At 40.5% G+C, this 72,089-nt stretch overlaps 1 long non-coding RNA gene across 1 annotated transcript; it reads left to right on the forward strand.

Moving 5' to 3' along the window:
• The first annotated feature begins 21,607 nt into the window (after positions 1-21,607).
• Positions 21,608-32,117, forward strand: LOC137502215 (uncharacterized). The gene is made up of 2 exons (XR_011018731.1): positions 21,608-21,749; positions 31,972-32,117. It is a non-coding gene; the product is annotated as an uncharacterized lncRNA (long non-coding RNA).
• Positions 32,118-72,089: the final 39,972 nt, after the last annotated feature.

Genomic DNA, 72,089 nt, shown 5'->3' on the forward strand with positions numbered 1-72,089 from the left:
CAACGTTAAACTAGGACTATTTGAGTATTTTTAGACTTAAATCGAGATCAAATGGGACAGCAATTTCGTGGATTCTATTATGTCTGAGCTCATTCTTCAATTATGCGACGTATGGTTGAATTTCGAGTGCGATAGAGTCATCTGAAATATTGTTGTGCAGTAGCTTCCGCATGTATGATCTTGCGCGGCCAGGGATAATAATAATAATAATAAAAATAAATTAACTCGATTATCGCGTAAAAGAACACCTAAGGTCATGAGCATAATATTAGTTATTATTGAATAAGGTTGATGTGTGCTCATTTATATTGATTTAGGCCTGGGAAATGGCAGTATCTGACCGATACATTTTTTTATATATTTGCTGTGTTGTGATAATTGGTTGACTGGTAGATGGATATTATTGAATTCAGCAGATGAGCTGTGCATCCATTAGTGAGTCAATTTAAGAAGAAAATATGTTACTTGACGTAATTTCTTCGTTGTGAGTGCAGATTAATCGAGAGCCACAATTATGGTGGAGAAGTAAAAATAAATATCGCAGCTCATGAACCGCGTGCGCGGAATGTTAATTCTGGCCTGTGTTTAAGCAATTTTATCGATGATTTTTGGATGATTTTTGTTCGTAAATTTTTCCTGAACATCGTCGTATAACTGTGTTCTTTAATAAAGTGATATTCATTGCTCTATCACATTTCAAGTTGATGAGAGGAGGTCGCCACGATAGTGTCATCATGAGAATATTTTTCCTAACTTTGACTAAACATGAAAATTAATAATCAAGGACTAGCGTTCGTGTAAATATGTATATAATATTTCCGTGTATCCTTGTGTGAGTGTAGTGTGTGTGATTTGACTGTATTTTGCTTAATGTAATTTTTCAATCCATATTTGTGATGATGCTCTTCGTTGTTTCGTGGAATTTTTGGCCTATTTTACGCCAACTTTAGTGGTTCACCATTTGACAGAATTTAAACCTTTAGTGAATTTTATTCGTTTTTAAGGAAGAATAGGGTCTTAACTAACGAATACACATAAATAAGTATAGGCCATGTCAGTGGATTGAACTCACAAAATCAAAATTGTAAGAGTTACTTAATTAATTATTTTCAATCAATGGATAAATGTAGGTTGACGTGATGTCAAGTTCCAAGTTATTATGTGAAAATCAACTACTAAATAATTATAAAAGAGAATTTATTAATTAATTTAAAGGTCAAGGAAGACGATTTAACCATAATTTCATGGGAGAATTTTTTTTATTTAATTTTCAGAAAGGAGTGAAGATGATCATTTTCCAAACTCGATATAAGTTAAATCCATGGAGAAAGAAAGTTTTATTTTCAAGTTATTTAATTATTAATGGGAGAGATAATCTCAAATTAATTATTATTAATTATTTAATTAATTCTCAACTAAAAATATAAATATTATATTTACAGATTCAGGCATTTGCGGTTCCGTTTATCGATGGAGTGTCTATGTGATTACGACATAAAAGAAGACGAGTAACATAAAATTTCCCAGATTTTGTAAATTATTGTAGAGTTGAGAAGAGCAGTAGTTGTAATAAATGTGTGAAACCTATTTAGCTCTCTCTCATTTGCCACTAGTTCATCATCTATCCCTGCACTTTAAAATTTTGGCACAGCCGATAAGCGAACGATCTACCCCCTGGAGGTCCTCGCTCACCGGCCGAGCTGAGCCCGGCATGACGGGTGCAGGTACAGGTACATACATACATACATACCTTCATATAGCAAGATTAACACTTAATATAGAACAAACTTGTAACCATCGAGCACATCCATACGCTTCACAAGTCGGCATTTTAAAATCATAACACAAACTTCCCTTATTTACTTCACACGTGGTGCACTGCTCACTTACTTACACTAACTGGTCTCCAATGTTATGGTACAAGCAACATGGCGGCCGCTTGTGTCCACTGACTTCAACTCAGACGGCAAATTGCCTACTCTACGTTATTCTGTGCTCGGTGCTTGTATGTATACTTTTCGCACATTAAATATATCCGGGGAAACCGATAGTTATTATTATTATTATTATTATTATTGTTATTATTATTATTATTATTATTACTATTATTATTATTATTATTATTATTATTATTATCATTATTATTGATTCCTTGAGCCCAACTAGGAGTGCGTTTGAACTTAGTACCACTTTCTTGTTTCTGCTTCTTATCTTCCCGATAACTCTTCATCATCTCGCTGTCTTCCTTTTTACGTTATTCAGTCCACCCTATATTTAGTCGGGTGGGCTTTACAGGAAATTTGTGTTTCTGAATTAAAATTCTGAATAGTTTGTTCATTAATACCAATATCAGTTACGTCCTCACTGATTTCTCTTAACCAATTATTGTGATTTTTCATTGATAAGTCTAAGATTAAAATTTTCTTTGTGAGCCTGTTATTATCCATTCTACATAAGTCACCGTAAAATTGTAATCATTGTTTCCTGAATGTATCTGTGATCTTTTCTGGAACTTGATAGATTTCATGTGATTTTTCTTTCACCCAAATTCCATTTTCGCACTTGTTCCGAAAATTTTCCTGCGGATTTTTCTTTCTTGTTTTTGGATCATCTTTGTTCATGATCTGCCACTAATTATAATCATTTTAGATACTTAAAGTGCTTCTGATTTAACTACTGTGTTATAATGTCGTAATTTTGCCTTTTTCGATATAGTTCTTTTATTGTATCTGTACCAAGTAATTTTGTATGCTCTTTGAAGTTGTTCAATTCTTTCTCTGTTAGCATGCTGATTTAACCCTGTTGGTTCAATAATTTTACCTAGATACTGAAATTTGTTTAGTTGAGTGATATTTCCATATTTGGTGGTTAATGATTGATTGTTGAAACCTGATCTAGTTCCTTTCATATACTTTGTCTTTTTTGTAAGAAATTTGGAGTTCTGTTTTGGCTTCTATTTCATGGAGTTTCTCTGCGGACTGGATTCCTTCCTGTCTGTTGTTAGAAAGAATAGCAGTGTGATCAGCAAATGCTAGGCAAGTAAGGTGAATTTAGTTTTGGATTCATGTACCAATATTTGTAACTTAAGTTTCATTTTTCCATATCCTAATCGCTTTTTCCAGAACTAAATTAAATAGTAAGGGAGATACTCCATCCACTTGTCTGCCTCTGTTTTGATTTAAAATGGTTCAGAAATTTCTCCTAAAAATTTCACTTTCGATTTTGTGTCGGTCAATGTTTGCTTGATCAATTATCCCATTATTATTATTATTATTATTATTATTATTATTATTATTATTATTATTATTATTATTATTATTATTATTATTATTATTGTACCGGGCGGTACACCTCCACGCCGCTAATTTAAAATTTGCGCCAGTTGAAACTCCTCTGCTGGAGGAAGTCTGAACTTTATCTACGGTATTAATTTTCAAGTTTCTCAGAAGATGTCACTACTTGGAAATTTTGGAGTTTTTGAACTGTGTCATTTTTGATGTATTTTTGTTTTACCTGTAGTGAGAAGTGTGAACTTTCTCTTCTAGAGGACACTACTGAAAAACTACAATGGTGCACCCTAGAGCGAAGTGAAAGAACTTTTTTTGGAGAAATTTTTATTTCAAAAGTTTGTTTCTTGTTAAATTTCTTTCTGTTATTGTTTAAGTTGGCTGTATACCCCTCTCTTTCCCCTTGTTTTGTATTTAGCCAATCCCGAATTTCTTTAATTAATTTCTGACCAATCTGATGTATCTTCCCCCAACTTGAATATGCTGCTTATCCCTAACCAATAAAGTTTTGGTGGGAGGGTGTTCTCATTCCAAAAACGCCTCGAACTTTCCGCGAGAGTATATAAACTGCTGATTTTAGGGTCTCTGTGCCATTTCTGTACCATCTTCCAGTGTGTAAAGTTCGTAGCAGGGGGCGGGAAGCGCCCCTCTCTTCGGGCAGCAGTTCAACATCCAGGTAATGGCCAGTTAATAACTTCTATTCTTGCTAGGTCAGCAGTTTAACTCTCGGGGCGGGTCCGAAGCATTTCCACCATGTAACTTCCGTAAAATGTAAAGACTCCTTGTATCTATTCTCTTTTAAGCTACATATTGGGATAGAGAGTGCTTAACCCTCTCGAGCTCCCACTCATATTGCTTTGAGGTGAACTTATTTCTCACAACCGATTCTTCCTTAATGTAAGGTAAATTGTTTCCTTCCTAAGTCACCTCTTTAGTATGGGATTAGCCCTTGCATTAGCGGCCTAGAGCCAGGTTAGGTTTCTAACAAAAGGTATTAGGAGGGCGGATCGCCTCCTCTCAAATTGTTATTTTAGAGGTCATGTAATTAATCCTTTTCTCACTTAATAGACCTCAGTAGGTTGGGTATTTTACCCCTGGGTCTATGTCCTGAGAGGACAACTTGAAGGTGGAGTTTGGTGTGGCCTTTGAGAGGCTTAAAGTTTGAGAGCGTGTGGCTCTTTCTTGAAAATTGAGTGTTGTATGCCTCGAGGAGGCTTTTCTGTGTAATTTGGAGCAAGTGCTCCTGAGCATGAATGGGGTTATCTGCCCCTCTGTTAAAACTTATTTTGGATTAAGGTTGGGCTGATTGCCCAAGAATTGTGAAGTCGGGGCGCGAAGCCCTAATCCGGTAAATATTGTAACTATACTTTTGTTGCCTTGCTACTTTGTACCTGCCATGCTTGTTATTTCTTAATTTTGAAAAGAAAATATAGCCTTGTTAAGTTTTACATTAACTTTAATTTCGTAGCTTGAGACCCGTTCACACCCGCACCTTCTTTCACCTCTACCTACCACAAAAACACGGTAACAAGTGGTAGCAGAGCGTGGTTGAATGGGTCTCAATTTAGCCCCTTTTGACGGCTAAACATTGTTTTGATTCAAACTCTAACAATTTTCTCAGTTGCTGGAATTTTTGATCTTTCCTGTTTCAAAATTGTTCTGTCATCATGCCCGGCCCTCGCGATGTTCTCCATCTTAACTATTTGCGCAAGGAGGAGTTGATCTATGAGTTAACTATCAGAAATGTGCAATCTGGAGGCACGGTTGCGATAGACACCAACAAGCTTAGAGAGTCCCTTGATTTGCCCATTTCCATCCCCAATTTGTGAGAGAAAGAAATTGACGACTCTCTTTCCACGATCACCGAGAATACTACTGGGCTAGCATCGGTAGTTAGTTTTTTGGACGAAAATGATCTTTCTCCTAATCAAATTAAGCGTGTGCAAGCCAAGCTATTTCATTTTTCAAATAGAGTTAACGATCTGTTGTCTCTAAAGTTGAATGACGTTCAGAGGAAGGAAGCTAGTACGGTGCTTGAAAATATTTCTGAATTATCTAATAAGGTCACTCAATTGTTAACTGGGGAAGTTCCTCCCAAAACTGATCAACCCGCTACGATGGATGTAGGTAGTGAGGAAGAGCCTCCTAAGGGAGAAGTCAATAGGAAAACCGTTGGAGCTCAAACGATCTCTGCCCCATTGGACAACGAGTCGGAACGCCGTGCATCGTTGAATAATGTACGTTCTGAATTAACGTCTTTGCCACTGAAACCTTTACCTACTATGTCACCGGGGTTCAGCAGCTTGCCTCATCCATTAGCTATGTTGCTCAGAGGTATCTCTAAGTTTTCTGTTAATACCACCAGTGACGTTATTTCATTCTTAAGGTTTTTAGTTGAATTTCAAAATCATGCCCTTGTTTTTTCTCTTTCTCCGTGTCAAATTTTACAGATAATTTATCCTTATGCAATTGGTATTCTATCAGACAAAATAGTTAGAGCCATTGCCGAGCAATCATCGATCGAAGACTTCCACGCCCACTTGCTAGCGAACTTCATCCCGGCTAGGGCCAGGTCCTCCCTTATTCAGAAGTACTATTATCGTGTACAGCGTTTGGATGAAAACTTGGCAGACTTCATCCAAGATATTAAATTCTATACTAGGGTGTTTGCTCTTCATTTTCCTGAAGATCAGATTGTACAGGCTATTGTAGAAGGAATTTCACCATCCTATAGGTCATATTTGTGTTTCGCGGCGTGCCCGCAAACCTTCTCTGAACTTGAAGCATTGGCCGTCTCAGTGGAAGGAGTTAGATACGTCGATTATTTGCGTGTCGCGAAAGAACCCCCTCCTTCTTTTGGTAATCCTCGGCCTCCTCCTCGCCGACCAGTCACACCTCGTAAATGCTATGCTTGCGGATCGCCCGACCATCTTCGGAACAAGTGCCCATTGCTCAAGTCTAGTGGGACAAGGAATGGAGCTGGTTCATCACAAGGCTGTTTTAAATGTGGGGCTTTCTCACATATCGCCAAGAATTGTCCCAATTCGAATAGCACCCCCTCCTGCTCAACTTCTGGTGCAACTTCCAACAACAATCAAAAGTGACTAGTGGCTTCGGCTGAGTCGACTAATCCATCTTCCCGAGGCTCAGCCCCTGGCAAACAGGTCGTAAATTCAGGGAATGTTCAATCTGCAAATCTATCTTTTGAATGCCCCAAAGAGTGTCTTAGGATTGCGGCGGGTACCCCCGCACCGGTCCCTTTTCTCAAACTTGAGTTAAATAATGAACCTGTAACAGCTCTTTTAGATTCAGGCAGTGTTTGTTCGATTATTTCGGCTGAATGGTATTCTAAATTGAAATCTGTTTGTAAACTACCTGACTATGTCTCATCTCCTGTTCAATATGTTTCGGCTAATTCATCTCCATTGGAAATTCTAGGTTCTGTAAATGTCAAAATTCGTATTTTTAAATTTACATGGAAAATCAAATTGTTTGTGGCTAAGCACCTGTCTTGCCCCATCATATTGGGAGCTGACCTCATTTCTCACTCTGGTCTTGTGCTCGATCTTCAGAGTAAGTCGTACACATTCAAATTTGCGTCCAATTGTAAAATCCCCTTGTTAAAGTGTAATTCTGTATCATGTTCATCTATTTCGCCTACCCAGGATGAGATGTTGTTAGACCTTAGACATCTACCTGAGGAGCAGGCTGATAGTATTCGTAAATTATGTCAGTCTTTTCCAGAGGTGTTCTCTGATACTCTTGGTGTTACTGACCTTATTGAATACAAAATTGAGGTCACGGATTCAATTCCTGTCCGTTTTCCACCTTATAGGCTATCTCCACCTAAAATGAAGGCTCTGAAAGAAATCATCGATCAGATGTTGAAGGATGGTATTATTAGGCCCTCTAAGTCGGCGTATTCGTCACCTATCTTTCTAGTCCCGAAACCCCAAGGGGGCTTCAGGCCTGTCATTGATTATAGGGCTCTCAATCGGAAGGTGGTGTTACAATCTGTGCCCCTTCCCGACCTTCATTCTTGTTTTTCATGGTTCCGTAAGGCCAAGTTCTTCACCATCTTGGATTTGAATCAAGCCTACAATCAAATTCCCCTTGCCGAAGAGTCTAAACATCTTACAGCGTTTGCCACGGACTGGAATTTATACGAATACAACCGCGTGCCTTTCGGGCTCCCCACGGGAGCAGCTGTACTCACTAGGCTGCTAGATAGGGTCTTCTCCGACATCAAATTTGAGTACTTGTACCACTACTTGGATGATGTCGTCGTATTTTCGGAGACCTTTGAAGAACATCTAGATCATCTGCGAGAAGTTCTCAATCGCCTTCGTAAGGCTGGGTTAACTGTTAAGCTGTCCAAGGTTGCCTTTGCTAAGCCCTCTATGTCATTCCTAGGGCATATTGTGTCACCTGATGGTGTTGCAGTCGATCATTCGAGAACACAGGCCATCCGTGATTTTAAACCCCCTAAGGACATCAAAGGTATCGCCAGGTTCATTGGTATGGTGAATTTCTTCAGGAAGTTTATTCCTAACTTCGCTAATAGAGCGGTGCCCGTGAACCTTCTCCGTAGGAAAGGCATCAAATTCGAGTGGGGACCTTCTCAACAAGCCGCTTTTGAAGATCTTAAATTAGCTCTCTGTAATGCCCCTGTACTTGCTATGCCTGATTTCTCGAAGAAATTCATCGTCCAAACTGACGCGTCGTCGTCAGCAGTTGCTGCAGTCCTTCTTCAAGAGACTGAACTAGGGAGGCGACCCATCGCCTGTGCATCTAGGACTCTATCGGCTCAAGAAGCCAAGTATTCTATGTATGAGCTCGAAGGGTTGGCAGTCTTATTTGCCTTAGAAGAGTTCCGTCTCTATCTGGAACATGTCAAATTCGACCTGGAGACAGATAATCAAGCCTTAAGCTGGGTCTTAGGTAGGCCGCGTCGTACTGGTCGTATAGCCCGTTGGGCCATCCGTATTTCTGCCTTCCAATTCGATGTCCGGCATATCAGAGGTACCGAAAATGTTGTTGCTGATGGACTCAGCCGTATGTTTTCCAACGACGTCGAGACCCATGAACCGGTCGACAGTTCATCACCTCCCGAGTCCATACTATCTGGTGTTAATGCCATCTTAACAGATGCTCCCATGCTCTTTAGGGATATCGAGAAATACCAACGTGAAGATCCGACGCTGGCTCCGATAATGGAAACCCTTTCTTCTGGGGAACATGTTGTCCCTTATGTTCTGAGGATTAGTGTTCTATGTTGCCCTTCGAGGCATGATAAGATGATGAAGGTTGTCGGTCCAGCTGTTCTTGTGCCTATGATCTTCAAGTACTATCATGAGACCCCATTAGGGGGGCAGCTTGGAATCTTTAAAACTCGTGAAAAGATTCGTGAAAGGTTCATCTGGAAGGGTATGGACGGTGAAATCCGTGAACTAGTAAAAGCTTGTAAATCTTGTTTGCTCAGTAAACCCACCATGTCCACCAAGGCAGGCCTTTTGTCTTCGCATCAAGCGTCGCGCCCCATGGAACGCCTGTATATTGATTATGTAGGACCCTTCCCCCAGTCAAAGGGAAATGCCAACAAGTTCACCTTTGTATGCGTAGATGGTTTTACAAGATGTTCCTGGTTATTTCCGACTAAGCTGGCTACCGCTCAGTCCACCATTACTTGCTTAAATTCTATTTTTTCTTCTTTTGGTCCGTGCCAGTACATTGTGTCTGATAATGCTAAGGCGTTTACATCAAATCTTTTTCGTAAATTCTGTTTTGACTTGTCCATCTCTCATGTGACGACTTCGGCTTATTACCCTCAACCATCTCTGGCTGAACGGGTTAATCGTAATCTCAGGTCCGCGCTTATTGCCTATCATCATGAAGATCATTCTAGGTGGGACATGTCACTGCATTGGTTAGCTTTTGCTTTGAATTCGGCTGTTCATGAATCTCACAAGTTTACTCCAGCTTCTTTGATGTTCAAGTTCGTTCCCAACACGCCGCTCTCTAACCTCTGGTCTCTGAGTGACATTCTACCTGAGACAATAGATCCGGACAACATTAAAGATCTTTGGAAGAAGGCTAAAGCCAATCTTAAAGTGTCTCATGAAAAGGTTAGGGAAAGATATGATCGTGGACGGAGACCCACCAATTTGAAGGTAGGCGACCAAGTGACGGTCAAGAATTTTGTTCCCGCGGGCAAGCTTGGCCCCAGATTTCATGGGCCGTGCATAATTCTCGATTTCCTTTCGCCGGTTACGTTGTTATTAAGTAATCCAGCCACCGAGAGGATATTTAGGGTTCACCTGTCCCAGGTGAAACCGGTGTAAATTTTGTGTTAACTTGCTTCATATAATTTGAAAGGAATACGAAGGTTATATTTTTTTGAAGGTTTTCACTTTTAAGGCATTCTGCCCCTTCTATAATATTTTTCTATATTTAAGCATTTTTTGTAAACCTCCCCCGATTAGTTTAACTGCCATTCTGTCCTTACCACGGCCATTACCACGCTCCCGTCTCCTGCTCCACTACACACAGTGGCTTATGGGAATTAAATAAATATCTCCACGCCGCTGGCCCCTCAACCTCACCACAATGAATATACCCTAAAATCATTCTGGTCCAACAGAAATTCTGCCGCCGAGCTTTAATGTTTCAGTGCCCCCGCAGCCGCGCGGCGTCGTACCGCTACTGGAATAGAGGAAGGGCCCCCTCTCCTCCAGTGAGGTCGACCAGTGTACGGCGAGCCGGAGCCCTCCTCCCGGCCAAGGCTGATGTGCGGCGCACGACCTGCTACTGGCCCGCAGCCTGTATATGTTTACCGCGGGCGCGGCGTGCTTCTACACCACTATTCCTCCCATAGTGCGGGCGAGCGGTATCTCAGGGTACTTGAGGGGTCCGAGCGGCCTCCTCTGGACACAAGCTGCAGCGGCCGGTCTGGCCATTCTATTTAATCAACTACATGGACATTTACTATCAGCAATTCCAACACTTGGGTATTCTATTGCAATATTTGGTGGACTTAGAAAATTTTTCCTCAACTTTAAAAACTAAAGATTTCCTTCTGAATTTAACTTCTACAAACATAAAGACATTACTTCAGCTGTTACTACGAGAATTTTTTAAACTGGATCAAATCAAATTTCAACAATTTTGATAAATGCTTCTGCAATGAATCTCCATATCAACATCATAACTTGGACCTGGTTTTCAAACAAAAGTTTATGTTCTTCTGTGTTACCCCCCTTGGAGGAACTTTTGGGGGGGGGGGAGGTCTGTACCGGGCGGTACACCTCCACGCCGCTAATTTAAAATTTGCGCCAGTTGAAACTCCTCTGCTGGAGGAAGTCTGAACTTTATCTACGGTATTAATTTTCAAGTTTCTCAGAAGATGTCACTACTTGGAAATTTTGGAGTTTTTGAACTGTGTCATTTTTGATGTATTTTTGTTTTACCTGTAGTGAGAAGTGTGAACTTTCTCTTCTAGAGGACACTACTGAAAAACTACAATGGTGCACCCTAGTGCGAAGTGAATGAACTTTTTTTTGGAGAAATTTTTATTTCAAAAGTTTGTTTCTTGTTAAATTTCTTTCTGTTATTGTTTAAGTTGGCTGTATACCCCTCTCTTTCCCCTTGTTTTGTATTTAGCCAATCCCGAATTTCTTTAATTAATTTCTGACCAATCTGATGTATCTTCCCCCCAACTTGAATATGCTGCTTATCCCTAACCAATAAAGTTTTGGTGGGAGGGTGTTCTCATTCCGAAAACGCCTCGAACTTTCCGCGAGAGTATATAAACTGCTGATTTTAGGGTCTCTGTGCCACTTCTGTACCATCTTTCAGTGTGTAAAGTACGTAGCAGGGGGCGGGAAGCGCCCCTCTCTTCGGGCAGCAGTTCAACATCCAGGTAAAGGCCAGTTAATAACTTCTTTTATTGCTAGGTCAGCAGTTTAACTCTCGGGGCGGGTCCGAAGCATTTCCACCATGTAACTTCCCTAAAATGTAAAGACTCCTTGTATCTATTCTCTTTTAAGCTACATATTGGGATAGAGAGTGCTTAACCCTCTCGAGCTCCCACTCATATTGCTTTGAGGTGAACTTATTTCTCACAACCGATTCTTCCTTAATGTAAGGTAAATTGTTTCCTTCCTAAGTCACCTCTTTAGTATGGGATTAGCCCTTGCATTAGCGGCCTAGAGCCAGGTTAGGTTTCTAACAAAAGGTATTAGGAGGGCGGATCGCCTCCTCTCAAATTGTTATTTTAGAGGTCATGTAATTAATCCTTTTCTCACTTAATAGACCTCGGTAGGTTGGGTATTTTACCCCTGTGTCTATGTCCTGAGAGGACAACTTGAAGGTGGAGTTTGGTGTGGCCTTTGAGAGGCTTAAAGTTTGAGAGCGTGTGGCTCTTTCTTGAAAATTGAGTGTTGTATGCCTCGAGGAGGCTTTTCTGTGTAATTTGGAGCAAGTGCTCCTGAGCATGAATGGGGTTATCTGCCCCTCTGTTAAAACTTATTTTGGATTAAGGTTGGGCTGATTGCCCAAGAATTGTGAAGTCGGGGCGCGAAGCCCTAATCCGGTAAATATTGTAACTATACTTTTGTTGCCTTGCTACTTTGTACCTGCCATGCTTGTTATTTCTTAATTTTGAAAAGAAAATATAGCCTTGTTAAGTTTTACATTAATTTTAATTTCGTAGCTTGAGACCCGTTCACACCCGCACCCTCTTTCACCTCTAACTACCACGGAATACTCCGTAACAATTATTATTATTATTCATATCATTATTATTATTATTATTCATAAGAAAATCGCACTAAAACAACAGAGTCGAGTCAGGATATCAGTAAAATACCACGTAAAATGACACCTTGTAGGGGGTAATTTAGAATGCTAATTATAAAGAAATAAATAACAATCATGCCTGAAGTACGAGTATGTGTATGAGTGAATGATGGGTTTGGTCAACAGCACCTGGTGGAGCATAGAATAGAAATTGAATATGATGACGTGATATTTTCATTTAGTTATTTCGCAAATAAACCTTTTATTATCCATTACAAAGGATTTAAGACGCTTGGGACTTATTTTCTGGCTTAATGAAGTAGTTTGTAAAGAACTTATAAGGACATTACATAATTCTGAGTGAGGTATATGAAATTGCGTTTTGTAATGCTAAGTTTTGGTTTGTATAACGTACAACGGTGGCACATTTTACTGAGTGTTGAATATTCATGTTTAATGTTTTCAACTATATTTTGTTTTTGTTTATGTATTTTTATATGTCATGGCATAGAGCTGCTTTACATTAAATATATTGGCTTCACCGTATAACTGACTACTCGGTATAAACTTTCTTTTATTTACATTATTCGTAATATAAGGTTTTGAACAACTTGTATCTTATTGATTATATTATTGTAAGCTTATCCCCATGTCAATATTCGGTGGCCAAGAACAGACTGAACCAAGGGTTAATAAACCTTCTTTAACAATTTCATACTGGATACGTATTTTAAAATGTGAAACATATTAACAGTTCTGAGTTTCGGTGTGGGCAGTGTGATATTCTCTATTATAACGTAAGTTGCTAATGACTTGCCGATGGATAAAAGATATGCACTGACTGAAAATGTTGTATGTTATGCATTTTTTAATGTTAATCATTAGCAGTTGACGATTTTGTTATTGATTATGAAATATCATATTTATCGGCAATATTATGTCCTTTCTGTCTTAAATGCTGAAATGATTAGCATGAGATTAGGAACGGGTCAAAAATCATTGAAATCGATTAAGCCTACTTATTTTAATAATCACTCAGCCTGTATTAAAAGATGAAATACCGAAGACGAAGGAAACTATGGCAGTGCAGTCTACCTCGTGTTTACTGCTTTCACCCTCAAATCATAGACTCCAAATCCCAAGGACACATGCGTGGTGATAATGCACGGGTATTTTACTTTATCTTCAGAACATATTCTTTTTAAACACAGTCCACTTTACTCCAAGGATATGCCCAAAGATACAGACGTACCTATCAGTTTAAAGGTAACGAAACAATAGCAATGCATTTACTGCCGATAATTGTCAATATGCGCCATTAGGTGCAGTAAAATAAGAAAAAAGTAGATGGTAATTACTAAGACATCCTGATAGGTGTAGCCCCTTGCGCAGTACATGTTACGTCAGGTGGCACGGTACTGATAACACGTTGTACGGTGCATGTCAATAGTTCTCAAACTGAGGGCTGCATACCTATTAATTCTAGAGTGCGGTAAACCTTAAAAATAGAGTAACACTTTTATCTGCTCCTTGGAAAACTAAAAAAGAAAAAAAGATCTGTGTGTCAGTCATGCCCAAAATAAGAAGGAAAAACAAATATTCAAATTTCCAAAAATCTCTCTCTTTATGTCTGTCCGTCTCTGTCTGTCTGTCTATCTATCTATCTGTCTGTCTGTCTGTCTGTCTGTCTGTCTGTCAGTCTGCACAGTAAAAACGTACGCGCATCACGAGAAAATGGCTGAATAAAATTTAATAAAAAAAAGAAGTTTGCTTATTCAAGCTGGGTGGTGATGTCACTAGGTTCGTCGTAAGTTGCTACTGCCAGTTGACCTGGCTAAAGGGAATATGCCTCCTATATTTAAATCAGCTGGGTTACGGTACCTACCTACAGCTCGTCTGGCGAGTGGGGAAGCCTCAATGTCGCACTCTACTATCGGTTAGGACACTAATGTTACTTATAGAGCCGCCATTTTGGAACTCAACTTGAGCGACCCCTACAGCATGTCCGTGTTGCATATAGGCTACGTTCGAATTAAAAAATGTATTTAGGTACACAAAAGCTGTTCAAATTAGTTTTATTTGCCTCGGACTACATGTAATTAGTAACCTTCCTACAACCTACGGATTTGGATATAATGATAAGATACCTATTTTGCCATCTATTAAAACTCGGATTTCATGAATTGTGAACAGTTGGAATGGAATTGACAAAACACAGTATTGATAATATTTTTTGAACTAAGAGACATAATTTAGGGTAACTAACCATAAAAAGTAATATAATTATCCAAAAATTATGGTCTTTTAAAGTTAAATAATAACACATAGGCATGCAGGAGGAACCGAAATAAAAGGGTATGGAATCTGACCGTAAACTGCTGATAGGAAATTACCTCAGTTGATAGTGCGTTTGGTGGTCTGAAACAACATTATTGTTACAATAAATGCTACAGCCAACAATTTAGGCTAAATTCTCAGTAACAGGAAAACACACAAATAATCGAAAACTCTGATACATTACAACAGTGTGTCCGCCTCCATTGCGCAACGGTTAGTGATATTAGATGCCTTCCGCGGGTATTGCTAGAAATCCAAGAATGGTAGGTGGTTGAAATGGTATATACAGCTCACCTCCATTGGGGGTCTGCTTGAAAGAGAAGCTGCATCACCTCGGGATGAGGACGTGAGATTATAATTTTTTTCTATTTGCTTTACGTCCCACTGACACAGATAGGTCTTATGACGACGATGGTATAGGAAAGACCTAGGAATGGGAAGGAAGCGGCCGTGGCCTTCGCTAAGGTACAGCCTCAGCATTTGCCTCGTGTGAAAACGGGAAACCCCGGAAAACCATCCTCGGGACTGCCGACAGTGAGGTTCGAATCCACTATCTCCCAGAAGTAAGGTCACATCTGCGCGCCCCTAACCGTGCGGCGAACTCGCCCGTTAATAATAATAATAATAATTGAGTAATTTCTGAAATTTTAAATTTCCCACTATCTTTGTGTGTGTTATATTCTTCACGTCCCACTAACTACATTTCTAAGGTTTTCGGAGACGCCGAGGTGCCGGAATTTAGTCCCGCAAGAGTTCTTTTATATGCCAGTAAGTCTACCGAGTCGGGGCTGAAGTACCACCGAACTGACCCAGGGTCGAACCTGCCAAGTTGGGGTCAGAGGGCCAGTTCCTCAACCGTCTGAGCCACTCAGCCCGGCATATTATTATGGATTCCGTGCTAAAATATTAAAGCGTCTTGGAGGTCATTAGTAGTATGGAAAAAACAGTCCCACAGCGGCCAATCAGAGGCCCTGGAGCGGGTCACGTCACGTCACGGGAAATTTGAATTTTGGCGGAAAATTTTAAATTTTGGCGGGAGATGTGAAATTTGGTGCGAAATTTGAATTTGTAAACAAAGCCAAGTGTTTTTTGGACAGCCACGCGCTTTTTTTGACAGCTCTCATCCGCCATATTTTAACAACAACGCATCGCTAACTTCAGTGCTGCCATCTTAACGGCAATAAACCTCAACAACAACAACAACAACGCATCGCTAACCTCAGTGCTGCCAACTTGACGGCACTAAATTTCATGGGTGCTACATTAGGCACGTGGTGGTGGGAAATTTGAAAAAAATTTCGTACGTGCACTTGTTTGTAAACAATGCCACGTGCTTTTGACAGTTGTCGTCCGCCATCTTGCATCGCTAACCTCAGTGCTGCCATCTTAACGGCACTAAACCTCATGGGTGGCACCTCTGACATGTGGTAGCGGGAAATTTGAAATATTCCACGTGCTCTTGTTTGTAAACAAAGCCACGTGCCTTTCTGACAGCGGCCACCTTGCATCGCTAACCTCAGTGCTTAGGCCCTTGACGGCACTAAACATTATGGGTGCTACTTTTGACATGTAGTAGCGGGCAATATGAAAAATTCCACGTGCTCTTGTTTATAATTAAAGCCAAGTCCTTTTTAGACAGTTGTCAGCGGCCATCCTTATTCAACAGAGCATCGTGCTGCCATCTTTATGGCACTAAACCTTACGGCTATTACCTTAGCAACGTGGTGGCGTGCAATTTGAAATTCTACGTGCTCTTGTTTGTAAACAAAGGCAAGTGCTTTCTGACAGCTGTCAGCGGTCATCTTTAATCAACAGAGCATCGTGCTGCTATCTTTACAGCACTAAACCTTACGGCTACTACCTTAGGCATGTAGTGGCGGGCAATTTGAAAAATTTCACGTGCTTTTTTGACATCGGCCATCTTTAATCAACAGAGCATCATGCTGTAATCTTCACAACACGAAACCTCATCCTTAAACATGTAGTGGCGAGCAATTTCAAAAAATTCCACATACTTTTTGACAGGTGTCAGCCGCTTTTAACTACCTGCACATGGCTTACTGCTATCTTGACAGATGTAAACTTTATAGTGCTTGACTTAACTATCCTACGATCATAGTTATAAAGCAAGCTGCCCTTCTCAGTATACTTACCGAGCTGCCCTTCCTAAGTGGGGTGGGAGAGAATGTTTAGATCAACATGTGTGCGCTCCTATTTGTGCATGCTTAGACTTATATAGCCAACTGCTATTTTGGTATGGAATTTAACAGGACAAGCAAGCAAGCTGCTACTTGTCGGTACACCGCTAGCAAGGTGTCCTTCTCATCGTACTATTATCTCAGAGAACTACCGGATGCCCTTCTTGACAGTCCCTGTATTTGTCCTTGCGCTGTGCTATTCTGCAGCTGAGTACCTATGGTATAAATTCTGCTACTGCGTTTTTGTAGGGATACGTAATTCCGTTGAGATATAGTCTAACATGTCTTTTATCTTGATACGGAATTAAAGGGGACAAAAAGCAAGCAAGCTGCTACTTGTTAATGCACACCGCCAGCAAGGTGTCCTTCTTAACATACTATTATCTCAGAGAACGACCGAATGCCCTTCCTGACCGTCCCTATCCGACGGAGAAATCTCCGACCTAGTCAGGATTCGAACTTAGAGTCAAAGCATGCACCGTACACGACGAGGAAAGCAAGCAGAAAACTTAACCTCTACAGCCTTGGGCGACTGCTGCTCAGCACGATAATGAGAAGCAAACAACAACAACAACAACAACAACAACATGCTTTAACTATTCTTGAGCAGCAACTGTAAGAACGTATTTTTCAGACCTGAACTCAGAGTCAAACACGACGGGAGAGGCAATCATGTAGAATAAATCATATGTAGTCTGCTCTGCGAGTTTTTCCTACTGCTTGTAAACGGAAGTAACTTAGCAAAAAACATGCACATTACGTTGTTCGTGAAGTAAGACACTGGATACTGCGATTTAAAATCCCGACAACTTAATGTCCTGTTACTTGTTATACCTTTGGCTTCAGGAAGGGCATCCGACCATAAAACAGATTCTTGCGTTGTTTAGTCGCCGGCACATGATGGATACTGCGATTTAAAATCCCGGTGACTTATCATCCTTTTACTTGTTATACCTTTGGCGTCAGGAAGGGCATCCGACCGTAAAACAGATTATTGCGTTATTAGAAAGACCAACTATAGAGAAGGAAAGGGCTAGGAGTAGAAAGGAAGCAGCCGTGGCCTTAATTAAGGTACAGCCCCAGCCTTTGACTGGTGTAAAATTAGGAGTGTAGTTCGAACACCGCTATTTGCGCGTTAAGCATTGCGATGACCCAGGAGTAGGCTATATGCCAGCACCGGGTTTCGAATGAGGACGTTAAGCTTTGGCCAGAAACTGGACTAGGCACCGGATATGAGACGCATGACTCTCGGAGCAAAAGGTACCGTGGATGTTTTCATTTTCCTGTAGAAACATTTATAGTAAACCTGTACAGATGTGAATGTTGTGTTAGTTGTCATTTATGACATTGGCAAGTCTGCACCATTTTCCCCTCCTATTCGTACCTTTCGGGAGTCTAAATAATCCAGTCCCTTTAGATGAGTGAGGTTTACAATCTGGAGTCACACAATAACGCATTATAACCTTAATCACATTGCAATGGATAACACATAGACAATTGCACGTAGAGAGCTTTGGTCCCAAAATGGCCGCTGCCGCAAAGAATTCTGGGAGCGTGACCATACCTGGAGGGGAACACCCCTCACGTGACGGTTTTGACTGCTGAGCTACCTATGTTGGCGCTCAAAACGATTGCACCCTAAGATTATATTCAATGTCGAGAGCACGGCAGACGGGGAATCACTCCGATGGCTGTTCCCCAACACTGGAATGTGGCTGGAAGGTTGCTTGGACAGATCTAGCCAGCTTGACCACTCGCTGGACAAGTTGTAAGTCACTGGATGCCATAATGGACAGATTGGTGTCGTCTCGAATGTCGTTTAGGCAGATACGTCGTCTGTGGTTGAAGGATAATAATATTGTTCTTGCATGCTATTAGATCTGCTGTACTTAATTTCTGTCGAAAAACTAATTTTACCACACGCGTTTCCGTACTATGTTGACTGCATTTTAATCAGTAGACCTGTAGTGAATGTACAGCGTTTCCTCTACCTGCCGCTTGGATCGCTGTAGTCACCTTGGATGAAAAATTTGCGGTGGCTTGGTTCTAAAAGGGCCAATGCCAAAATTTATCAAAACAGATTTTATTGGTGTATGTCATACAATTTCTCGTGCTCTTCATAATCTTCAAACGGCCAATGACTGTGCCACATATGATGAGAGGATACTGGGGCTTTACGATGTAAGCCCCAAAGGGTTTTAGCAATTTTCTCATTAGCAAAAAACGGCCAATCTTGACATTGGCCCTCTTTCTTATTTTACATTTCTTTTAAGAAGGGCCAATGTCGACATTGGCCTTCTTTCGCTGACAGATGGTTTCAACTATTGAAACAGTGCTGTGACATTGGACTTAAATCTGGCGGAATACTCAATATTAATAGTTGTTCCTTTAACAATTCTCCTAACCATTTGGTGTACTGTCAACGAGGAATCTAAATACTCTTGTTAGGTGCAAAAATCATGTATCACAGAGGCCAGATAATGGTATCTTTGTGTCAGACGACAGGCTTTAACATCAGTGGTTAGTAAATCTGTTCCTTAAAATAACCACATATCTCTTGTCTTACAAGTACGATACAGTAATTAAGTTCATTTTGATTAAATACATGTAGTTCGTTTTCTTATTTGTTATTATTATTTGTTTCTTCTTTAGAGGAATCTTCAAACGATTTAATAAAAAATGATCGGTCAGATGTCACAAATGAAGTATGCGAGGAGTCTGGACAACAAAATTTACCAGATAAATCACGACTTCATTAATCATTATGATTTGAAGGTTGGAATACAATGATAACGTTGTAAGGTTGAAGTGGAACGACAGCAACATTTGGATTTAGCCCAGGATGCTTACGATCCGAAATTAAGTGATCAAAAGAAAGCTGAGCAGAATTCCAATATTGTAACACTGGTCTTTGATTTGCAGAAATGTCTACCCACTCCTTTTCTAAGTTATAGTGTGGCATTGCACAAAAGATAAAATAGAAGAGAGCTGTAATAATAATAATAATAATGGCGTATGGCCTCCGAAGAGGCCTGGTGCAGGTCTTTTTCTAGTAGACGGCCTATTAGGCGACCTGAATGTCTGTGAAAATGAGGGTCCTACCTAGGATGATTTCTAATGTTGAATACGCCACACACACCCAGCCTCCGGGCCATTGGAATTAACCAATTAAGGTTAAAATCCCCGACCCGGCCGGGAATCGAACCCAGGACCCACTGAACCGAAGACTAGTACGCTGACCATTCAGCCAACGAGTCGGACAGAAGAGAGCTGATGAATGGAAAGAGTGTGTATCTGGTGTCTTTAGTTTCATTTTGTGTTATTAGTTTATATTTATTTCTTCTACCACATTCGTCCTTGATTCGTCTGATGTGCTGTCCGTTTCTTCTCTTACACACGTGATGTCATAGAACATCCTAACTGGAGCTTAATGTTGTCGTCAGCTCACGCTTGGAGCGCTGTGCCAGCATACAGCGAGCCATCTGGTGACGAACTACATCTCCAAATTCAAACCCTCATTATTGTAGAAGTCTTCCTCGTGAACAGTAGATATTTTCTTCTGAAGACGAGGAGCAAAGTTCTCTGCGAAACGTATTTTATTGACACGGCATAAGCCCAGAAGTCCTTGTCATGTCTACAAGTATGGGCCGTGAAAGCGTCGATGTTAACATTGCTTCTACATTTTTAGTAAAGTCCAGTATAGCATAAATAATTTTATCACGTCATCACACCTAATAATGCATGATCGAGACGGCAGTGACAAACATAACAGATACAACAGCATGAAAACAAATGATGAACATGGAAAGAAGTTGCGAAAATCAATAATCAAGAGGAAACATGGACCAATCAGAGAAGATGTTTGTAAGCGAACCGTAATTCAACCAATAGCAGACGCTTTTTATATAAACGTGTACCTAAAGTGGCTACTGATGCGTGAAGTATAATTTCCCGTACAATTTTGAGTGTGGAAATAAGTCAAAATCTTCATGGTAAGGAATAAAATATTTCCCGAAACACATTACTGCATATTTCCCTAGAAAATCTGCTAGAGTTCAGACGAATATGCGTGTGGACTTATTTATTTTAGGAAATTGTATTCTGAGTACAATTGATAGGTTACGGAATAAGTATAGTAATAATGGCATAAATGAGGAGGACATAAAATGTAGACGAGCACAAGGAAAACCTTTCTTAAGAAAATAGCATTTGCTTACTTGCAACAGTGATACAGGAATTTTGAAAACGTAGTCTCAGTCTTTCGTCTGGAGCGCGGCATTTGTATGCAAGTAAAACATGGATAATATGTAGCTAAGAAAGAAAATGAATACAAGCATTTGAAATGCGGTGTTACAGAAGAATGCTAAACGTGACATGGGTAGATGGAATTACGAATGAAGAGATACTGAATCGAATTGGCGAGCGTATAACGATTTAACTAACTTTGACCACAAGAACAGATACAATGATAGGGACATCTTAAGTCACCCAGAACTTGTTCTGTTAGTTTTTGAGGGAAGTGTAGGTGTTCAGAATGCAAGGGGTAGAACAAGGCAGGGTAGTACGCAATGGAGGGCTGCATAAAACTAGTTTGTGGACTGATGACCCAACAACAACACTTGCATCAGCTCGTTAAAATATGATAGTTTAAATAATACCTATACATATTTTCACAATCGTTATATTGGCAGGGATAGTGAAGTAATGGCAGTTCTCATTTTACGAAGAAAAAAAAACGAAAACTAAATTATCATCACAGTGAACTGATCGTGTTTTTGTATGACTGTTGAGCAAGTAAGTTAAAACATACTGCATCCAATTATCAGTGTTTCTTTAGACATTTCCTAGCTGACGTAAGTTGCGCAGGGGTTTCAGGATAACATATCATATCTCAGTTAAGAACTAGGTAATTACAGGTTGTGATAAACAAGAAAACATAGGAAACTACTTAGGAAAATTTCTTACAGAAATTTAATATATTCCATACTGGTGATAGCAGACGGATATAAGCTCTTACAGTCTGCCGTTGTGGCACAGTTCTGCACAGATGTTCAACATGCATCCTTCACGCTTGATTCTACTCCTGGCGGTAGCTGCCGCCATGGCCGTCATGAGTTATGCCGAACCTTCAGTAAGTAAAATCCTTATTATACATTTCCACAACCATCTTTAGTTTTAAGTCAGGAGGCAGAGAAAGTCAACAAGACAGAAAATAATACAAAGCCATTTCATGTTTAAACCAAGTAACGTCCAACGTAAAATGTAGTTCATAATTCCTCTAAAGTTTATTTACAGTTGTGATGGTTATGAAAAGAACCGGAATATGTAATCGATAAATCTCACTGATTATGCATTGTACTGAAGAATTTAATAATAAAGTAATTGGAATTCCAAATAACCTTATTTGTTAGCGAAATATCGATATTTATGACCGTAGACAAGTCATTTGTTTACTTCTAGTCTGTTTACGTCTTCAAGAAAAATTAAAATTTTTGAATAATAGTGATGAAAATTTTGAGTAATGTGAACCATATTTTGCATCTCTGGAGAGGTATCATCCGAGTGCAAAAAAGTTTACGCCACTCAAGTTGGATCGTTGCTACGCGATTAAGGAACGGTTGAATACATAGTTTTATAAATTAGGTAACTAAAATATGAACTTTGTACAAACATTCATCTATACTAATATATGAAGAGGTAAAGTGTGTTTGTATGTAATGGCTAATCTCAGGAACTACTGGACCGATTCTAAAGATTCTTTCACTAATAGAAAGATACATTATTCCTGAGTGCTATGGGCTATATTTTATTTTCAAAACAATTCAACGGGGGCGGGGGGAGGCGACGTTGAGAGATATAAAAATACTAGTCGAATATAGGCGAAATATCGAATTTGTCGTACACGGGCGAGACAAAGCTCATTTTAAGCCTCTTGACGCAAAGAACAAACCTCGGTAAGCCCTACGGGCCTAAAAGCAACCGTTATTGAGATATTGGCACCCCACTACCCCTGCTTTAGGACTCGGATAAATAAATGAATTACCGTAACCATGACAACATCAGCTCCAGTATGCTTACAGCAGCGAGATAATCTACAAAATATCACAAAAAACCTAACATGTTACAGACATAAAATTTGGCATTTGGAATCTCCTTTAAAATAAAAGAACACACATATTTGTCTTCAGAAAATCCACTTAAGGGTTGAGGGTTGAAAAGAAGTGAAGAAAGAGTTGAATTCTTTATGTGAGGATACATATATCTCAGAAACGGAAGATGTTACATACGTTAAAATTGGTAGGCCGTACTTGGAATCTCTTTTAAAAATAAATGAACGCACTATTTCTGGAAAATCCACTTAAGGAGGTGAAATTTTTTAAAATCGGCTAATATTTTAAAATGAGTATCTTCTTCTCTTCTACCGGTTTTTCCACACCTGTGGGGTCGCGGATGCGAACTCTGTCGCACATGTCGATTTGACGGTGTTTTACGACTGGATGCTGTTCCTGACGCCAACCCTATGTGTAGGGATGTAATTACTATTGCGTATTCCTGTTGTGGTTGGTAATATGGTGTGTTGAGTGAATAGTGAGAGGAGAGTGTTGGGAAAAACACAAACAACCTGTCCTCGAGCCAGAAGAATTAATTACACGCGATTAAAATATCCGACACAGCCCGGAATCGAAACTGGAACTTTCTGAACCGAAGGCCTCAACGATGAACTCCCAGCCAAAGAGTGGGGCAGTTTTTAAAATTAGTAGATCTACGGTGTATCTCATAAACTTAACATGTTACAGGCGTGAAAATTGGTATTTGTAATCTCCTTTAAAAATAAAGAAACCCCCCTTTTTTGACTGTTTCTCACATGTAGAGTTCCATGTCGCATGTTTCACATTTAACTCTGCCAGTAGCTTGGTCATCTTAGCCCCTAAATGAAATGCAACAAACGTAGTTTACAAAGAGGTTCTGGCGTAAATGAAATGCAATTTTTCGGCGAGTTTTTATACTTTAGGGATTTTCAGATATTATCTTAGTGCAGTACCGAGGAACAATTAATTTTTATCAACTTACTAAATCATCGCGAACGAAGACGTGGGTAACAGTTAGTATTAAATAAGTATATGAGCAGGGGTAGGATTTTGATGTCATGTCATCTTTTAACTGGTCCACGACAGACATTGCTAACTTGTACAGAAATAGTGATCATAGCTTCCACATTGCAGAAATGCTAATTTATCCGGTCATTTTTGTCTTTTATTGACATTTTGAAATATTAGGCCATTTTCTAAAATTTTACGTCATTATCTGATCGTTTTGTGGAATTTCTTAGACTATTTTATACTATTTTATTCATTTCCTTATATGTTTGAGGATTTTGAAGCATATACGAGTGCGGTATTGCATATTATCGCAACTTTTAAGTGAGGATGAATACGGAGACATGAGAGTCTTCACAACGCTTTGTCAATGTGGGGACTAAAGAAATTTTGTTCACGACTTACTTCTAGGAGATGTCCACATTCCTGGAGAGACACGTACAATTTAAAAGTCCTCCTCGTGAAAAGTCGAGATTTTCTTCTGAAGACGCGGACCAAAGTTCTCTGCGAAGCGTAATGAATTCCACCTAGTTTTCTTGACATGGTAACAGCCCAAAGGCTTTTTTAAAAATAGGCTCCATTAGCAAATTGATTGTAAAACTTCATTTTAAATTTGTCGTTTTTTTTAAGTTTTCGGATCATGTTACTGGACATTTGCCCTCATTTTATAGATCATATTTTAAGCATTTTTAGGTCATCAAAGTCCTGGCTCTACATATGAGACACGTTTGGGATTACGTCGGTTACATTCGTATATAAATTTTATCATTATTATTAATTATACACAAGTGCATATGTGTTATTTTCATACTTTAACACTTGGTTTTTTTTTTATTTTTACAGTTGATGTCAACAGGGCTATATTTTAAACTCATTTTAACCAATTTTGACGACACACTCATGTGAAAATAAATTAAAATTTTAACACTGATGATGGACCTTAGTGTCCGAAAACCGGTTATGCGTTAATAAAGTGTGTGCTGATACGACTTTATATAATTAATAATAACAATAATAAAATAACTACATCAGCACTGTTAATAAGAAATGGCTTTGATATTTTATAATGATCATAATTGGTATATAAAGTTTGATATTTTTTTCTTCCTTTACCGCTTTTCCCGCACCTATGGGGTCATGGATGCCATCTCTGTAGCACATGTGGATTTGGTCCTGTCTTACGGCCAGATGCCCTTCCTGACGCAACCCTATATGAAGGAATGTAATCACTGTTGCATATTTTTCTGGTGGTTGGCAGTGTGCCTATTTGTCTGAATAAGAAGGGGAAGATGTTGGAACAAATATAAACGCCCAGACCCGGAGCCAGAAGAATTAGTCAAATGCTATTAAAATCCTCAACCCGGCAGGGAATTGATCCCCGAAACCTTTGAACCGAAGGCCTCAACACTGACCATACAACCAAGGATTCGGAATACGCTTTGATATTATTCATAACATTATTTATTTATTTATTTATTTATTTATTTATTTATTTATTTATTTATTTATTTATTTATTTATTTATTTATTTATTTATTTATCGTATGGCATTTAGTGCCGGGAATGTCCGAGGACGCGTTCGGCTCGCCTAGTGCTGGTCTTTTTATTTGAAGCCCATAGACGACCTGCACGTCTGAATATGCGATGATGATAATGAGGGTGATGCCCTGTTTCGGCACATAGCCCACTCCTGTCGAATGACCCCAAACAGTCTGCTCAAAACTTGTCGTCCCCATCCGACGAATGATTCACTATCAACTGCGTCATATGCCGTCACTCCATATGAGCACTGTGGAGAGGTTTGGTATTTAATCCGGCCTTTTGTCATGCAATCTAGTTATTAGAAGTTGTATATCACCACTTCCTCTACCCTGCCGGCCAGCATTCTGATGGTGAAAACTTTTTTCGAGCACGAACCGGATAATTACGGTGTCAGACCATATAGACTTCAACGCCTTAACGATCATGGCCACCAGGCGGGCATTTCTGCATAACAATTATGTGCCTTTTGAAGCCCATGGGGAAGTAGGTGATGTATAGTAGGCCATGAACTGCCTAGAGGAAATTACTATTTATTAACGTTACAAGAGCTGAAATTGAGGGTTTAGTTCTGAGTTGAGATGCTTACGACCGCTTCGTGAAAGCATTGATATAATACACTGCGCCATGAAGTGTGCGGCAGGTAACTTCCCTTTACAATGTCGAAGAAATCCCACTTTTCAAACGCAAAAATGTTTAGTATTTTGTTGTGGTAGGGGATTAAAACATTTTTAAGAAGAGACTAGCAAATGTACCCGTGCTTCGCTACGGTATTCTACATTGCATACGGATATCGAAGTAAATTTCTGTACATGCAGTGAATTATTGCGATTCCGTTGTAAGCATCAATAATAATAGCCGGTTCATTTTTGGTGTTAACTGCATTACAGAAGCATGACTTATCTGAGACTGCTTAGGTACATTATGGGTAGAACAGTCGGTAAGGTTATGTACGGACTATTTGTCATTTCGATGTAAACTGAATTATTATTATTGTAGCTCGGGAATTTAGACATGAAACAATAATGTTAAAATTGTATTATGGCGATCTAAAGTAGGTTATGGGGTAACGGAGTGAGGCCCCTGAATACTAAAATGCAAACTTAAACGACCCATAAAAATGGACTAGCTCAGTGATAGTGCGACGGGCTAGTAACCCTAAGTCGGAAGATGCCGTGGGTCAAAATCCCACCGGCTGTTCTTGAAATGATTTCTGTAGTTTTCCATTTCACTTAAATGCCGGAACATTATAAGGCTGAAATAGCCACATGAATAATAATAATAATAATAATAATAATAATAATAATAATAATAATAATAATAATAATAATAATAATAATAATAAAAATAACATTTCCTGGTGTTGTTGTTGCTATTATCATATAATTTTTAACAGAATGAATGTTCAAATTACCCAATTTTTCCCACCAATAGGCTGCACAGTTTGTAATGTAAGTCATTTTGAAAAGTGAAAATAATAGTGTAGGCCTATTCATACTGAATGAAGAGACAACTGAATTATTATTATTATTATTATTATTATTATTATTATTATTATTATTATTATTATCTATTCATAATTAGTATAATTGGAGGCTCCTCCGTGGCCCAGAGGGTAGCCTCTGACAGTTAAGGGAAATTAATACGCTTTAAGGCATTAACTACCACTTTTGGGTGTTTTGCAAACCATAAAATGTTTCAAATAGGTTGGATTATTGTTATTTATTTATTTTATTTTACTTCATTTTCCATAAGCATTTGTAAAAGGGGAAAAATACATTTAATTTGACGTGTGGGTCCCAGAAAAACTAGTTATTATTATTATTATTATTATTATTATTATTATTATTATTATTATTATTATTATTATTATTATTATTATAACAAATACATCGCAATTGGGAACAGGTGGCAATGGTCACTTACATTAGTGTGATTTTTAATATCGTGTGGCTATTTCTAGCAGATTGCAGCCTTTGTAAGGTATTCTGCCGTCACCGAGAGAACCGAAACTGATGTAAACAAAGAACATTGTGTATCCGTATGTATCCATCCGCGGTGTGAACGCTGATTGGATCACTGGTCTTCTTCCATGCACATGGCAAGAACCACGTGGGCTGTCTTTGAACTGTCGTTACTTCGCCTCATTGCGGCGATTACATCAGAGTTAGTTCTACATAGGCTTGCCGGATACCACTGATTGACTCGCAATTGTGATGCGGATTGCGAGACAAATTATACTCACTGTACGCGAAAAATAAACAAAAATCGAATGGCAAATGATATGTGGATATTTAACATATCAGAAAAGAAAGGTAGATTTGAATATATGGCCGAAACGTAAATGCGTAATCAATCAATCAATCAATCAATCAATCAATCAATCAATCAATCAATCAATCAATCAATCAATCAATCAATCAATCAATCAATCAATCAATCACAACAGCGCATATAAGTAAAACTTCACACATTTAATATTTCAATAAAATAAAATTCTGGAGAGGAACATAGACAAGGCAATATTAAAACAATAAAAATAGTGCAATACTTTACCTAATCAGAATCTGATAAAGGACGAACTCCTTCCTAGTCGGATGCCTCTCTCGCCTCTTCATCACTGCTGCTCGCGTCATTCAGATTAATGACCAGACGGTCCACAGGCATATCGCACAGACCGTCCAATTTCCAAAATGTCTCCTCTTCCCCCACCACGTGGTGAATAAAGGCTTGCCACATTTCAGCGGTTACGTTAACCAGAGCTTCATTAATTAATGTCCTGACTTCTGCCAATTTGAAGGTTTTATTATTGCGTGCAACATGTCCCTTCACCTGGCTCCACACCAACTCAATCGGATTCAAAACGCAGTGATAAGGAGGAAGTCTCAACACCGTATGACCTGCTTCCTCTGCTAGTGTGTCAATAACAAATCTGTCATACGTTTTCGTCACACTGTGATTTTTTATCACTCGGAGTAGTTCATCTTTCACCATATCTTTCCCGTAGGTAATACCTTTTGCCTCCATCCACGCGATAATGCCATCCTTACGCCACGATCTGGTGGGAATACGATCTAACTTAACACTGTGATATGACGCATTGTCCATTACAATCACACTGTTCGGTTCAAGCAGAGGTAAACCATGTAGTAAGAACTTTCCTAGATATAGAAGGGGCCTTTAACTATACATCTTTGGGCTCCATAGAACGTAGTCTAGAGAGAAGAGGAGTGAGCAGTATGCTCATAAAATGGATTATGGCCTCACTGCAGGGCCGTCAAGTTCTGTTTACTCTCAACGCTGTAATGTTGAGAGCTAATATAGACAGGGGGTGTCCACAGGGAGGAGTATTATCACCAACATTATGGTGTCTGGTAGTGGACGAACTACTTACCAGGTTAAATGTTGGAGGAATATACGCCCAAGGCTATGCAGACGACATAAGCCTGATGGCGGTAGGAAATTTCCCCAGTACGGTTTCCGAACTCGTACAGAGCTCTCTACGTAGGGTGGAAAGATGGTGTCACGAGACAGACTTGTCGGTTAATCCCGATAAGACGGAGCTCGTGGTATTTACCAGGAGGAGGAGGAGGCTAGACGGACTGTCAGAGCCTTTCCTATTCGGAAAAAAATTAGTTAAGACAACCTCGGTTAAGTACCTAGGGGTAATCCTTGAGGCAAGACTGAGTTGGAAGAAACATATAGATCATAAGGTGGATAAGGCTCGCAAGATTATGTGGGCCTGTCGCAGGGCCGTCGGGAAGACTTGGGGCCTAAGACCTAGGGTGGTCCAGTGGCTCTATATCTCCATTGTACGGCCCACGATCACCTATGCATCTATAGTCTGGTGGCCAGGCTCAGAGAGTAAAACTGTGAGCACCAAGTTAAACAGTGTCCAAAGACTTGCGTGTCTAGGAATAACAGGGGCACTGGATAATACTACACCATTATGTGCAATGGAGGCCATCCTAGGTTTTCCCCCCTTACATTTATATGTTAAGGTAATAGCGGGAATGAGTGCCTATCGCCTTTGGTCACTCGGAGGATGGTCCTTCAAAAACCCGAATAGAGGTTATGCCTCTATTCTTACAAGGCTTCACCAGACTTGCCCTATGACAATGATGATCGGGGATCTGATGAAGCCTAGCTTTAATTTGAATTATAAATTCACAGTGGTGATACCCACAAGGGAGGAGTGGGCCGCGGACGCTGGGGCCCGTCTTAAGTCTGGGGGCTGTACATGGTACACAGATGGCTCGCGGACGGAGGCGGGCACAGGCGCCGGGGTCTGGGGGCCTAAGACAAGGCTCTCCCTTCCTATGGGTAAATATGCTACTGTTTTCCAGGCTGAAGTATACGCAATACTAGCCTGTGCTTTAAATATATGGAAAATGCCTGGACACAGAAGACACATCACTATATGTAGTGATAGCCAGGCAGCGTTAAAAGCACTATGTGCAGTTAAAACAACATCAAAACTGGTATGGGAATGCCAAAGGATGTTAGATCAGCTGTGTGAGCTTAGCTCAGTTACCTTATTATGGGTTCCTGGGCACACAGGAATCAGTGGAAATGAAGAAGCTGACAAACTAGCGAAACAGGGCTCAATGGGTTCCTTCACAGGACCAGAGCCCTTCCTGGGAGTGTCACTCCGAAGTGTGAGACTGGCAATATCCCAATGGATAAACCAGTCTCACCTAGATATTTGGAAGAGGTTAACCATAGCAAGACAGGCACGTGAACTTATCAAAGGGCCTAGTCAAAGCTATAAAAAGGTCCTAATGAATTTGAATAGGACCAGAATGAGAATGGTAGTTGGACTGTTAACAGGCCACAATACCTTACAGAGACACCTACACATCATGAAAATCACCCAGGATCCGATGTGTAGAAGATGCGGTAAGGAGGAGGAGACCTCCGCGCATGTGTTATGTCAGTGCGAGGCTTTTGCAGGCACTAGACATCGATACCTGGGCTCACATTTTGTGAGCCTGGAGGACATCAGGAACGCCAAAATCCGGACACTGGTATCCTTTATAGGAGCACTAGGTCTGGACTAGGCAAACCCGTTCAAGGGGCACAAAGGGTCTTCATAGACCTACGTGTGGAGCTCTGCGAAAACAGGGCTCACCCATTTCTTATCTATCTATCTATCTATGTAGTAAGAACTTCACCCGTCATCTCCTCATGAAAATCATTCGTTTTCTTCGATTCCATCATAAATTCTCCACCCTCTAAAAACCCATCTTCACTTCCTATGTGCAATAAAATCAGCCGTCTTCCCTATTCTGTCGGATTTTTTAGACCTGTGCTTAATCCTGCTTTGAATATGTGTTTCTTACTCATTATGTTTGTGTCTACCCACACTTTGGAAGTCCTTCGTTTAATAATAATTTCGTGTGGCTATTTTTAGCCGAGTGCAGCCCTTATAAGACAGACCTTCCGATGAGGGTGGGCGGCATCTACCATGTGTAGGTAACTGCGTGTTATTGTGGTGGAGGATAGTGTTATGTGTGGTGTGTGAGTTGCAGGGATGTTGGAGACAGCACAAATACCCAGCCCCCGGGCCATTGGAATTAACCAATGAAGGTTCAAATCCCCGACCCGGCCGGGAATCGAACCCGGGACCCTCTTAACCGAAGGCCAGTACGTTGACCATTTAGCCAACGAGTCGGACATTAGTGTAAAAATAAAGTAATACTCAAAAATACTCAACAACTCTTCGATGAAGCAGGTCCCGAGTGAAATCGTCTATTTTATCAAATTTAAATTTCTGCTTCCGAACTTTCGTTTTAGTGGGGGTTACATAGGTATTGACATCACTGTATTAACTGTTTTTTCACCGTAGTAACACAGATTCCTGTCGCTTCCGATGCTAAATTATTTAAATGTTTACAAGTTATAACACCGCTATTTCCTAAAACACCTTGTAAGAAATTTTTAATTTTCCTTACCAAATCAAGGTTTGTTTTATTATTTAACATCTCTGCCGATCACATTTTTGTCACATTTAGTTGGAGTTCTCGGTGAGGAAGGAGAAGAAGAAGAAGAAGAAGGTCCAGGCAGCTGATTTAAATCAGCTTCGTTACACTGTGATTCTTGATTTACCCACGGCCGGAAGAATACCGACATATTACGCTTGCGCTAAAATGATAAGTTATAAATATTACAAATATCAGTTATTTCATATCTTGGTATTAGTAGGCCTAATGCTCACTAGGTCACTGCACTGCACTCGGCATAAAGAAAGAGTCAAGATTGAAGAGAGTGATTAGCCAATCTCTCCATACCAAGCAAGGATAACATGGAGCTCATTAACTCAGCAGGGTGCAGGGTGGGATTTACAGCTGGCTTCCATGTCGCTTCCAAGAACTGAGGTCGTCATGTTTTGTCTCCAACTATACTTATACCTGCTGGCCTTACGTTGTTAGTACCAACATGAAACACTACCACCTTCTCCTTTCCCTCTTCCTTCTCGTCTACTTTCCTCAACATTTGCCTCAACCTAATTCCTGGATAACACTCTACCCTTGTTCCCTTTCCTCCTTCATAGTGCTGATTGCAACGTCCTTTATTAGGTTCCTATTTAACACAAACTGTGGGCAAAAATGAATTATGTAAACTATTTTTTATAATATTGCCATTGCTATACTATTTTATGTGAGTAAAGCTTGAAAATTTACGTAATGTTTCATAATGTTTGAAATCTATTTTCAGGCGTACGGCGCAGGACGTAACATTAATTTTTCTGGAAGATGATCTGGACTCTCCTTAACGCATATCCTGCACTTCACAGCACATATTTTACTTTAATAACGAGTGATGCATCACAAAGGATCTGAATAAAACATTGCACAAGCAAATCTCATTCTTTATTTCATCAGAAACCCATAAAATCTTCCCTATGAACTTTACGGGTAGAGGACATTGATGCATTGACAGACGTTTATTTAAAAAATCAAATATCTGAAAGAAGTTACAGAATAGGAAGCCTGTCAGTTTGGACATTCCTATTTTACTGATGTCATGAAACAAAAGTTATATTCTGCCAGACGCTTCCTACGGTAGTGTTGGCTCCCACTTTGGATCAGTAATAGAGCGTCAATCTCTGGATCCAAAGGTTGCAGCTTCATACCCGGGAAAGGTAGATGGATTTTTGAAATGTGAGAAGAAGTCCATTTTACGATCCATCTCGGCATGCTATAGGTCTCTAATGACACTTTTAGTGTTTACCCATCACTATTAATGAAAACTCAGCCAATGATCACCAAATATTCAGGTTTTATTTGGAATGTAGAGTTTGGCAACCAAAATAGCATCAAATTAAAATGCCTGAACACGGTATTAGGCCAAAGTCTTCTTCTTCTTCTTCGTCTTCTTCTGGGAGTGTAAATTTAATTTTGTACAGTGATACTGAATACGCCACCAGATATTTTGAACTTACCTTCAACAATGAAATGGAGTGCCAAGATTTGTGAACGCCCTTCAATCTAAGTCGGGCCGGACTGAACTCACGATCTTGGGATCATGATACGAAGCCTCTACCACTAATCTGCCGTGGAAGTCAGTGTATGTTATTCGTATAATTCCACTGATGTGCTATTAGATTGTTCTCTGACAAAGACAAGATAATCGTACCTCTGCTGCAACGATTCTCACTAAAGGATTTTGTCTTTACAAAGAGACAGAATTATTCTCCAATTTGTATACGTCATAGAGACGTAAGGTACGTTTTAAAGTATATACTTCACTATTCCCTCGACCAAGGTAAGTCTTCCAAATATATCAGGTGTATGCATAAGTCTTTTGCGCTTTCACTAAGAGATGGCGCCAGCGAGCAGTACGCAGCGTATGAATTTGACACATAAGTCAGTTTGTTCGTCTGACATTAGCCTACCATCATACAAAAGTTGAGTCCGCCAAACGCTAGCGTTTGTATTGTATCGTTCAGTGATCATGTTGACGTTTGTGCCTGAAGAAGACCATTTGCAGCACGCATTGCTTTTCTTATTTAATCAAAAGGGAAAGGCTGTGGAAAGTCATCGTTTCCTGGTAGAAACATATGGTTAAAACGCTCCATCGATTAGAACATGTGAGGCATCTTTTCGGCAATTTAAATGTGATGATTTCAATGTGAGAGACAGTGCGCGCTCTGGTAGACTACAAAAGTGCGAAGACGAGCAATTGCAGGCATTATCGTTAATGCACAAAGCTATCGCCAATAAGTGATTAATTTAAATCACGCATTGATCGACAGACAACGGGCAAAGCGATTTTGTTACAAATCAATGCGCCGTCTCATACATAGAAACCAGTGGAAGGCGCATTGAAATCGCTTGGAGGGGATATATTTTTTCACCCGCGTACTGCCCGACCTGGCGCCATCTGACTGTCACCTCTTCGCATCACAGAGCAACATTTCAGGAATTTTCGAGGAAGTTGGAAAATGGCTCGACGAATGATTTGCCGCAAAAGATAAGCAGTTTTTCTGGCATGGTAGCCATAACTTGCCTGAAAGATGGGCGAAGTGTGTAGAAGCCGAAGGCCAATATTTTGAATAAACAAAAAAAGATTTTCCCTTGAAAATTAAGTGTTTTCTTTACCACAGAACTGGCAAAAACTTATACACCTGGTATACTTCGTTAATCCTTTAATCATGAACATAAGATCTTTGTGACCATGGTAAAAGAATAAATTATTCCTTTAGCAAACTCATCCCTCTCGTTTACAGTACTTTCATGGCTTAATCAAGTCTGCCATCCGTACAGGGATTCAGTTCATAAAAAACAATTTGATCAGAATATGTCCTAATATTTTAAATAAACTTTTAACTTAATTAACCATGACAAGTATTGAACAGATGGACCTCTTTAATACATTCTTTTTTAAGAATTGAATACCTGTACATTATATTGTCAATACGGAACCAATATGAAATGTATAACTTGTAGTCTAAAATCTGTGTTCATGTCACTGCTGGTAATATAAGCAGTATAATAAGCAGTTGCGTTTGATAACTGCCTTATTGATCACACATCCGTGGTTTCCAGCTGCAAACAGAGCACAGTGGAGAGTGAACCAGCATATATCATATTGCCTTGCACGATTGAGCGGTCCCGGAGGAGAGGACAGACTGCACTCGTCCTCACGATGGGATTTTCGTCCTGCGTGCGCACGACATATTAATAGGCGGGCGGACAATCAGCGTGTGCACTTCAGCCACAGTCACTTTATGGTTACGTCACAGGTCGTGAAGGCCAATGCCGAGCGAATGTCTGCCTGTCATTCTCGATCATTGTGGAGATGCACGAGCAAAAAATGCAGACATACATTAATTTTAAGGGTCACGTTGGGTATAAACCGAATATTCTCTCACGTGTCTTTCGCGTATCCTGAGTATCAAATTCATAGTGCCTGAATATTTAACCCTTTCTCATTTTCTTTGAATTAACCCGCACGTTCCCTTACCTTTGACTAAAATCCTTTAAAACAATTGATTTATAACGGATCTAAATAAAACATTTGCAAAGTAAAAGCATCAAATCAATCATGATGCTCCGTAGAAACTGTCCTCACCGTAGGTGGAAACCTCAACACTATTTTATCAAAAAACGACTGAAGTAAAAATTAATCACCTACTGAGTTATAGACGGGTATCACTAGGCCGCTTGCCTACCACTTCGACATTCCGATTGCAAAGCTGTCTAGCAAAGAAAGTAGAATTCTACTACTTAGTTCTATTTCCGAGTTGATTCGCGCTGTTGTTTCTGTACATTCCGTAAAGTTTTTCGACGTTACGCTATTAGACCAGAAACTTCCAGAAGGCCTGTCATTACTAAGTAAAGAATGCCTTAACGCCACTTGTTTCTACTTTAACTGGGAGTTCTATGAACAGACAGAAGGGACCGCGTTGGGATCACTGCTCTCTCCAATAATAGCAAACATCTATATGGAACACTTCGAACCGAAAGCCTTAGCCACATCCACCCTGAAACCGAAATGCTTTCTCCGTTACGTGGACGACACGTTTATGATCTAGCCTCAAGGTAGCAATAATCTGCAGCTATTTTCGACCATCTCCACTCTATTCACGCAAACATTCATTTCACCATGGAAATCGAGGTAAACGGAAAACTACCGTTCCTGGATGTCCAAGTAAAACGTAATACCAATGGGACTCGGAGTCACGCAGTGTACAAGAAACCACCCCACACAACAGGTACCTGAAGGCCTCTTCTCATCACCTCCATTACAAAAGCAGGCTGTTCTAACATCACTGATTGACAGGGCTATAGCGATATCGGACGCAGAACACCTCGAAGAAGAGAAAGAACATGTTGTTGTTTGAGTCATCAGTCCATAGACTGGTTTGATGCAGCCCTCCATGCCACCCTATCCTGTGCTAACCTTTTCATTTCTACGTAACTATTGCATCCTACATCTGCACTAATCTGCTTGTCATATTCATACCTTGGTCTACCCCTACCGTTCTTACCACCTACACTTCCTTCAAAAACCAACTGAACAAGTCCTGGGTGTCTTAAGATGTGTCCTATCATTCTATCTCTTCTTTTCGTCAAATTTAGCCAAATCGATCTCCTCTCACCAATTCGATTCAGTATCTCTTCATTCGTGATTCGATCTATCCATCTCACCTTCAGCATTCTTCTGTAACACCACATTTCAGAAGCTTCTATTCTCTTTCTTTCTGAGCTAGTCATCGTCCATGTTTCACTTCCATACAATGCCACGTTCCACACGAAAGTCTTCAAAAACATCTTTCTAATTCCAATATCAATGTTTGAAGTGAGCAAATTTCTTTTCTTAAGAAAGCTCTTCCTTGCTTGTGCTAGTCTGCATTTTATGTCCTCCTTACTTCTGCCATCGTTAGTTATTTTACTACCCAAGTAACAATATTCGTCTACTTCCTTTAAGACTTCATTTCCCAATCTAATATTTTCTCCATCACCTGCATTCGTTCGACTGCACTCCATTACTTTTGTTTTGGACTTATTTATTTTCATCTTGTACTCCTTACCTAAGACTTCATCCATACCATTCAGCAACTTCTCGAGGTCTTCTGAAGTCTCAGATAAAATAACAATATCATCGGCAAATCTCAAGGTTTTGATTTCCTCTCCTTGGACTGTGATTCCCTTTCCAAATTTCTCTTTGATTTCCTTTACTGCCTGTTCTATGTAAACATTCAAAAGTAGAGGGGACAAACTGCAGCCTTGCCTCATTCCTTTCTGGATTGCTGCTTCTTTTTCAAAGCCCTCGATTCTTATCACTGCAGACTGATTTTTATACAGATTGTAGATAATTCTTCGGTCTCGGTATCTGATCCCTATCATCTTCAGAATCATAAATAGCTTGGTCCAATCAACATTATCGAATGCCTTTTCTAGATCTACGAATGCCATGTACGTGGGCTTGTCCTTTTTGATTCGATCCTCTAAGATCAGACGTAAAGTCAGGATTGCTTCACGTGTTCCTACATTCCTTCTGAAGCTAAATTAATCTTCTCCCAACTCAGCTTCAACTAGTTTTTCCATTCTTCTGTAAATAATGCGTGTTAAAATTTTTCAGGCATGAGATACTAAACTAATGGTGCGGTAATTTTCACACCTGTCAGCAAAGGCTTTCTTGGGAATAGGTATAAGAACATTCTGCCGAAAATCAGCTGGGACTTCTCCCGTCTCATACATCTTGCACACTAAATGAAATAACCTTGCCATGCTGGTTTCTCCTAAGGCAGTCAGTAATTCAGAGGGAATGTCATCAATTACAGATGCCTTGTTCCTATTTAGGTCACTCACAGCTCTGTCAAACTCTGACTTCAAAATTGGGTCTCCCATTTCATCAGCGTCAACAGCCTCTTCATGTTCCAGAACCAAATTATCTACATCTTTACCTTGATACAACTGTTGGATATGCTCCTGCCATCTTTTGGCTTTGTCTTCTTTCCCTAGAAGTGGCTTTCCATCTGAGCTCTTAATATTCATACACCTAGATTTCCTTTCTCCAAAGGTTTCCTTTTATTCCTGTATGCAACATCTGCCTTTCCCAGGACCATATAGCCTTCGACATCCTTGCACTTCTCCTTCAGCCATTCTTCCTTAGCTACCTTGCACTTTCTATCCACTTTATTCTTTAATCGCCTGTATTCTTTTCTGCCCTCTTCATTTCTAGCATTCTTGTATTTTCGTCGTTCATCAATCAGGTCTAGTATCTCCTGAGTTATCCATTGATTCTTAGTTGATCTTTTCTTCCTTCCTAACATTTCTTCAGCAGCCCTACTGACTTCATTTTTCATGACTCTCTACTCTTCCTCTATATTGTTTCCTTCAGCCTTTTCATGTAGTCCTGTTGCAACATGTTCCTTGAAACAATCCCTCACACTCTTTTCTTTCAACTTGTCTAGATCCCATCTTTTTGCATTCTTTCCTTTCTTCAATTTCTTCAACTTCAGATGGAATTGCATGACCAACAAGTTGTGGTCAGAGTCCACGTCTGCTCCTGGGAAAGTTTTGCAATCCAACACCTGGTTTCTGAATCTCTGCCTAATCATAATGAAGTCTATTTGATACCTTCCAGTGTCTCCAGGTCTCGTCCACGTATACAGCCATCGTTTGTGGTGTTTGAACCAAGTATTGGCAAGGACTAAATTATGATCAGTGCAGAATTCAACCAGCCGACTTCCTCTTTCGTTCCTTCGTCCCAATCCGAATTCTCCTACTGTACTACCTTCTCTTCCTTGGCCTACCACTGCATTCCAGTCTCCCATCACAATTAGATTTTCGTCACCTTTTACATATTGTATTGAATCTTCTATCTCCTCATATATTCTTTCGATTTCTTCATCATCCGCTGAACTAGTAGGCATATAGACCTGCACTATTGTGGTGGGCATTGGTTTGGTGTCTATCTTGACGACAATAATTCTTTCACTATGCTGGTCGTAGTAGCTTACCCGCTGCTCTATTTCCTTATTCATTATTAAACCAACTCCTGCATTTCCCCTGTTTGATTTTGTGTTAATAACTCGGTAGTCACCTGACCAATAATCCTGTTCTTCCTGCCAACGTACTTCACTTATACCAACTACATCTAACTTTAGCCTATCCATCTCCATTTTCAGATTCTCTAACCTACCACAACGATTCAAACTTCTAACATTCCACGCTCCGACTCGCAGAATGTCAGTATCCATTTTCCTGATGATCGCCCCCTCTCGTGTGGTCCCCACCCGGAGATCCGAATGGGGGACTAGTTTACCTCCGGAATATTTTACCCGGGAGGAAGCCATCATCAGTACATCATTCATACAGAGAGTGCTGCATGTCCTCGGGAGGTAGTTACGGCAGTAGTTTCCCGTTGCTTTCAGCCGTGTAGCAGTATCAACACAGCTAAGCCATGTTGAGTATTATTACAAGGCGTATCAGTCAATCATCTAGACTGCCGCCCTTGCAACTACCGAAAGGCTGCTACCCCCCCTTTCGATGAACCATTCGTTAGTCTGGTCTCTCAACAGATACCCATCCGATATGGTTGCACCTGCGGCTCGGCTATCTGCATCATTGGGACACGCAAGCCTCCCCACCGCGGCAAGGTCACATGGTTCGCAGAGGAGTAGAAAGAACATATATAATAAAAACTTCCGGGCTATTATGCCGTGGTCCACTCCTCTCGTTTCAACCAAACGTTTCGACTACTGCTGCGCTAGTCATCTTCTGTGGCGTCGTGTCGATACGCACTCCTGTATCCCGCTGGCAAGTGCGAAAGTTGTTTGGGAAGCAGCTGTATTTATATGTAAGTGTGCGGCCTCCAATTGGCTCGCGCCGTGTAATCCATCTGATTGGATATCTGAATACACGACCTCCGATTGGGTCGCGCCGAGCAGTCTGACGTCTGATTGGATCTCGGAGTGCACAAAAAAAAAAAACCTCCGATTGGGTCGTGCCAGGCAATGGATCCTCTGGTTGGTTGACTGTGATGTCCCTGATCTTAGTTAGCTTTGGTCGTACGTTATATAAAGGGGTGTACCAGGACTTGCTGAGTTTCAGTCCTTCCTCCTTTCTATTAAAGTTATCCGGATGTTTGTGTATTTCGATTGCTTCCCTGTAGAGACGTGCGTGAAAATGGGATGTTGTGGCCAGTATGTCAGGATCCTCGTAACGGATCTCATGCTTTCCGTCAAGCAGTGCATGCTCCGCTACTGCTGATTTGTCGTATTGCCCCAAGCGACAGTTCCTTTTATGCTCCGTCAGGCGAGTATTGACACTTCTGCCAGTCGTGCCAATATAAACAGCTCCACAGCTGCACGGTATCCTATAGACCCCAGTAGATGTTAGAGGGTCACGTGGATCTTTGGCAGAACGTAACATGTTTCGTAGCTGCCGGGTCGGCTGAAAAATGGTCTTAACATCCTGACGTTCAAGGAGCCTTCCAATACGATCCGTGACGTCAAGAATATACGGCAAATAAGAGATACCTTTCTTCCTGGGTTGTTTTCTTTTGCCGTTAGCTAGCTGTCTTCTGGGGTGGAGTGCTCTCCTGACCTCTTGTACCTTGTAGCCATTGGTTTGTAAGGCTAGATCAAGATGACGTAGTTCCTTCTCGATGTAATCTGGTTCGCAGACACGAAGGGCGCGATCCACCAAGGTCTTCATCATAGCGCGCTTCTGGCCAGGATGGTGATTGGAATTTTTGTTTAAGTATCGGTCTGTATGTGTTGGTTTTCGGTATACTTGATGCCCCAGGGATCCATCATTCTACCTCTTCACCAACACGTCCAGGAAAGCTAATTCCCCATCCTTTTCCTTCTCCACAGCGAATTGTATACGAGGATGAATACTGTTCAGTTGTGTAAGAAAGCCATCCAGTGCCCCCTCTCCATGCCCCATATCACAAAAGTGTCATCCATAAAGCGGAACCAACAGCTGGGTTTATTTACAGCAGTCTTCAGGGCTTCCTCCTCAAAGAACTCCATATAAAAATAGCAATAACACGGCTAAGTGAGCTTCCCATGGCAACACCGTCTGTCTGTTCATAAAATTCATGTTTCCATTGGAAAAATGTCGTCGAAAGTACATGTTCAAATAAAACTATTATCTCCTCTGAAAAGAGTTGTTGAATATGTTCTAGAGTATCCTTGATTGGTACCATAGTGAACAGCGAGACGACGTCAAAACTAACAAGTATATCTCCCGGTTGTACTCGCAGGTATCGTAATCTGTTTATGAAAAGCCTTGGCTTTCGAAAGACTATGGACACCAGACTTTGACGTACCTGACTTCCAGCCTCGCGAGGTTCGCAGGGTCATTAAAAATTTAAACGAGAAGAAGTCTCCCGGTGATGACAGGGTTTCGAACAAGGAAATTAAGTCACTGCCATATAGAGCAGTAATTTTCTTAGCAACCATTTTTTCGGCCTGTATAAAGCTGGGATACTTCCCTGACGTCTGGAAGACTGGTAAAATGATAGTCTTCCCGAAGCCAGGGAAGGATAAACTATTCCCACTGTACCGTACCCAGGGGTAAATACCCTCTAGGACGATGCCTCCATTCCTGTATGAACATCCGACTAACTGAGGGTTGGGCAGAGTATGGGTTGGTTGTCGATTGGGTCAGGATAAAAGTCGAAGTTCTACACTAAAATAGCAATCAATGACAGGAAATGGAGGTATAACACGAATGAGAAACAATCATAGGGGGTAAGATGGATTTATTAACAAATATCCCCGATCAAATCACACGAAAATAATAAAATCAGGAAAAAAAATAATTTATAAAAAAATAAACTCAAAGTGTAGAAATAAGTTGAAATCAGAAACGTTAATTGAATAATAGTACAAATTGGACATTAAAAAGAAAAACAAGTTCAACAAAGAACATTTATATAAATCAAGACTGAATTTCTTCGTATAGTCCAATGTTTATGTTATATGGCAACAAGTGTACGCAAACACTGCCATGTGGTATTTCCGTATGGAGTTTCACACTATCGCATCCCAACGATACGGTTTCAAAATTAAGTTACTCCCGAGAGTCGGCAAACTATTTCCGTAAAATAAAAGTTACATAATAAGAAAAATTACGACGGAAAGAAAAATAATTAAGACGCACCGGACGCTATGTAAGGTATGCAAATACTAGGGGCAAATCCTACACTATATTTACAGCAATTCAAATAATCAAACTAAACATATATATACATCGGATATCGAGTAAAGTCTTAAATGCTACACTGCTTCTAATGTGAATCCCGGTTCACTACAAAAGATCTAGACAGAACTAGATAAACCAACAATACTTCAGCACTCGGGCTGTTCCCTTTAAAAAACAACGAGACAAGGTATACAATCATAAATAATAATGTAAAACCATCCTGTAAGGGAAAAACATATAAATAATCCTTGATATCATGAAGAAAGCAATGGGAAACATTGCCTCCTTCTACTGCGTTTAAGCGCTCAACAGCGCGGTCATCCGTCATGTACTTCCGGGTAGATTACGAGCTGTAAAGAAATATTGAACTCCACTACGCTAAAGATTGGATTTTGTCTCCCGAGGCCGCCACAAGGAAATATTGTCTCTTTCACACATGCCAATAACACAGGCCAGGAATCAGCTTGCCATGAGATAACGCCCATCATCAGCTACACGGAAACTCCCGTATATATATTCCTTCTTGGCATGCTTGGGCCATTTAACAACATCAGACTCAATAGTCTGGAATTAACACTGTCCATTCTGATCACAATATACACTCAGAATACACTAGGCAGACACACACACATCTGCACAATACTCTATATCTTGTCAGGCATACCATCAGCCTGCACCAATACATTATAATTCAGCATGCAATTATTATCTCATTATTCCTCATGAATCCCACTGGCCTTTCCACATAATGAGACGCAGTTCGAGTCCTTGGCAGACCATCAGGCAAACCGAATCCAACTTAACTTCAAATATCTTAATTTAACAACGACGTTCTGCAGCTCCTTCTGGCAGCTTCTGTAAAACCATGCATCATGCAAAATAGCTATACCTGTCTCTCTGAATAACCGAAATAAAATGAATTGATACGTGTTTGACGTAATATAAAATGAACCTGTCGATCTAGCCCTTCTAGCCTATATACAAGGAAAACTCGGAATATCCTACGCTAAGTACTATATTTACAGCAATAACTGATCCTATCAATCCCTCATTTTCCCAAACATCTACTCATAAAGCAGAATGAAAGTAATATAAACATGCATTAATCTCGTATCCGAATCTATCATAGTAACAAAGTTAAACAAACACATGCCGTCAGGCTTACTTTATATGAAAATTAAAATTCTATCTACACTGCCCTAGTACCTTAACATAACTTACATATCATGCCGTAAATAATACATGCGTCTTACTTTACATTCTACATGACTCTCGGGAAACCAGGATAGCAGCTTACATCCCCACTACTTATGGGTCTACTCCATGTTAATCACAGCATTAACATGTGGGAATGCACTTCCTTCCTCTACAGGCGTATCCATCAACTTGCTGGAAAATAATTCACTGGAACACAGAAGACTATTATTGATAACCTCTTCACTGCTTAATGCTGCGAGCCGAGATACCCTTTCTTTTACCCGATCAGCTAACACACTGATTCACATATATATAACACACTTCACTTAAAGGGTAAAAACACAGTTTTAAAGCAGCCCACGGTTCGGTACGCGCCCGTCGCGAAATAGTGAAACAATAGCACGTTTCCACTACACTTGTTACTCAGCGGTCACTGAACACCGTCTTTATCAATTGAAAGTAAACTCTGCCAAAATTATACTATTTCATTTGCTCAAGCACAGTAAATATTGCGACTGCACAATTTGAAGTATCAATGAAACTCAGTTACTGTTACAGGAATGATACCACGTTAATCACGATCACCAGCCACAGAGTTAATACATCCGCACTGTGCAAATCTTTACCACGGAGATACAAAGTTGGTGCATCCGCACTGCTCAAATTTCAACTACGGAATACAGAGTTAGTACAACCGTACTGCTCAAATCTTTGCTACGGACTGACGCTCTCCAGAGCTAAGGGTTACTGAGGAGGCTTCGGTGACGCCAATAATGTTGGGGTTCCCGGGTGTCTGAACCAACCACCAATCAGAGAGTTCGTCATGTATGATGACATAATACTTATTGTGATATATTTACAAAACACAGCTCAAACACTAGCAAATCTCTTCCACCAATTTCTATAATACATTTCCAAATATATCTGACTTCAGAAACTGTGGAAAACCGATCTCTTACAGAAACTGACTTTATCCACAGAGCACGTTGGTCATCCTGGAATTAATATTTGGCGCGGTGTAGCCTCCATTTTTGCCAAATCCCTAAGTTCCCATTGGCTGAAATATCTTGCTTGGTCAGCATCTAATACACGTGTCGATCCTTGCCAACGCTTGGGTACGCTATACTATCTCACGGTCATACAGAAATATGAAGCAATATCCAGCGAACCACTGTCTTGCTCAACATCCGGTATCAACTATCTTAGGATACGATGCTTTCACATATTAGACTGTAACTTTTCTGAATAAATTTCATATGTTTGGTCAAATAATATTCCAATTATTATTATGGGCCGGTAGGATACGGCTCATCCCTCTCTCACCCAGGGAAAAAATGAATATGGAGTATTTATTTTTTTCTTAATGTATTATTCGACTATTTATTAGCATCTGGATGTATACAATCTCTTTCCTTTAGTACTATTTACCATCTCCCAAAATTGTTTTCTCTTCCCACAATCTATCATTATCTTGGCGGATGTTGTAGTAGATATCAAGTAACGCGTGAAAACGTCGCTGCATACCACCACACTCTTCACAATCTTCTTCTCCTGAATAATTGTCTCTTTCCATCTGCGCGAAGTTGACATTCTCCGTGTCTTCTTCGGGGTCATCTGCATCCACCATCACAGGTTCATCATTTGGGTTTTCCTCTTCTTCTCCATCATCTTCACTCTCATCTTCTGCCATCTCACCTTCTTCTTCTTCTTCTTCTTCTTCTTCTTCTTCTGGGATGTCATCTATTCTAATTTGACCTCTGGGATAATAAAGCTTGAGGTTTGAGGCATTGAAAACTTTCTCCGTAGATCCGTCTAAGCTACAAACTTTGTAGGAATTATTTCCATATACCTGAGTTACTTTATATGGACCTATATACAACTCAGCAAACTTCTGACAGAAGCGCGCTGACACATCTGAGCTCTGAGGACGTTTTACCAGCACAAGCTCATCAACCCGCAGTTGTCGACGAAACCGCTTGTTTCTGCATCTGCGTAGCCTCTTGTCTGCCTGAGCCTTTAATTTTTCTGCAGTCTCTCGTATGCATAATTCTGCAGACGGCCTTGGGTCATTTGGACATTGAATTTTCTCGTACCATGGACGCTGGGGGTATTCATTGAGATGAATAATACTGGGAATCTGTCCGGTACTTTCATGCTTGGTAGAATTAATGCTTTCCATAATAATTGGAACCACATCTGGCCATTTCCAGTGCTCTCTTGGTATGAAGATCCGACAGTACTTTGCTATCTCTCTCATAACACGTTCGCTCGGGTTAGACTCCGGATGTCTCACTGAACTCAACACATGTCTTATCTCCATCCTATCGAGCTCCCTCTTGAAAGCAGGCGAGGTGAACTGTGGACCGTGATCACTTAATATGCTTTCTGGCTTACCCATTCTCGGAATGATCTTATTTTTAATCTGGTGTAGTGCGGATTTCGTGTTGGCCTTTTGTACTGGGCACAAAGTTACATACTTAGATAATACATCCATGCATACTAGAATGTATTTCACACCACGACGTCCTGCAGGTAACGCTCCAAAATAGTCAATTGCGAACAGTTTCCTGGGCATTGTGGGCAATACAGCTCTTGGTTGCTGTTTTAATAGGAAAGTGTTAGGTTTGATACGCTGACATGTGTCACAGGTTCGCAAGACTTGTTGAATCATGCGCCTCATCCTTGGCCAAATAAAAGTCTCCTGTAACGTAGCTGTAACTTTCTCAATACCCGCGTGTCCAGTGGTATGATGCCCTAACCATATCAAGTCCATCTGGAACACTGGTGGAACAACAATACGAAATTTAGTGTGTTCTTCGTCAATAAATTTATGCAAAAGGTTATTGAAGTAGTGATATTGGGATGCCTTCTTTTGTGCCTCGATGAAACCTGGGGTGCCGGGTTCGAGTTCCTTATTAAAGTAATCAATCAGTAATTTGGTTGGTCCGTAATTTTTCTGCTCTTGGCCTAAACTTGGTAATTTGTCTAAAATGTTTTGGTCCTCTTCGCCCAACATTGCCAAATTTACAGTAGCCTCAACTTCATCTGGGTTTCGACTGAGTGCGTCTGCCACGGTGTTCAATTTGCCTGGGCAGTGTTCTAGTGTCAGATCGAACTGTTGCACAAATAATGACCATCTGTACACCCTGTCGCTACCTACATTGGATTTTAGGATGAAAGTTAATGCCTTATGGTCCGTTCTAATGATGATCGGAAGTCCATAAATATACTTCTTCCACTGACCTAGGGCAACTACTATAGACAGCATTTCTAGTTCCGTTGTAGTCCACTTTAACTCATGGTTACGTAACTTCCTGCTTGTGAATGCCAAATAAGTGATCCTGGGTTCGTTCTCTGGATTTTCCTGATACAGAACCGCTCCTATGCCCACATTTGAAGCGTCTGTTTGAATTATGAAAGGACGGTCATATGCAGGATAGCCTAGCTTCACTGCCTTCGCCAGCATTTCTTTGGTCTTTCTAAAAGCCACAATTTGATGCTCTCCCCATTTCCATCTGTTATTCACCTTCAAAAGCTCCTGTATGGGTGCTACAGTGTCTGTATATGATTTACAGTGGTCCGAAAAGAATTGACAAAGTCCTAAAAACTGCCTAATATGCTTAATTTTGGTAGGTTTCGGAAAATGTTGTATTGCTGATATCTTCGCCGGATTAGGCTTGATTCCTTTTCCATCGATGACATGGCCCAAAAATAAGGTACTCCTACTACAAAAATGAGATTTCTCCAGATTTACCTTGAAATTGCAGCGATTAAGATCTGCCAAGAGTCGGTCAATTTTGTCCAAATGTTCCTCGATTGTTTTCGAACAGAAAATTATGTCATCGATGTAGATGATAGTAAATGATTTTATGTCCGGACTTAAATTGTCTTCCAATGCACGGATAAGAGCGGAACTTGAGTTCTTCAACCCGAAAGGCAAACGTAAGAAGTGATAGGTCTGGTTGTTGAACATGAAACCAGTTAGCATACTAGATTCTGGATGTAATTCAATGTGATGAAATGATGAAGTTAAATCAACGGTGCCGAAGTATTCCATGCCTCCGAACCTCTTTAAAATATCCTTAATTGCTGGTGCCTGCGTATACTCGGGGACTAGGCGCTTCTTAACCTCACGTGCGTCCAAACATACCCTAACAGAACCATTTGCTTTTGGAACAGCCAAGATCGGACTCAAAAATGGTGTGGGCGATTTGGTAATGACTCCATTCTTTTCCATATCATCTACCAATTCCTTCACCTGAGGGAATATCTTCTCGGGAATGGGATATGGTCTCTGTTTAAATGGCTCCCAGTTGTTCACGATAATTTTGTACTTGTAGTTAGGTATTTTTCCTGGTTTTGATCCGAATACATTCTTATGTTGTTCTAAAATTTCTTTCATTTTCCCACGGGCTTCTTCGTTCACTGGTGCTTCCGCTAACTTCTCTGGCAACAATTTTGAAAATTTTTCATCCTCCTCGGCTTCTAAGTTTAACGTCATGGCCTCAAAATATTCTGCGAGCTCATTACAATTTTCCACAAAATTTACTGGAAACTCAAAAGATTCTACTTTTCCCTCGGTTACAGTTGCTGTCCAAATTCTTTCATCTCCAACATTTTCTTCAACGTGATCAAATCTCAACTCTTCACTAGAATTTTGTGTTCGGAAAATAATGTTATTGTTTCCCATGTCTATCAAGGCATTGTATTCTCCAAGAAAATCTGCACCAAGAATTAAATTAAATTCCATCTTTGGTAGAATTACGCAGGGATGTGACATAGTTAAATTTCCAATTTGAATATCCAAAAGAGCCTGCTCCTTACACACAGCTGTCTTGTCCGGTACAATTCCCCTGACTTTCAATTTTGATATAGGAATAGTGAGTACCTTCATTCGTAATTTCAATTCGTTAATTAATGCCTGAGATACCACACTAATCGACGCTCCAGTGTCCACCAAAGTTTTTACTCGTAAATGACCAGCTCTAGTATATATTACGGGTAAGCGCTTTACAGAATTATAATTTTGTGATACTTCCTCTTCCAATAAATCCTCGGGTCTTACAATCCAACTGTCTACGGAGACTACGGTCCAACCATTATTGTTCCCATTGGTCAAATCCAGGCTATCTTCCTCATCATCTATTGTGCTTTTTTTTGTCCGTCCCTCGGCCCTCATAATTAGGAGCATTGGGATTCAACCTGTTTTCCTGTTGCCTTACACGGTATTCCCTGTACGCAACACTTTCAGCTCCATGACATTCTTCATTACCTGTAGCTTGTATGGCTCCTCTCCACCGGTCTTCCTCCTGCCTTTTTCCTCTCAACTCTTCAACGTACTGTCTTGATCCTTCTCTTCTTTGGTCATGGTTCTCCTGGTAATTGCCTCTTCCTCCTCTGGGGTTTCGCTCTTTATCGTCCCAACGATAATATGGTCTTCTGGGTCCACCATAGTTTCGATACTTGTATCTATAGGTCCTCCCGTTATTTCCGCTTGGATAGCTGTATCCTCGCTGATTTAGGCTGTTACCTTGATAATTATTTCTTCGAAACTGATCTCTTCTATCTCTCCGCTGCCAGTTACCATCCTGATGTACAGTACTCCTGTTGGCTTGCTCATGTGTCGCTGTTTGAGTCCCTAAGCTTTGATACTCATTTCTCTTCCTTACTTTCGGTGGATTACTTCCTTCTTCCACCCCTACCGTATGGATAGCCTCAACATGCCTCAACCTTGGCTGGTTTTGACTAGATGTTAAGTCTAACTGTCTTAAAGTCAACTCCGCCTCTGCTGCAGTTTTGGCATTAGCTGCAATTAATGTCCTCTGCACTTCAAGAGGTAGTTGCCGAGAGATTGCTGCTATAATTTCGCTCTCGCTTGGGGGCATGTCTAAATCCCGAAATTTGAGCATCTGAGAAATGAAAAAAGGAGAATACTTCGTTGGCGTCGTGGCCGGATATCTACGTGAATACAATTCCATTCTCAGTGATTGCTGCGTAGAAACGTCCCAAAACTTTTTAAGAAATGCCTCCTTAAACTCCTCATATGTAGTAAATGTATAACGGAAAGCATTCGCCCATTCAGCCACGGTTTCGCCTAGAAATCTTTATACTGTCCTTAATTTACGCTCTGGTGGTACCTTGTAATCTGCTAAGAAGTCATCAATTTCACGCAAGAAAGCTTTAGGTGTTCTCTCATCATTTCCTGTAAACTTCCGTGGTTTTTCTTCATTGCTCCGCATGATATTGTAAATAGGAATATTATGTGTTTCATTCGGAGTTGAACAATGGACCTCCTGACGCGGTAACTGTAAAAGATCGCTCAACGCAACGTTATCGCTAACTTGACTTGGTGCTTTCTCTATAATGGTTTGTTGAACTGTACATTTCAATTTACTAAGTTCTTTGTCCGTACGTAAATCCAACAATTCTAATTTATCCTTCATGTAGGCGATTTCCTTCTCAACAACCTCTATCTTCACTTGATTTTTCTGTGAAACTTCTGTCCACGTCTCCAGACTCGAACCAAGTACCTGTAGATCTTCCTTGTTCCTTTCCCTATCAGCCATTATCATGTCTTTGACTTCCTTGCCTGTCTCCGCGATGTCCTCCTTCATTTCCAATCGAATCTGAGTTTCTATTTCCTTCATTCTTTCCTCAGTCTCCTTTTGCTTCATCTTAAGTTTCAAATCAATTTTGTCTTCCGTTTTCTGCTGAGCTTCAGTAATTTGTTTACTGATGTCCACGGTGAACTCTTCCAACCTCGTCTCCGTGTCAATCCGTAACTTATCAATCGCGCCTCGCTGGAGTGTAATCTCTGCTGTAGCTTCTCCTACTGTATGCGATAAGTCTCCCAGCCGCTTATCTGTGCTAGTCATGTGTTCTGTCACCCGATCGGCGATTTCCTCAACAGAATCTCTAATCTTTTCAATTTGCGTCTGTGTTTTAAGTTCTACTGTTTCTAGCTGTTTCTCTAATTTTCCCATGCCTTCTAGACAGCATGTACGAACGAAGTCAATTTTCCCCTGTAACTCATTGGTCGCCACCTTGAGTTGCTCCTCAGTTTTCTCCGCCGCCTGTGTTAATAACTGTCTAGTCTCTCTGGACTGTTCTTCGCTTTTTTCCGCAGCCTGTTTTAACTGTTCATCTGTCCTATCTGCAGCTTGTCTAAATTGTTCGTCAGTCCTATCTTCTGCCTGCTTAAACAATTGTCTAGTCTCTGCCATACGCTCTTGTTCCCTCATCTCGGCCTGCTCTGCCCTCTTGTCCATCTCCTCTAACAACTCCTTCATCGTCAGCGCCATACCAAATACGTATTCGAGAAAACGCAGGGATGCTCGCCACTACCTAGTATCCTATACCGTATCTTGTGTACTCCATACGAAAACCATTTATTTTACTGAAAAGCTTCTATGATTTACGTTAATCATATACCAAGAAAACATGGCCTCAAAATTCGCCATATAGAAGCTTCCATGATTTGGGATATTTATCTTCTGCCGCGCATAACAAACAAACGCGTTATCATAACTTTAAAAAGAAATTACAAATATTGTGGCCCCAATTTATTTTAATCCAAACATTAATTTTCCTGTCTTTTGGGCTCTAATCTAAGTACTAGACAACAGTACTGGACCATATTTACGATAAATACCTCCGACTCCAGACTAATATTCCAGCATAGGTTTACCAGTCCTGAATCATCACCATTCATTGTAAATATCACCACCATTTTCTTAAGACTGAGGCGCTCTTAAGTTCCTAGCCTTACTCTAAATCAAATAAAATTATCATTACTGGCAATTGAAATTTGATCTGCACACACATTCCAGGCTATGTCAAGATCAACACATGTCTGAAGGACACGTCATCGACCACTTTACCTCATTAGAGAAATCTTTTTATAGTTCTCTGACTCAAATAGAGTTCCTTTATTACTACGACACGCCTTACTTATCGGCCATATGTTTCTCATTCTTCCTAACATGATTTAAATCAAACTTTTTGCCGATGTCCCTAACGTAATGCATTTAGATTTTACTCTGTTTTCTAAACACACGATTTCCGATGAAATCTTGCCCTTTCATGTCCGCCTACTATCATTCGTAGCACTGAACATGGGACTCTAGACTCAAGTTGTCTGAACGTTAGGTTGCCAGATTCCTAAGTTGCGCCTATGGTTCGAAATTACCTCTCTACCTTTCTTAAATTTAATAATTATCTGGATACCAATTATTGGTCTCTTCCAGCTTTCGAACCATGATCCTAATCCTATCTAGCCTTCGGAATAGCTTGTCAAATCACATTCACTCTCGCAAATCTCAATTTGACCTGCCCAAGTTTATAAGAACAACCTAGACATCTTTGGGTAACACAAAAATACTCCCAGCGGGATACGAACATACACCAAAGTGTCTATTTGCCCTTAGTTGCGGCGCCACATATATATGTACCGTACCCAGGGGTAAATACCCTCTAGGACGATGCCTCCATTCCTGTATGAACATCCGACTAACTGAGGGTTGGGCAGAGTATGGGTTGGTTGTCGATTGGGTCAGGATAAAAGTCGAAGTTCTACACTAAAATAGCAATCAATGACAGGAAATGGAGGTATAACACGAATGAGAAACAATCATAGGGGGTAAGATGGATTTATTAACAAATATCCCCGATCAAATCACACGAAAATAAAAAAATCAGGAAAAAAAATAATTTATAAAAAAATAAACTCAAAGTGTAGAAATAAGTTGAAATCAGAAACGTTAATTGAATAATAGTACAAATTGGACATTAAAAAGAAAAACAAGTTCAACAAAGAACATTTATATAAATCAAGACTGCATTTCTTCGTATAGTCCAATGTTTATGTTATATGGCAACAAGTGTACGCAAACACTGCCATGTGGTATTTCCGTATGGAGTTTCACACTATCGCATCCCAACGATACGGTTTCAAAATTAAGTTACTCCTGAGAGTCGGCAAACTATTTCCGTAAAATAAAAGTTACATAATAAGTAAAATTACGACGGAAAGAAAAATAATTAAGACGCACCGGACGCTATGTAAGGTATGCAAATACTAGGGGCAAATCCTACACTATATTTACAGCAATTCAAATAATCAAACTAAACATATATATACATCGGATATCGAGTAAAGTCTTAAATGCTACACTGCTTCTAATGTGAATCCCGGTTCACTACAAAAGATCTAGACAGAACTAGATAAACCAACAATACTTCAGCACTCGGGCTGTTCCCTTTAAAAAACAACGAGACAAGGTATACAATCATAAATAATAATGTAAAACCATCCTGTAAGGGAAAAACATATAAATAATCCTTGATATCATGAAGAAAGCAATGGGAAACATTGCCTCCTTCTACTGCGTTTAAGCGCTCAACAGCGCGGTCATCCGTCATGTACTTCCGGGTAGATTACGAGCTGTAAAGAAATATTGAAGTCCACTACGCTAAAGATTGGATTTTGTCTCCCGAGGCCGCCACAAGGAAATACTGTCTCTTTCACACATGCCGATAACACAGGCCAGGAATCAGCTTGCCATGAGATAACGCCCATCATCAACTACACGGAAACTCCCGTATATATATTCCTTCTTGGCATGCTTGGGCCATTTAACAACATCAGACTCAATAGTCTGGAATTAACACTGTCCATTCTGATCACAATATACACTCAGAATACACTAGGCAGACACACACACATCTGCACAATACTCTATATCTTGTCAGGCATACCATCAGCCTGCACCAATACATTATAATTCAGCATGCAATTATTATCTCATTATTCCTCATGAATCCCACTGGCCTTTCCACATAATGAGACGCAGTTCGAGTCCTTGGCAGACCATCAGGCAAACCGAATCCAACTTAACTTCAAATATCTTAATTTAACAACGACGTTCTGCAGCTCCTTCTGGCAGCTTCTGTAAAACCATGCATCATGCAAAATAGCTATACCTGTCTCTCTGAATAACCGAAATAAAATGAATTGATACGTGTTTGACGTAATATAAAATGAACCTGTCGATCTAGCCCTTCTAGCCTATATACAAGGAAAACTCGGAATATCCTACGCTAAGTACTATATTTACAGCAATAACTGATCCTATCAATCCCTCATTTTCCCAAACATCTACTCATAAAGCAGAATGAAAATAATATAAACATGCATTAATCTCGTATCCGAATCTATCATAGTAACAAAGTTAAACAAACACATGCCGTCAGGCTTACTTTATATGAAAATTAAAATTCTATCTACACTGCCCTAGTACCTTAACATAACTTACATATCATGCCGTAAATAATACATGCGTCTTACTTTACATTCTACATGACTCTCGGGAAACCAGGATAGCAGCTTACATCCCCACTACTTATGGGTCTACTCCATGTTAATCACAGCATTAACATGTGGGAATGCACTTCCTTCCTCTACAGGCGTATCCATCAACTTGCTGGAAAATAATTCACTGGAACACAGAAGACTATTATTGATAACCTCTTCACTGCTTAATGCTGCGAGCCGAGATACCCTTTCTTTTACCCGATCAGCTAACACACTGATTCACATATATATAACACACTTCACTTAAAGGGTAAAAACACAGTTTTAAAGCAGCCCACGGTTCGGTACGCGCCCGTCGCGAAATAGTGAAACAATAGCACGTTTCCACTACATTTGTTACTCAGCGGTCACTGAACACCGTCTTTATCAATTGAAAGTAAACTCTGCCAAAATTATACTATTTCATTTGCTCAAGCACAGTAAATATTGCGACTGCACAATTTGAAGTATCAATGAAACTCAGTTACTGTTACAGGAATGATACCACGTTAATCACGATCACCAGCCACAGAGTTAATACATCCGCACTGTGCAAATCTTTACCACGGAGATACAAAGTTGGTGCATCCGCACTGCTCAAATTTCAACTACGGAATACAGAGTTAGTACAACCGTACTGCTCAAATCTTTGCTACGGACTGACGCTCTCCAGAGCTAAGGGTTACTGAGGAGGCTTCGGTGACGCCAATAATGTTGGGGTTCCCGGGTGTCTGAACCAACCACCAATCAGAGAGTTCGTCATGTATGATGACATAATACTTATTGTGATATATTTACAAAACACAGCTCAAACACTAGCAAATCTCTTCCACCAATTTCTATAATACATTTCCAAATATATCTGACATCAGAAACTGTGGAAAACCGATCTCTTACAGAAACTGACTTTATCCACAGAGCACGTTGGTCATCCTGGAATTAATATTTGGCGCGGTGTAGCCTCCAGGTTTGCCAAATCCCTAAGTTCCCATTGGCTGAAATATCTTGCTTGGTCAGCATCTAATACACGTGTCGATCCTTGCCAACGCTTGGGTACGCTATACTATCTCACGGTCATACGGAAATATGAAGCAATATCCAGCGAACCACTGTCTTGCTCAACATCCGTTATCAACTATCTTAGGATACGATGCTTTCACATATTAGACTGTAACTTTTCTGAATAAATTTCATATGTTTGGTCAAATAATATTCCAAATATTATTATGGGCCGGTAGGATACGGCTCACCACAAAATTATCGCCCGATAACCCTGTTATCACATATATATCTAAGATATTCGAGAGACTTCTTCTCTCTCGCCTCAATGGATACCTGAACACCCGCAACATACTGCGACCTGAGCAGTTTGGGTTCAGGTCCAGGCGCAGTGCCCCCCTTGCGGTGCTGCGTCTGACACAGTATGTCACAAGGTCGTTCAATATGCGCCGTAGCGAGCCAGCAGTATTTTTCGATGTAGAAAAAGCCTTTGACACTGTCTGGCACGATAATTTAATTGTGAAACTTTTGGAATTATATAGAGTTCCTAAATACCTAGTCAAAATTATACAGTCATATTTGACTAACAGGAAATTTTATGTTTCCTGTGAAGGGGAGCAATCCACCCCTCGGGTACTCAGAGCTGGAGTCCCACAGGGTGGAGTGCTGAGCCCCACCCTCTACGGCCTATATGTGAACGATCTTCCTACAAGGGAAGGTGTAGAGATCCAGCAGTACGCGGATGACATAGCCATTTACATCGGCATGAAACGAAATGACTATGCTGTCCGGCGATTACAGCAATGGATCGATTCCTTCTGGGAGTGGTGTCTCCGGAATAAGGTGAAAATAAATGCGGATAAAACCCAGGCAATTGTTTTCACCTGGCTCCGGCCTAGCCTTGATCGCCTCACTATCAATAACGTCCCAGTGTCTTGGACGAACCAAATTAAATATCTTGGCCTTATAATGGACAAAACTTTGTCCTGGAGCTACAATATAGAACAGGCCCGACAGCGTGCCACGGCACGGATGAAAGCACTGCGACCTCTGCTAGGCAATAAATATATCTCTACCTCCATCAAGAGAAATATTTACCTAGCATGTATCAGGCCCATCCTGCTGTATGGCTGTGAGGCCTGGGGCTATATTGCCAATAATCCTCTTTCCAAATTACAAAACTTTCAGAATAAGACACTAAGAATGCTGACTAGAGCACATTATCTGAAATCTAACAAGAGGATACGAGCTGAACTTCGTATCCCCACTCTTAGATCTCAGATAAATAAAATAGTGAGGATGACCAGGGCTAGGATCCTCTCGAACCAATCAGAGGACCCTGGTATTTTACTGCTAAAACGGGTCATGAGAACCAAGAAGCCGCGGACTCGCCTGAAGTACCGTGGCCCTTGGATCACTTATGACCTGTTTTAGCATTCGAACCGGCCAACCCTTTCGGTCTATTGTTACTGATTCCTTCTTTCCCAATTATCAGCTCAAAACTTTTCCCCTTTTATATGCCGTTTGTTAAGAAGGTTATAACTACTTTTCTGCTCCGACTCAAATTTTTGATAACATAATCAGTAGCGATGAGGGGGTTTCTCTTCTGACGGTAGGACTAGTAGCCTATCAGACAGATTGATTTTCCCCCGCCAGTGCAGCGAGAACAGAGACTTTCTGCCTCATCAGATTCCGCGGAAACCGATGAGTAGGGGGGCATATTTATCGCCCCGGGGCTCCCATCAACTGGCCAACAACAACAAAAAAGAAAACTTTCGCAGTCGCCAGCGGGATACAGGAGAGCGTATCGACACGACGCCATAGAAGATGACTACCTTAGCAGTAGTCGAAACGTTTGGTAGAAACGAGAGGAGTGGACCACGGCATAATAGCCCGGAAGATTTTTATTATATTGACACCGGCCGTGAAAGCCTTCATACTTTAATAGAGAAAGAACACCTCACGAGAACCCTCCGGAGAAGTGGCTACTCACTGAATAATATCCGAAGAGTTTCTAGAAAAACAGAAGGAAAAAGAAAAGGCAGCTTTAGAAGAAAACAAAGGCAGGTAGAACCGACCCGCCCGAAAACAGCGATACTTCCTTATATTAGTAACACTGTAGACAGGATCGGTAAGATACTGGATAAATATGGCATAAAACCAATCTATAAATCACAACGGAAATTAGCGCGTTATCTACCACCGGTAAAAGGCATTATAGAAGTGCAGGCTACCGGAGTATACGACACTGAACGTGGCTGCGTAACGCGTTCCGTCGGTGAAACAAAACGTCTGATATCTACCCGCCTAAAAGAACACATCCGACACACCAAGAACCAAGACACAGTTATTTCAGCTGTAGTCAAGCATTCCTACTAAACAAGACACGGAATATCATTTGACAAAACCAAGATCCTAGCAGCTATCCCTTGAAATCTCGAAAGGAAAATCTGTGAGGCTATTTAAATCAAGAAACGCCCGAACAATATGTATTTAGAAGAAGGACGAACTTCGAATTACATAACAGTGCTGGCAAGTCCGACTACCTGGCTGTGACACATACGTTCCAGAATTCTCACGAGACAGTCAGGGCACTTACGTAAGCCTAAGTGGGTAGAATATATAAGGTCAAGGTCACGAACGACTCTCGTAGTGTGATTGCTGCCTGGGAGACCGATTACCTAATGTAGGATCGAGTAAGTTTATTTCAGTCGCTTTGATAAAGAATACTGCAATGTATTCGAAACGTCTGCAAACTGTACGGAATGTAGAGAAGACAATGATGTGGTTCAACCCGGAAATAGAACTAAATAATTGTACAAACCGTGGAAGCTTCACTAATAAGGTAAAATTCTACCAGATGGCTCCTACGGTTGAGTTAAATTATTTTTGTCACGTGGCGTTGAATGTGTCAGGAGAGTATTTTTACATTTAGACTGATGGAAGCAGCATTTTTATATATATGCCAGGAGAGTGGTAAATTTAAGTAGATGAAGGAAATATATTGATGTGGAATTTAAGTGTTCGCAACATCGTCATGGATTTGGTTGTTTACTGTCATATGTTTGCTTTGTTTTTATTTGATGTGATTACATGTGTTTCTGTTTACTTCCGTGTTCTTACTGTAATTAGATGATCCAGTATAGACACAGGGAAGGTTATAATAATTATTGATGTGGCTGTAATGTCCAAACATTGTAGTTGTACTGGTGTCAACAATGAGCATCCAGAAACCTGTATGGCTAGTTATAGTGGATCTAGTGGAGGAATGGAGGTGGCTGGGGTGAAAATTCTTTTTGAGCGTTCTGTCATGGTATAATGTTAGATATATAAATTATTTGGGAGGTGGAGACTCAAAAGCTTTCAAAGCTGTTGAGGAACTAAAACCTTATGGATATTTTGTCAATATTAGTTAATTCGGGTGCGTGGGCATTGTCCAGAAGCGAATGGGGTCCAGACTAATGCGACTGAAGATCAAAATGAAAGGGAAGAAGTTTAGTGATGACAGAACATTGGATGGTAGGAAGAGACCGACAGATTCAGCTATTGACATTATACAAAATTATTATGGACTGGTCATTAGGCGGAACACTGTGCCGAACCCCTCCCTTACAGATCGCATAAGATGTAAATGAAACATACGTAACGGGAGAATGAGAAAGGACCGCGATTAGGGAAGGCAGTAAACGGCCCTGAGCTGAAGATGGGCCTCGTTATTAACCAACGAGGACGATTATAGAAGACTACTATAAATGAAACGCTGAATAAACATAAGGACAGGGTTTATTAATAAATTAATAATAGAATCAAAACATGGAAAAAGAAGCCAATCGAATAACAGAGAAAAAAAACTAAAGACACAAACATACCTTCACAAGCGTCCCTGCCGAGATCGTGGAGTGAGCTCAACATAAATTATCATAACACACACCAAATATTTCATTATCAGCTCACTGATACAGTAGTGACCTCATTACCATTAGTATTTCGATTAAATTTGCCGTGCGCACGGTAGTACAGGCAATATCCTTTTTTCACTTCAGATTACATTATTCACAGCGCATATCTTTCCATTCTCAATTCGCGCGACAACAATAGAAGCCTCCTACTACAAAAACATTCTTACCCACGTGACCAGAGAGATCAACATAAGACGCAAGGAGTAAAGGAAAGAATCAGCCAAAAGCGCTGAGTACAGCATCTTTGGTCCAGCAATATAAAACAGGCATGCGCAGAGATACGAAAAATAAGAATACCAACATGGCCGACCGGCGGTTAGGCCGAGCCCAAACAAACACATGGCCAAGTAAATAACAAATCTGTACCAAGAAAAGAAAATGGGGTTCCAAAACAAAATCGAAATGAAACTGAAATAAAACATGAACAAACCAATCGATAGCCCATCTTTTACTTGCATCAGACACCAGCATTCACTCATAACATTCACACGAGGTACAAATACACATTACATGACCCACCTTAACACAGCTCCAGATCTCGCATATTCAACTAATAACGTGCACTATGGGAGCACAATATAAGTGTATATGTATTTTATATAATCGGGCAAAACAGGCAAGATCGTGCACCAAATCACATTAAGCTTGAGTTTCGTACGACTTCAAATAAAACTTTGTCGACACGAGAGTCGTTGCTTCGAAGACGGCCAGGTACAACCAAAACAAATGCACCAAAACAAGTGCACCAAAAATGTGATGGGTTCGAGACCAAATTTCCAAGGTACAACTCCCGTAAAGGTTGACCAGCGCAGAATCGCTGTTTAATGTCCATTTGTCATTGGGGATGTAGGTCAGTTCAATTGCTTCGTGGTACCAACTTGAATTAGTTTCTAGTATGGCGTACCAACAACTAAACTTAGTTCCTAATATTACGCAGCACGAAGTACCAACTTGGCCGGGCGATAAAGGTGAGGGCACTGATTGCGATGTTTAATTATTCTTTTCCTTTCTTCTTCTTGGGAACTCATTGCGCGCGAGGTTTAATTATATTTTTTCGTTGCTACGGTAATCAACAACTTACTATTTAAATGGATGTCGCTGGTTGTGGACACTGCTGTGTGAAAATTTCTTCCTGGCAGCTGCTGATCTCTACCCTCCTCTCCATTAAGGTACGTTCAATATCACCATAAATGTTTCTTTTTCTATGTCCTTCTTTATGTGCGTGTATTTTTTCCCTGGACCACAGTGTACCGCTATCTCTGAAGCATTTAAACTTGCCATTATTTGTGTTTCTTATTGATAATGAATCATGAGTTCCACTATTGCAGTCAGTAAGAACAGCCCAGTCTATGCTTTAAAGTGTGCAATTCCGTAATGACTGTCTCCCTACATTGCTCTTGATACGTTAGGTCCGGCTAGTGACAAAATCATTGCTCTAACCTCCATTTCTTCTTCTTATTATGATTATTATTACTATATCATCTGGCTTGGTTAGCTCCCGGTAGTGACAAAATCATTGGTCTGTGAACAAGCAAACCTTAGAAGCCGCGAAGCAGCTTTAGGCCTCTATTTCTTATTAATATTAAATCGTAAGTGGCGCTGTCTATGATTTCTAGTGTTCCGAATCGTAATTAATGCTTACCTACGTCTGAAGTATTTCAACATTAAGTTATAAATCTTCGGTGTTTCTATATAATCATGGCTGGCGGTGGAACGAATAGACTCTGCCATTGCCTGAAGATTTGCCCCATGAAACGTCACTCCCATAATTCAAGACAGCGACATATTGTTATGTTTATTTCTTTCATTTCGTTACTCTTTGCCATTGCCTCATTATCTTAGGCCTTTTCATCGCGCGTAAGTTGGCTATAACTTCTCGCTGTCTTGAATTATGGGAACGACATTTCATTGCTCTAATCTTCAGCCAATGGCAGAGTCCATTCGCCCACCGTCAGCCATGATTACTATGTTACTTATCCTGGGGTGCCTTATCGGGAGTTATGCCATTTCCAAATCAGCAGTAATCATAATATTAACCTCTCACAGTCACACACGCCATTTACACGAACCGAAGTAGAAGATGCACATCGACCGGTCATCAAGGTCGTAAAAAGAGTTATGCAAACGTAGTAATAATAAAGTCACGACTAAAAGCACATACCTGTTAAATCAATACATTACTTACGACATGAATGGTGGTAAAGGCTCATTTAAATAAGTTAAAAATCCACCTAAAGCAAAGGAAGGCGATTCCACATCGTCTAGCCTCCATTGTTAAAAAAAATATCACGAGTAAGGAAGGCAAAGATATGCGTCAAAAGATGAAAACAGTAGTCTCGTACGGCAAAAGATCGTCAATACACATCACGCAGAGTGCTGCGCTCTGTGGCCTATCAAGGGATATACACAGGTTTTTCCTCGAACTGAGGTCAACAAAACTTGTTTGAGTAGTTAAACATAACATATGAGAAACATGCTAAAGGAGCATGGTTCAACACGGACAGTGTTGATAAAATGAGAAGGGCTGTCTGGGCACTATTCTGTCGCATGTCATCAACTGATGATAAGCCCTAGCATGAACTGTGTCCATGGGGAGTAGACAGCTGATGTAAGTTCAACAGAGGAATAGAGACAGTCATCCTCACAGCCTGCCATACGCTATTATAGAGGAAACAAAACCTATTTTCAGGGATCTGTCCGACATTAACCTTTTGAAAAATGTCTCCATGGTCGCACACAAAATCCTAATGAATATGTAAATAGCATTATATGGAGCCGTTTGTGTCAATAAGGACACTTCATTTTGGTGTATGTGATGGTGTAGCATCATTTAACAATGGAAATATCACAAGATGTGAAGTGCTGCTAAGACTGGGGCTGAGCATTGGCTCTCATACTCGTGACGCCATGCTGCGACTCGACGTGGAAAGACTGAGATATGCTAAAATAGCTCTTAAAAACTTGTATCAGAAGGCAAGACAAGTCAGCAGAGCTAGTAAGAGAAGGGTAGAAGATGAAATGGAGCAGGATACAGATAATCCAAGCTATGAAGCAGGCATGCACCAAAGCTGTGACTTTAAAGACCATTTTCTGAAAGTAATTGTTTTTAATACATAAGAAACGTTTTCTCAGGTTGTGTGAGATACAGACGATTCAAACCTTCAGGGTTCCTTTCTAATGTTGTTGTGCATAGTCTGAAAGAATTATTATTGTTGTAGGCCAGATATTAAGTATTTTATTAGAGTAAAAAGTGGCAAAAAATTGAAAAAATGAGTAACTTCTAAATAATAATTCAAAAATCAGAAAGTATTTTATAACCTTCAAAACCAGTTATTTCAGTACCAAGCCAATACATGAAGCTACAATCTATGCAATGTTAATATTGATAGCTGTAATAAGTTCTTAGAAAATGTACCTTTGTGAAGAATGATATAACATTGTACGCATACGGCGTTCCGTGTCCCATTTAGAAAGTTGTGGGAAAAGCGCAAGAAACGTAAAACATAAGGCAAATGGAACATACCCATGATTGGGTTTGGTACAACTTTTAAGGAATTACATCTTTCTGGTCAGGATTGCTCATGCCAAACGAGAATATTCAATTACCGTAATGCATATGGACGAAATACCGGTTTATTTTGGGGAACTGGCACTCTGAAATTATACATTGAACGAATATATGTTGAAATCAAAGAAAAAACTAATATTTAAATGATTTATAAAGCCAAATTGGACACGAGCACAACAAGAATGAACGTGAGTTCCCTGAGTAACAGAACACTTGAAATTTACATGTACTTGTTTGTCCACTCTCACACATAAATCGAATGACGAAATGAGCAAGATTTTCGTCATCGACTAGTGTTGCCTGCACCACGACTTTTCCCCAACCTGCACGAAACTTAGCCTCATCTCATGAAGCCCAGAAAGATGACCACCTCACCGTAGATATATTCATAATTGCTCTTAGCTTATTAGGAGTTCGGTTGGCTAGCCACTTTGATTCCCAGGTTGCCACGATAGGGCGGCGTAGCTGAGAACAATATCCCAAACAGGCACGTTCATAGATCTAGGGGCTAGAAGTATAATTTCTTTAGCAGCTCGATCCGCTTCTTTGCCTGCAATCCTCACGTGGCTTAGTAACTGATTCTGGTGCCAGCATCACACATCCTGGCTAAGTCTTGGATCTGCTGCACCAGCGAGTCTTGCTGGAGACATAAATCGAGAAGTTAATTACAATAACAGTCTACTTATTCTGTTATTGCATGAATACCGTTTTCAAATTTACCAGTCCATTTACTATAACCCAGTCTAGGTCTTAGGTCGCTAGGATGCCACTAGAAGTTCGGAGCTGACTAAAACCGGCACCATGTGCAATTCACAAGCGGGAGTTCAGTTTCCGCCAGCTCTTTAGTTAGGAAATGTGTCAGCGAGTGGGAGGGAAGGATTTGTAAATAATAGGATACATCTAGAACCATTCAGTGTAGTAATGATATCACGGTTAGTAAAAGACTGGTTATCAGCACCTATGTTTCTAGGAATGCTGTCTGCTAAGGCAATGGATTTATGACACAGAAATTTGTCCAACTTTATTATCATAATGGTATTGTGTCAGTGTCACAGTTCTACACTCCTAACTATGTGCCATTTATCTTCCTAAAGAGGAATTTTAGCATTCTCAGTTTTGACTATTTAAAGCTATTTGACGTAAGAAAACATGATGTAAAAACAGACAAAAAAAAAGTTGTTGTTCTTTCACTAATGAAATACTTGAAACCTGAAGATGTTGAGTGGTATGAGAAAGTCATGTCTGTGTGTATTGATTCAGTAGAGTCTGATGATGCAGCATGTGAAGATGAATCATCTCTATTTTGGTCAATGTTGTGGTGTTAGCAGAGTATTTCGAACAATGAAGTAACGCAACATGAAAACCCAAATTATGTACTTTGCGATCTGTTTTTTGTTTTTGTTTGGATATAGGAAGTTACTTTGTAAATAAAACATACACATCTCCCCCCCCCCAAATGTACTTGCAATGGGTGACACAGAAGAATGTTGAAGAAAATTATTTTCCAAAAAATCAAAGTTTTGTTGCAAGACACAGAGGGCAAATTAACTATTACATTACACAGGTTTCACCTGAGACAGGTGAACCCTAAAGATCCTCTCGGTGGCTGGATTGCTCACTAACAATGTTACCGGAGTTAAGAAATCCAAAACGGTGCACGGCCCATGAAATCTGGGTTCAAGCTTGCCCGCGGGAACAAAGTTTTTGATCATAACTTGGTCTCCTACCTTTAAATTGGTGGGCCTCCGTCCACAATCATATCTTTCCCTAACCTTTTCATGAGAAATTTTAAGATTGGCCTTAGCCTTCTTCCATAGATCTCTATTAGTATCTGGATCTATTGTCTCTGGTAGAATATCACTAAGAGACCAAAGGTTTCAGAGCGGCTTGTTGGGTACAAACTTAAACATCAATGAAGCTGGAGTGAACTAATGAGATTCATGAACCGCCGAATTCAAAGCGTAGGCCAACCAATGCAGGGATGTATCCCACCTGGAGTGATCATCATGATGATAGGCAATAAGAGCCGATCTCAGATTACGATTGACCCGTTGAGGCAGAGATGGTTGAGGATAGTACGCCGATGTAGTCACATGAGAGATGGACAGATCGAAACAGAATTTCCGAAAGAGATTAGAGGTAAAAGCTTTAGCATTATCAGAAACAATGTATTGACACGGACCAAAGGAAGCAAAAATGGAATTTAAACAAGAAATAGTGGACTGAGCGGTAGCCAGCTTAGTCGGAAATAACCAGGAAAATCTCGTGAAGCCATCTACACACACAAGGATGAATTTGTTGGCATTCCCCTTTGATTGGGGGAAGGGTCCTACGTAGTCGATATAGAGGCGTTCCATGGGACGCGACGCTTGATGAGAAGATAGAAGACCTAGCTTAGTGGACATGGTGGGTTTACTAAGCCAACAAGATTTACAAGCTTTTACTAGATCTCGAAGTTCACCGTCCATACCTTTCCAAATGAACATTTCTCTGATCCTTTCTCGAGTTTTGAAGATGCCTAAATGCCCCCCTAATGGGGTCACATGGTAATACTTGAAGATCATAGGTACAAGAACAGCTGGAATCACAACTTTCATCTTCTTGTCATGCCCCGACGGGCAACATAAAACGCCATTCCTCAGCACATAAGGGACTACATGTTCCCCAGAAGAAAGTGTTTCCATGATAGGGGCCAGCGTCGGATCTTCACGTTGATACTTTTCAATATCCCTAAACAACATGGTAGCATCAGTTAGAATGGCATACACACCATGAAGTATGGACTCGGGAAGTGAAGAACTGTCCTCCTGTTCAGAGGTCACTACATCATTAGAAAACATACGGCTAAGTCCGTCTGCCACAACATTTTCAGTTCCTCTTATATGCCTAACATCAAACTGGAAGGCAGAAATTCTGATGGCCCAGCGGGCTATACGACCAGTATGACGCGGCCTAGCTAAGACCCAACTTAATTCATGGTTATCTGTTTCCAAGTCGAACTTGACATGTTCCAGATAGAGGCGGAACATTTCTAGTGCAAATAAGACTGCCAGACCTTCAAGTTCATAGGTGGAATACTTGGCTTCTTGAGCCGATAGACTCCTAGATGCATAGGCGATGGGTCACCTCCCTAGTCCAGTCTCTTGACGAAGGACTGCCGCTACCGCCGACGACGACGCGTCGGTTTGGATGATGAATTTCTTCGAGAAATCAGGCATAGCGAGAACAGGGGCATTACAGAGCGCTAATTTGAGATCTTCGAAAACGGCTTGTTGAGAAGTTCCCCACTCAAATTTGACGCCTTTCCTACGGAGGAAGTTCAAGGGCGCCGCTCTGTTAGCGAAGTTAGGAATAAATTTCCTAAAGAAATTCACCATGCCAATGAGTCTGGCAATACCTTTGATGTCCTTAGGAGGTTTGAAATCACGGATTGCCTGTGTTCTAGAATGATCTACTGCAACACCATCGGGCGACACAATATGCTCTAGAAATGACATGGAAGGCTTAGCGAAAGCTACCTTGGATAACTTCACAGTTAACCCTGCCTTACGAAGGCGACGACCTCTTTCAGATGATCTAGATGTTCTTCAAAGGTCTCAGAAAATACGACGACATCATCAAGATAATGATACAAGTACTCAAATTTGATGTTAGAGAATACCCTGTCTAGCAATCTCGTAAGCACGGCTGCTCCCATGGGGAGCCCGAAAGGTACGCGGTTGTATTCATACAAGTTCCTATCCGTGGCGAAAGCTGTAATATGTTTAGATTCCTCAGCTAGGGGGATCTGATTATAAGCCTGATTAAGGTCTAAGATATTGAAGAACTTAGCTTTTCGAAACCATGAAAAGCAAGAGTGGGGATCGGGAAGGGGCACAGATTGTAACACCACCTTCCGATTTAAAGCCCTATAGTCAATCACAGGCCTGAAGCCACCTTGGGGTTTCGGAACCAGAAAAATAGGTGATGAATACGCCGATTTTCAGGGTCGAATAATACCATCTCTCAGCATCACATCTATGATCTTTTTCAGGGCCTTCATTTTAGGTGGAGATAACCTATAAGGTGGTAATCGGACTGGAATCGAATCCGTAACCTTACGAATACTCTCAGCCTGCTCCACAGGTAGATGTCTAAGGTCTAACAACATCTCATCCTGGGTAGGCGAAACAGATGAACATGATACAGAATTACATTTCAATAATGGGATTTTACGATTACAAGCAAATTTCAATGTGCACGACTTGCTCTGAATGTCGAGCACAGGACCAGAGTGAGCCATGAAATCAGCTTCCAATACAATGGGGCAAGACAAGTGCTTAGCCACCAACAGCTTAACTTTCCAAGTAAATTTAGCAATTCTAATTTTGGCATATAGGAAACCTAGAATTTATAATGGAGAGGAGTTTGCCGAAACGCATTGAACCGAAGACGAACAATAATCAGGAAGTTTACTAACAGATTTTAATTTGGAGTGCCACTCGGCCGAAATAATGGAACACACACTGCCAGAATCTAATAGAGCTGTTACAGGTTCATCATTGAATTCAATTTTGAGAAATGGAACCGGTGCGGGGGTATCCGTCGCAATCCTAAGACATTCTTTGGGACCTTCAATTGATAAATTAGAAGACTGAGTTTACCCTGAGCTTTGATCGGATTTACTGTAACTGGGGCTGAGCCTGAAGAAGGTGGGAACTCCGACTCAGCCGATGCCACTTTTCACTTTTTATTATTGGTGATGTTGGAAGGTGCACCAGAAGTTGAGCAGGAGGGGGTGCTATTAGTATTCGGGCAATTATTGGCTATATGGGAAAACGAGCCGCATTAAAAAACTGCCTTGGGATGACCCTGCTCCATTCCTTGTCCCATTGGGTCTAATCAAGGGGCACTTGTTCCGAAGATGATCAGGCGAACCACAAGCATAACATTTGCGGGGTGTGGGAGTTCGGCGAGGTGGAGGCCGAAAATTATTTGAAGGCGGAGGGGGTTCCTTCGCGACACGTAATGTGTCGGCATATCTAACTCCTTCGGCTGAGACAGCCAAAGCCTCTAACTCGGCAAAATTTTGCGGATGCGACACGAAACACAAGTATGACCTATATGTTGGGGAAATGCCTTCTACAATAGCGTGCACAATTTGGTCTTCAGGGAAATGTAGAGCAAACACCCTAGTATAGAACTTAATGTCTTGGCTGAAGTCGGCAAGATTTTCATCCAGACGCTTTACACGGTAATAGTACTTTTGTATTAGCGATGACCTAGCTCGAGCCCGAATGAAATTAGCTAACAGATGGGCGTGAAAATCTTCTATAGAGGACTGTTCGGCAATTGCTCTTACTATTTTATCTGAGCGGACACCAAGAAAATGAGGGTAAATAATCTGAAGGATTTGAGAAGATGAGAGGGAAAACACTAGAGCATGATCTTGAAATTCAACTGAAAACCGTAAGAATGTAATGACATCATTAGTAGAGTTCACGGAAAACTTAGAAATACCCCTAAGCAACATGGCTAAATTATGGAGTAAACTGCTGAAGCCGGGTGACATAACGGGTAAGGGGTAGGAGGCGGAGAGGCGGTTCCAGGCGGTGCATGATTCAACACAAATGGAGGGATGGATGTGCGACTACCTGACTCGGTTTCTAATGCGGCAGATGTTTGTTGGACTCCTACGGATTTCCCACTTTCTTCCCCTTTGGAAGAATCCTCCTCACTTACCGTATTTACCACCGTGGACTGGTCGGTTTTGGGAGGTACTGCCCCAGTTAACAATAGGCTAACCTTACTGGGCAATTTAGAAAGGTTTTCGAGAAGAGCACTATCCTCCTTCCCTTGAATGTCATTTAACTTAAGAGACAATAGATCAGTAACCCTATTGTAAGAATGGAACAATCTAGCTTGTACACGTTTAAGTTGATAAGGTAATGGATCATCCCTTTCAAAGAAAATAACTACAGACGCTAGCCCAGTAGTATTATCAGTGATCGTGGAGAGAGCCTCATCAATATCTTTCTCTCCCAAGGTTGGGATACTAATAGGCAAATCAAGTGAATCCTTAAGCTTAGTTGTATCGGCCACAACCGTGCCTCCAGATGGAATATTTCTAACGGTTAATTCACTAATTAATTCCTCCTTAGTAGAGGGTCTAGAAGAAAGCTGGACCAGAGTTTCGATAGAAGAATTCTGGACCAGCGGCAGCCACTGCGCATGCCCCCCGTGCGCTTCACTCCCTGAAGGGGCCTCTCACTTGGCAAGGCGTGTGTGGAATGTTAACTACACATACTGCAAGGTCTTAATGTGAGAGGTAATTAATTCTTGAAAGGTGTGGGGAGGCAAGGTGCTGTGACTGGATTTTGCTGGAGTAGCTTTCACTGCCTAAGGGGGTCAACCACATGTAGAATGAGGACAACACACTCAGAGGTCTTTATGTAAGAGGTAATTAATTTTCTTGAAAGGTTACTCTTGTGTCCAAGGTACAGGAACTATGTGGCAACTGGATTTGCTTTAATAGGTCACTTGCTGGTGAAAGCTGAACAGGATGTTAGTTTATGTTAAAAAAAAAAATGATCCCTCACTCCTCTCTTACTGGAGGGGTGAGGGGGGAAACACTAAGGAGTGCTACAGTGCAGCTGTTACTAGGCAAGATCCGCTTTCTAACTTGATGAAGGTTATCTCTGTCACGAACAGGATGTTTTTTGTAGGTTGTAATTTTGAGTGAAGGTGAACTAGTGTCAAGTCCAACCTACTGGTGAGGAGTGAAGGTGGTGGCAGGGAGTATTTAAGGAGCAGAGCGCAACATGAAAACTATCATCTAGTTGGAAGAGTTCTCTACTACTACTACTACTACTACTTTTCTTTCCTCTTCAGTAAGTGTAAGTTTATTTAGTTTGTTAATTTTAAAAAGATATAACAGTTTCAACAGAATGGATATGTTAATGAAATTAAACAAAATTGCCAAGGCACCACAATATCATAATAGAAAGTTAAGTGAGTTGCAACTTAACCATCCATTTAAGGTTAAAGCGCTGAGAGCGGTAGAAACAAGATTTGGGAGGAAAATAATCGTTGATATAGAAGGGGAAGATGAGGAGACTGTGAGTGTTTTCCTGCCGGCGCAATTCTCAAAACTTACAGCAGAAGAAATAGAAGAAATAAATTCTTTAAAAAACAACTTGAAAATGATGTACAGAGGCATGGAGAGGGGCTACCATCAAGTGTGCTTCCTACAGTAGAATGTCATCAGTTACGACATCTATTTTAACTAAGTAAGTATGCAGAGAGTATTTTCGTTCTTAATGTAAATTTTTTTTTTCGCCGTATTCGCATAATTGTTTTGTTAATTGAAAATAGTATGTGGTGTTGTCTTTTCAGGTCCGAGGTGGTAATATGATGAAGTGGAAGAAAGTTGAGATTAAACCAGGAACTGAACATCAAGCATATCCAAGCATACAGAGTCGTCGTCTTCAAGTACATCGAGAGGAGGATGTGGTCGCTACTTCACAGCCTGTTGAAGATGAAGCGGGACAACTGAGCGCACAACAAGAACAAGAAGTGAGTGCTAATTGTATTGAACTATGGAACAGAGGGGGTTCTCTTTTCAGTTATACAGTATATGTGACGAACCTGAGTAAAGCTTACGAAAGCCAGCAGGAAGTGACAGCTGCTGTAGTGCGATTTCTTTTGAGTGAACTTTCAAGTAATGAACATTTTCTTTTATTTCTTGGCTATAATACATTCGAAGAAATTTACAAAATTGAATTTTCCTTTTCGTCACAAAATTCAAATAACATTTCCTATTACCGTAATACATTGCTAGGGAAGCTTCAGGAGGAGTTTCCTAGCGAAGCTGTACACTGTTCACGCGATGCAGAAGGTAGTGACCTAGCTCGATGGTTATACTGTGTAATGACGGATTGTACATTCTTGATAAGTCGTTGCTACAGCAACTGCTGGACTTGTCTTGAGATTGCTGAAAAATTTAGCACCAAATCGTAATTTTTTTTTTTGTAGTCATGGAGTCGAGCAGCAAACGTAGGAAACTAGACATTAATTTACAGACAGATGAAGATGCGGGTAGAATGCAAACTCATTTCGATAGAGCGTTTGAACGCATTCGCGCGTTTATGAGGGAGGTAAATGGATCAATACTAATTTCATATCGGTTCGAACCTAGCGACGAGCGAGAAGAAGCTCAGTTCAAGCTGATTGAAAATCTTAACGAGCTAGAGGAAATGCGTAATCAGATGTTAGAAATTTATTTTCACGCTCGCGCTGTTAATGGACTAACTTTTCAGATAGAAGATTTGTCTGCTTTCCAGTGTAAACAAATCGAGGAAGCTTTTCGGCGCAGAGTGTACACACTAGCGGTGGTAAACGTTAACAATGATTTCTTACTCCCCGAAGAGTTCCTAGATAAATCTTACGTGTGGTTTAATAAATACGTGAAGGAAGCACTCAAGACACAAGCATTAAAAGTAAATACCGTTCTCTGCACACAACATGTCCGTCACGAGAAAATCGATAACAATTATTTTCATACAAGGAACGCTGAAATTACTGACGGTACTAATTTAAGAGAATGGTACAACGAACATGTAACGAGACCGATTCTGAAAAAATTATCAGAGTTCGAGGCTCGTGATTCGGGATGGTCTCTGCTACGAATTCGCGAATTGCGGATAAACATTAATAAAAATGTAGGTTTTCACGTGGGCAAGTCGCCAACTAGTCTAACGTTGCCTACAGCAATTCGAAACAAGAAAGCAGTTATTAATCTGCGGAACACACGAGATGCTTGCTTTGCGTGGAGTGTAGTTGCTGGCTTAGTTCCAGCTAAACATCATGTAGATCGCATTTCTTCTTATCCACATTATAATGCAATTTTAAATTTAAAAGACATACCAATCCCGATGGAAATGAGATACATGAGAAAATTTGAAGATCAAAACGAAATCTCCGTGAATGTATTCGGAGCGCAGTATGACGAGAACAACTGGGTGTGCATAGGACGGAATGATGACAAAAAAGAGTTTACTCTTGTACCTTTGTACATTTCACATAAAACGTGTGAAAAGATCGTAGATCTTCTAATGCTTCAGATTGGTGACAGTGAGAAGTATCACTTTTGTTTGATTAAGAATCTTCCACGTCTTGTGCGCTCATCTCTTACGAAGAACCATAATAGAATTTATATTTGCAGACGGTGTTTGTCTTACTTTTCTAATAAGGAAAAATTAGCTTTGCATACTAATAACTGTATACAATTTCCGGTGGGCAAAAGTATAATGCCTTCAGATAGCGAACGGCTAGTGTACTTTACCGAGTATAAGGTTAAAGAGCCAGTGCCTTTTATTGTGTATGCTGACACAGAATGCATACTGAAACCTGTGTCTACTTGTTTTCCAAGTGATGTCACCTCACATTCAACTCCAATTCACGAACATGTGCCATACAGCGTAGCATATTATTTACACTGTAGTTTTGACAGAGATTTGTGCTCTTTCAAACTCTATCGAGGTAGTGATTGTGTAAAATGGTTCGTAGATGAGATGTATAACTTGGTGGACACGCTTGCGCCCTATTATTTTGATACGAAACCAATGTTAGCATTAACTGTTGAGCAAGAAAATGAATTTCTTTCGTCTACATTATGTCACATATGTGAGAAGGAAATTGCAGATAATGAAATTAAAGTTCGCGATCATTGTCATTTAACGGGTGTTTACAGGGGATCAGCACATCAATTGTGTAACTTACAGTATCGTAAAATTTCTATCTTGCCGGTAGCATTCCATAATTTGACAGCCTATGATGGTCATTTCATAATTAGAGAACTGCATAGGAAGGGAGGGGATGTTGTGACAAATCTCAGAACGAACATTAAACTATTAGCAGTGAACATGGAACGATACAAAGGATTTTCAAACTTTATACGTTATAACCAAAGACAGTGTGTTGAACTAAGATTTATAGACACTTACAACTTTATTCCTTTTTCGCTGGACAAAATGACGCTATTACTTAGTGACGAGTCAAAGCTTGTAACGAGACGGTATTTCACCGATGATTTACAGTTTAAACTCGCTTCTCGGAAAGGGATATTTCCATACGAATATGTTACTAGTATGGAGGTGTTAGACGACACTAGTTTACCGTCAAGGAGTTCATTCTTTAGCTCTTTAAAGGGTGAAACTGTTTCGGAAGAAAACTACGCGTTTGCTCAGCTTATTTGGAATAAGTTTAACTGTAAATCGTTGGGTGAATATTCTGATCTTTACTTGAAAATCGATACTTTACTCTTGGCCGATGTATTTGAAAACTTTAGATTGAGTGGAAAAGAGACATATGGTATTGATGCCGCTCATTTCTACACGGTACCGTCTATGGCATGGAGTGCTATGAAGAAAATAACAGCTGTCCAGCTAGAATTACTTCAGGATATCGACATGCTGCAGTTTTTCGAACGCTCCATACGCGGTGGTAATGTGCAATGCGTTACGCGGCATGCAGTAGCAAATAACAAGTACATGTTAACATACGATGAGTCCAAACCGGAATCATACATAATGTACTTTGACGTGAACAATTTG

Source organism: Anabrus simplex, chromosome 9 (genome assembly GCF_040414725.1).
Source record: "Anabrus simplex isolate iqAnaSimp1 chromosome 9, ASM4041472v1, whole genome shotgun sequence".
In the NCBI taxonomy this organism is placed as follows: Eukaryota; Metazoa; Arthropoda; class Insecta; order Orthoptera; family Tettigoniidae; genus Anabrus; species Anabrus simplex.